A 71,747-nucleotide genomic window follows, 5' to 3' on the forward strand; every position below is an offset into this window, starting at 1 on the left:
ACAACCATTACACATACACACACCACAAACCCCACCTCGTAATACACTGCCTGAAACAGAGAGACAACCATCACACATACACACACCACAAACCCCACCTCATAATACACTGCCTGAAACAGAGAGACAACCATTACACATACACACACCAGAAACCGACATCATAATACGCCGCCTGAAACAGAGAGACAACCATTACACATACACACACCACAAACCCACATCATAATACGCCGCCTGAAACAGAGAGACAACCATTACACACACATACCACAACCCCCCACCTCATAATGCACTGCCTGTAAGAGATAACACAGCTATTACGCAAACACACACACACAAACACACACTAGGCTGCTGCACACACAGTGTAAGTTTGGGGGGGTCTTTACCTGAAGTGTCAGAACTACATTCTCTGGCTGCGCAGCCAAAGCAGACGGACAGGAGGCAGACAGAAGCAGCAGCAGCGTGAAGAAAACAGAGCAACAGCAACCGTGAGAGAGAGAGAGAGAGGGAGAGAGAGAGCCAAATCGACAGCAAACCCAACAGAACCCCAACACCAGGACTCAATAAAACACAAATAAACACCAGGACTCAAACTTGCAAAAAACCAACACCAAGACTCAAAATTGCAAAAAAACCAACACCAAGACTCAAAATAGCACAAAACAAACACCAAGACTCAAAATCAGTACAAAAGAAACATTGCGACTCAAACTAGCATAAAACAAACAACTTGACAACAAATATCAAGACTCAGAACAAACCAACTACACTGAGCATTTTACAGTGCCCAGCTTAGACCTACTTTACTGCAGTTATCCATCTACTACATGGCAAAAGACTAACATGAAAATGTATTTTAATAATCTTGAGTCAAATATGAGATCTTTCTGCTATTGAATGAACAAATAAGTTCTTCCAGGGTTGATCCGGGGATCCACTGCAAACAAGAAGCTGCCATTCATCCCACATGCAGATGCACACACACACTCTCTCTCACACACACACACACACACACACACACTGATGCACAGACCGTCTAATCAGAACAATAAAGAGCAGCCCGTGACGGATTTATACTTCACATCTCAACAACAAAGCTATGAAGCATCCGCCAATAACTGCATATGTCAGACGCTCAGTCAGTCTGTCAGTCAGTCACACACACACCCACACTCACATGCTCACTCAGACACACCAACGCTCACACATACACACTCCTGCACACACACACAGATACCTTCTTATATTCAGTCTGGAGCTCTCCCATGCTCTGCTGAGCCACTTTAACGATGAGATCTGAAATTACGGGAAAAGAAACAGTCGTTACGTTATTACATTACATTAATTAATTACATTAAAGACATTTGGCTGACACTCTCATCCAGAGCGACAGTTGATTTGACTAAGCAGGAGACAATCCTTCCCTGGAACAATGCAGGCCCTGCTCAAGGGCCCAACAGCTGTGCGGATCTTATTGTGGCTACACCAGGGATCAAACCGCCGACCTTGCGGGTTCCAGTCATGTACCTTAACCACAACGCTACAGGCGGTTATGAAACACAGACACTACCATGAACACTGTAAACAGTGCAATCTTAAAGTAGATTCATATCTCACCAAAAGACATCACTGCATTGGTACTGCCTGCAGCACCATATGTAAACCAGAATAAATAGATACCATTTCTACCACACAGAGCGCTCTAGCACTACTCCCCAAAATAATCTCAAACCCTTACCTCTGTATGGTAATTTGTTTTTATTAAAATTCATTCTCTGTTGTGTAAATATGAGCCTGGCTATTAGTTTAAAAAGAGACAGGCACATAACTAAAACAGTCAGGACACAAGTAAAAGTGTCTGTGCTATTATTAAAGGTACAATAGGTAAGATTTTGGATTAAAACAATGTTACAAGACCCTTCCTATCATTGAAAAAGGCTCACTGACATGATGTGTCAGTATCAGTGTGTGTATGATGAGTGTGTATATAATGTGTGCAAACTGTGTGCATAGTGTGTGTATGCTCTGTGTATATAATGTGGGGATGCTGTGTGAGTATAACGTGTGAATGATGCGTTTGAATGCTTGTATGCAGTGTGTATACGGTGTGTATAACGTGTGTATGCTGTGTGTGTATAACATGTATGCTGTGTGTATAATGCGTGGATGTTGTGTGTATAATGTGTGGATGCTGTGTGTATAATGTGTGGATGTTGTGTGTATAATGTGCATAAGCAATGTGTGTATAATGTGTGGATGTTGTGTGTATAATGTGTGGATGCTGTGTGTATAATGCATGGATGCTGTGTGTATAATGTGTGTATGCGGTATGTGTATAATGTGTGGATGTTGTGTGTATAATGTGCATAAGCAGTGTGTGTATAATGTGTGAATGCTATGTGTATGCTGTATGTATAGTGGGTGTATACTGTGTGTATAATGGGTGCATGCTGTGTGTGTGTACAATCTGTTTATGTGATGGACGTCAGGATGGCATGATGTTTTGAACATGTCACACGCGGTCATGTTTGTGATGGAGATTACGGTGGTAATGGGATTACACAGCACACCTGCCATTAGTGCTCCTGTACAAACAACACGACAGCAACACCACGGTTACAGAGTGTTCGACAATACCACTGACAGCGCTGCCATCTGCCTCAGCCAATGCCCTCACAGCTCTGCCGTCTGCCTCAGCCAATCGGCTTGTCCCCTGGAGCCGCTGATTCCAGGAGAGAGGAGTGTTCCCACACACTCCCTAATCCAGCATTGACCGACTCGCCTCTCTATCATGGCGGAATAACGCACTGAACAAGCTCCAAAATCGCATCCCCAAGTCTGGATGCTGTCCTCTTTCATACATTACTCATTAATATGATATATCATTGATATATTAATATACTCATTAATATGGATGACTGTATGTCTAACGCCAGGTTATTAATATGGCTGACTACATCCAGAACGTTACAAAAATGCATAAATAATACACTGTTCAGGTTCTGTACATAAATGCACGCATGAATCAGAACACAGGATATCTGTACAACACAAATTACTACAATGGCGTCCAGAGTCACATAAAAAACACCAATGGCAGATGGTGCCAAACCACAGTTCCAGGTTACTTGTAGAATATAGAACTTTCTGTAGCTGTAAAAGTAGTGATTCACTGATCTTATTTTGGGGGTGGGATTATGGGACACAGTGATCTGACAGGCTGTTCCTGGGGCTCAGACAGTACCTGTGGGTGTCTGTCAACATGTGTGTTTGAGTCACAGAGAGATTAGTGCCCAAAGAGCGGCATCTCTGTCCTACTTTTCCCCCACAAAGCTCCTGTCACGCCTGCTACACAGCTACATAAACATAATTCCCTACATGATGTAAAGACAACGTGTTCGCACATGGACTGCTGTTACAGTTATCCAGCATTACAGTATGTCGAAACAGAGAGGAGTGTTACACTGCATTACACTATATATAAACAGAGCGACAATCTTTGCCTTTAAACCAGTGCAACCTGGGGAGCAAGCCTCAGGCTCACAAATGCACAGAACAATATTACATAAAATGTACTACACCGTACTAAATAAAATATTTTCTCAAATACATGAACTGATGTTGCTGAAGAAGTTAAGAATATATTATAGGCTAAAAATATCAGTCTGTTTGTGAACAGTAGAGCCTTTTTTAAATTCAGTGAATCAGCACCAATATCTTAAGGCATTATTGGGGTTTATTTATTTATTCATATTTATGTATTTCTTTATTTGACAGGGTCAATACACATTGATCAACATCACTGTTCTGTGATATAAATGTGTTTTTTTTTTACTTTTTTTTTCTTCTGCTGCTGTAGCCAATCCACTTAAGAGGTTTGAGGCATTATGTGTTCAGAGATGCTCTTCTGTATACCACTGTTGTAATGCATGGTCATTTGCATTACTGTAATCTTCCTGTCAGTTTTACCAGTCCGGCCCTTCTCTACTGACATCTCTCAGTAACAAGTCATTTTTGCCCGCAGAACTGCTGCTCACTGGATGTTTTTTGTTTTTTGCACAATTCTCTGAAAACTCTAGAGATTGTTGTGCATGAAAATGAGATCAGCAGTATTCCCAACAATCATTCCATTGTCAAAGTCACTTATATCACTTTTCTTCTCCATTCTGATATTTGGTCTGAAACAAACAGCTGAACCTCTTGACCATATCTGCACGCTTTTATGCATTTAGCTGCTGCCACGATTGGCTGACTAAATATTTGCATTAACAAGCTGATGTACAAGTCTACCTAATAAAGTGCTCAGTGAGTGTACATGATTGGAATGTGAAAAAGCCTTCATGAATGGTAAATGGTTGGCATTTATATAGCGCCCTTATCCAAAGCGCTGTACAATTGATGCTTCTCATTCACCGATTCATACACACACTCACACACCAATGACGATTGGCTGCCATACAAGGCACCGACCAGCTCGTCAGGAGCATTTGGGGGTTAGGTGTCTTGTTCAGGGACACTTCGACACAACTGCTCTTACCACCTGAGCTATGCCGCCCCCTTCATGAAAAAGAAATAAACAGTAATAAATCCCAAAACTATAACAATGTAATTATACTTGATATTAAGTATAATTGACCAATCCTAAGCCCCACCCCTTTGTTTTTGAAGGTCCAATCACAGCTTCTTTGTGAACAAAAAGATGTTCCTGGAGGACTTAGCAATAGTGACACAAGATACCCCGATCGTGTGGAAGTTTTAATGCCAGTCATTTAATGTCTGCCGCTTGACAACATTAGCTTATTTGATTGTGTAGACTACAATATATCTAAGCCTATATAAGCTCACGTTAGCTACTCAGCCAGTTAACGGGAGACTAACTAGAAGTCTAAAAGTGACATCTGGAACTAGCGACTGGTTTGCTTTTGCAAGACTTGTCTGACAAGTGACAATGAAGTAGCTATAGTGGTGAACTAATAATGGAAACAAAGCTGGCTAACGTTAGATTCAAGAGTGGCATCAGAAACTTTATAAAGGTACACAATTAATTAATGGTAAAGACTAATTTTCAAGAGATGCTCTTACCAGTAGAGTTGTTCAGTGATCAAAAGACAGAATCTTGAGGAATCTAGCTTGCGAGCCGTTTTGACATGCACAGACAAATTTATATTCCAATAGCAATAACCCCAATATATAATTTCCAGGATATAGCCAAGCTAGCTCCATCCAAGTCATCCAAGGTTTTCACTTTTCAACCAAGTAGCTGCGCTTTCACCTGAAAACCAAGACGGCATTTCACTGACAAAAATGTTCAGTGGGTAGCTGATGTTACTACCATAATGTTACTTTGTTCACTTTGCATTTCCTCCTGCTCATTCATTTTATTCACTATTGAAATGTGTGTTGTCATTATCAAAGGACTTTTTGACCGGGGGCCCAAATGAGTTCAAACAGGTTCCTGTCAGCTTGAAGAAATGGAATCTAACCATCAGCAACAATCTATTCCTTTTTGCGGTAGTTGGCTAAATGGTATGGTTAGCACCATCTTGAAGGAATGTTTTGACTGAGGTCGCTAGAGTGGGCGGGGCTTAAGAAGGTGAAATAACCCCTAAATTAAGCGCCAGGTTAGATATACCAAATAATCCCTGTAAAAAAATACATTATCCAACCAAAGCTCTCTGTTTAATTCACTTCAATTCAAATCAATCTTGTGTATAAAGCACTTTTCACAAAGTCACTATCATAAAGATTCTTTACAGTGGAAATCCAAAATAAATTTGCACAAAACCGGGCCTGAATGCTGGAAAAACCGCAAAATTAGATAAGACATAAAACTCTCTAGTGGGACCCCCCACACCAGGAGACCTAAAGCTACACCACAGGGTCCAGAGCCCTACAGCCTGGACACTAAACACTGAACACACCGCACCCAACACAGGCAGCCAACACAGGCACAGAAGACAGGCACCCAACACATGCAGAGCAACGTCGTTCATCCTGACCATAAGCCCAGCAAACTTTCTGAGATATATAAAAGCAGGGTGAATATGATGGAGGGATGAATACTGACAGAGAGAGAAGAAGGATCAGCTCTGGCCCAGGCTCCAGTGATGGGCCACTCTATGATGGCCTGCTCCTCTATAGTCTCAGAGGCTATTTCAGGCTGGATCACTGTCCCAGCAGCACGTGAATAATCAGCTTACAGAGCTCCTTCCTTTGGGCAGTAACCTGCCCCACTGTATCACCCTGTACCCCAGCAGGGGGTCTGCTTAATACCCTAAACTTCCCGCTGCCCCTGACCAGGGGAAAGGGACACCCCCAACACCTCCAGAGTCTTCTTCAGTCCTAAAGATGTGGTGAAAAGTATCATTGTCTTCCTCAGTTTCATAGAATGTGCTGAAAGGGGATACTAGACTGATATCCCTGATTTTATACAGCTACAACATGAGAACAGCTAAAAGATGAAAACATGAGGGTTATTATGCAGCTAGACAAAGAATTTGTTTTGGAATTGAACTAGAGCACTGGTGGATAAGCCTTCATTTTAGTTTAGTAGCTTGCAAACTTATGGAACTATTCTCACTTAATTTCCTACTGTGATACAACATTACAGCTGTACCGCTGTAGAGAACGGTACATTCTTACTTCTCTCATGTGACCACACTGTTCCTTATGTATTACAGTATAATAATACAGGATATGCTAAAGATCCCTATCCAAAAGGCTTGTAAGTCTCCATCATGTCACATCAGAACAGAAAACTGAGATACCTACAGCTCATAATCATAGTCCAACTGAATTCAGGTGTGTTTTAGCCATTGTAGCCATGTAGCTATTGTTTTTCAAAAAAATATTTTTTATATAATCCACAGAATATAATGGAACATTATAGAATATAAGAATACAAAATGAAAAGATTGAACATTTACAACAGTGCTCAATGCTTTACAGAGCCAGTAAAACTGTGAACATTCAACAAAGCATCTTAAATTAAAAAGCTTTTTTTTTCTTTCTTTTTAGCAGAATCCTAAATTACAAGGCTGAGACAAGTGAAAAATTCTGCACATTTTCTGATTGGGCACAGCACCTGGCCACCAGAGAAACAATGACACATGCAGTGCATGCTGGGTAAAATCACCTAATCCTGTAATCTGCACAAGAGGGTGAGCCATGATGGAGACTTTCAGTGCCGTGATAGTAAATGGTAAACGGACTGCATTTATGCACGTGCTGTTGTCTTTATTGCTGATGTTATTGTTTTGTTCCTGTTGTTTTTGTTGTTTGCCATTGCTCTGTAGCACTGCCATTGAGTCCTGCAGGAAATGGCAAGAAACAGGAACTTTGTCATGCGGTGGGCAAAGCAGGAACCGTACACCTAGGGAAGAGTGTGGCTGAGGGCAGGTTTATATTTCTCTTTAAGCATTTCTAATAAACTGTTAATCTGTCTTGCCATTACCCAATGAACATGTACTTGGAAAGCAGGTTTGACAAAATAACCTAGCAGAGTTATACTTTTATCCAAAGCTCCAATTGATGCTGCTCATTCAACCATTCACACATTCACTCACTGGCTGCCATGCAAGGCACAAACCAGCACATCAGGAGCAATTGGGGGTTAAATGGTAAATGGCTGGTAAATGGGTTAGGTGTCTTGCTCAGGGACACTTCAACACACCTAGGGTGGGGGATCAAACCAGCAACCCTCTGACTGCCAGATAACCACTTTTACCATCCATCCATCCATCCATCATCACCCGCTTATCCGGAGTCGGGTCGCGGTGGCAGTAGGCAAAGCCGGGTATTCCAGGCATCCCTCTCCCCAGCAACGCATTCTAGCTCCACTTTTACCTCCTGAGCTAATGTAGCCAATGTTGCTAATGTTGATGGAGACTTTCACAGCTGTGATGGAGGCTTTCAGACGGATCCCAAAGAATTATTGAGATTAAGGTATCCCGACAACATTTTATGAATAAACTTATCTCATTCAGAAGGTCAGTTCTGTCTTCATCACTGTTCCCATTTTATAATTTAAACAGCTCTTCCCTGTCTCCTGCTATACAGAGCAGCCATGCTGATATTATAGCAGTGCTCACTGTAAGCTGGGAGAGGTTTTGAGCTAAAGTGCATTTAACAGACACAGGGATAACATGAGTGATCTCTGCATGAGGAACTCCAGATGTATAAAGTGATGTTTTAGCCAGGTCCAATGATTGGCCACAGAATCACTCAGGGAGGTAGGGTTCATTCTGCGGGGGGTTCCATGCTCCCTGGCTCATCCTAACAAAGCTTTATTTAATCATGTATTTAACCAGGGGAGATCCATTGAGAATGTGTTCTCTATTGCAGGGATGCCCTGGGAGAAATGCCAGAGAGAACAGTAGCAAGTGGGGCAAGAAGGAAAGAGCAGGGGTAAAGCCCCTGGAGCAGCTTTTGGGTTAAGGGCCTTGCTCAAGGGCTCAACGGCAAGGTTCTTTTCTTTATTTAGGGACCCGATGCAGATTTATGTTGACTGGGGGCTTGAACCAGCAATTCTACAGCTGCTAGTCTAACACCATACGGCTAGGCCAGCCTGCAGCCCTGCTCTGCTCAGTCAGCCTGTCCGAACAGCTGGGTCCATATTTCAATCCTCTTACTCTGTTCATCAACTGGTGGCTTCTAGGATATGAAGTGTGTGTTAGTCTGAAATCTGAGGTGCTATGTAGTAAAACCAGGGTATTGTTCTCATAATGTGTAATATAAACACTGAGCAGGTTTAGATGGAGCTACACAGCCATCCTGCTCACTGGGTAACAAATGAGGAGCAATATTGCCACAGTACAGTGACCGGGGATCAGTGTACTCAGCAAAGGACCATGTGATACAAATACAGATCTTGGAGGAATAGTTTCCAAGAACCATAATATATAAAATCCTTAATAACATGTGCACTACACTAAAATGTGTGCTCTACTGGTCGGTATAATATCACAAATCTTCAAATCCAAATTGCATTATTCAGCGGAAACTGAAGCCATGCTTATGGAGTGTTTGATTAAATATGTATCCAGTTCCCTTTGGTTATGTAATGCTTAGCATTCATAATTCAAAATGTAAAAAAGCCCAGTTTTTCTAACCCTGAGACACTACATCTGACTGTGAACACACACATGGCAGCATATGGCCTCCAGATTACAGGATTACCTAATTAAGCGAGTGACTCAGAAAGCCACGCCTAATCACAAGATTTTCTAATTGATTACGAAGACCGAAAATGGTAAGGACTTAAAGCCAATCCTATTGGACTTTGCCAGCTATCATGACCTCAGTATGGGGAACACACTACCAGCACACAGGAAATACAGCCTTGCTTCAAATGAACTACTACTGTATGTCATATTCAATATCAATATTACCACTATATTACTACAGTAGACCATGTAGCTTTATACTCATACTACAGCTCATTTAATCTCCTTAAAAAATAGGACTAAACCCTCAGTTTGCCATTGTAACATGAGTGTACAACTTTCCCTGGAGTCCCAGGTCTTTTTAAGCATGTTACAGTCCATCAATTTATTTCTGCAAACAGTCTCATGGAGATGCACCTGTTCTGGTGTCTTTGCACATTTGGAATTACTATGGGAAATTGCTATACCAAATTATTGTTATAAATTACATGGTAAGATGTCAGGTAACCAATCAACCAATTAGCAAAGGAAATGAACTGGTTACTTTCACTCACCTTTGGGGAAGGGGTTTGGCTGCACCACGTACAGGAACGCGTGCACCATGTGGAACAGAATCCCGATCGCTCCCGGTTCATAGTAGGCGAGCGTCTCATAAACTCCAGAGGGAACGAAACCGAAATCCAGACTTCCAAGCTGGGACTGTTTGGCTGCTTCCTGAGGCTCGACGGAGCTCACCCCCCAACAGCAGGCGAGAAACAGCACCCCCACATTTCCCCGCATGGCAGGACCAGAGTCCCACAAAACACCAGAGTACCAGAAATAAAAGGGAATAAACTCAGGGAAGAAGGGTTATTCAGGAGGGAGAAATCTGGCTTTATCCGTATTGCAGGTCTTGTCAATAATAATGTAATAATGACACTGATCCAGACTCAGCGGAGACTAAGTTCAGGGTGGGCATCTCGGTCAGCTGCTCATCGCTCGCGTGCCTCCAGAGCCGTCAGTGAGCATGAGAAAGAGTGAGTGAGAGAGGTGGAGGGAGGGAGAGAGGGAGAGAGAGAGAGAGAGAGAGAGAGAGAGAGAGAGAGAGAGAGAGAGAGAGAATGGTAGAATTGCAAGCAGGAGCGCAGTTGATCCTGTCAGTCAACAATATAGTAGGACAGACCACGATGGAAGGAGCAACAACTAACTTTGCAATGAACCACCCGGTATTCATCACCCATTCCTAACCAACGGCAGCAAAATGGGAAATGCTCCATGGTCACAGATCATTATTACAGTTTTTTACAATCACTTTGACACTAATTTCAGAACATTGAGGTCATTTTACAAAACTGTAGACACAGAACTCAAAACAGATAATCAAAATTTCTAAACTCTAAATACTTTTTTCAATTGCTTGGATACAATGTACATAAACCAAAAATAATTTGATTACTGAACCAAATCGCTAGTTCACAATGACTCAATTTAACTTTCAATTTAAAATGAGCATTTAAAAATTAAATACACATTACATTTGAAAATATTGTCTTTTCATTTATTACATCTCAATTCAATAATATTTTTGTTCTCAAAACATAAAAGATCCTAAAAGATCTTATTGACTTGCTAGTTTATTTTGTAAGTGCCTGCTTCCCCATGTTCTGTTCGGATATGATTCATATGGTTCATATGATTCTGACCAACTTACTGTTGCATATTATTGTAGCTGAGTTTGTGCTGAAAACAAAAATATGAAACACTTTGGAAAATATTGTCTTTCCATCCATTACAATTCATTACAACTACCAATGTATCCAACTACTAAAAATTATAAGTCAGTGTAACATTACTCTGAAAACATAGTTTTATGGAAACAGATTACTTGTAACAACATTCCATGTTTAGATCATGAATGTTTTAAGATAAATACATTGATTGACACCAATTACTTCGGACAAATTACTTTTTTACCACTTTATCACCAGCCTTTGTCCCACACGTTTGAGCTGGTGTTCAAATGACTGATGATTGATTTTACATAGTGTTAAGAGCAGGAGTAAGGATGTGTATCCATCTACAACAACATAGCAACAACATGGAGCAGTCAGATGATTCATGTTTGAATAGAGATCAAGCAGTGAGAGGAGGAGGAAGAGGAGGTGGTCAGTGGAATAGCAGACGACAAGTACTCCTTCAGAGAGGTGGCCTTGTTTCTCATCTTAGAGGTAGGGGGGGATTGTCCTGGTACAGGACAGTGTCTTCCACTTTGCACCTATAATTTTGTTACTATGACTACAGTTTTTTTTACAAAAAAATGTACTTTTTCAAAACTCTTCAGACAACTCTGCACCAACATGCAGCTTGTTAGTTAATTTCATTCACAAAATGGATCAAAACTACCAAACCACTGTGAACATGTCTCAAAGGAAAAGCACCAGCACCAGCACTGTGTCAATCATAGAACAATGATCTAAAAAATATTAACAACCAGTGCCATTACAGTCGATGCACTATTTTCTGATTTTCAAATTGGACTGTAGAAATGTATAGTTTTTGGTGGTTCACCCTGATTTTTTGTAAAAGCAATGAAAAAATCACTTCGTTTGGTCCACATACAGTGCTCTTGTGTGAACTGTAAAAAGTTCTAAAAAAAAAAAAAACACTTGTTTGCAATTGTAAAAAAAAAAAAACTGAAACAAACCCACAGTATGTGATAATTTTTTTTCAATGATTCCACTATTCCCTTTATTTAGAACCACAAAAAGACCATACTGAAACATGTATCAAGTATTTTTTCATGCTATATTAAAGTATTGTAAAAACAACTAAACAGTGAATCTATAGGTATCTTTTGTGTGGGCGATCTAAACAAATGTTCCTATAGTATTTCATGAAAAATGAGGAATTTGAACCTATGAGTTTGGAAGTGCAACATTTCTTCAAAGATATGAATGCACAATGCATGTTTTGAACAGGTGGACGGGCTGTTTTAGAAGTGCTTACCACTTTGAGTGTTGTGTCTAAGGGTTTGAAAATTGAGCACAAGCTTGTGAGATTAGGGTCGAAGTGAACGTAAAAAAACTGGAAGTATTATGGGTGTTTATGGCAGCAAATCCCACTGAGTATTTGAACTGCATTTTAAATATATATATATATATATATATATATATATATATATATATATATATATATATATATATATATATATATACAACAGATGCTGCTTTTCGCATAATGGAAACCTTGTGCCACACATGTTGTGAATATAACTTGATTAGTCACATTGGTCTCATTTACTCAATAAAGTTGGTACTCATGGACAAAATTTGAGGTGATATAGGAGGCAGTGCTGTGTGCTTATTTCACCACTAGGCGGCAGGAACAATCTAGAACAGAATGAACTGGACCCCAAAACTACCCTAAACATACAATGAGAACCATAATTCATTGGACAGTGACACAATTTTTGGTTAATTTGGTTCTGTACTCTTGCATTTGAAAGGATGCAATGACAATCGCAGTCAGCTTTAATATGAGTGTATTGGATGCACCGTTTAGAAATTATAGAAACTTTTGTACACACCAATTTTCGGGTATCAAAAAGATATTCGCCAGTAAAACATAAATTAAGTAATCATTTATAAAATTTGGTTGCATATGCTTCGCATGCAATCACGATTGAAATCTGAAATGCATCGACATCACCAGATGCTGGGTATCGTCCCTGGTGATGCTCTGCCAGGCCTGCACTGCTGCCATCTTCAGTTGCTGCTTGTTTAGGGGACTGCAATCTCCTTCAGCATGTAAAATGCCAGTTCAATTGGATTCAGATCTGGTGACTGCCTCAGCCAGCCAAGGATTTTCCACTTTTGGACCATCAAAAAACGCTTTGTAGCTCCAGCAGTATGTTTCGGGTCATTGTCTTGTTGCATGCTGAAGTGCCGTCCAATATGTTTGGAGGCATTTGGTTCTATCTGATCAGAATTAATTGTTCTTCTTCTGTCTGAAGTCTGTACTATCACTCTGGTACATGTTAAACTTTGTCTCATCTGTCCACAAGAATCTGTTACAGAGGTCTTGGGGCTTTTTTCTAGCAAAGTACAGTGGTTTGCATCTTGTAGTGTACCCTCTGTAGTCCTGCTGGTGTAGTCTTCTACTTATGGTAGACTTTGACAAATCTACTGGGGCTTTTGACATTGAGTTGAGCCCACCAGTTGTTTTTTTCTTGTTAATAATGAACCAAGCTGTTGACTTGGGCATGACAAGGGTTTCTGCATTGTTCTTGATTGATTTTAATTTATGAGCCTTGTGGCGGTCAGCTTAATTTGCATCGACACTGCTGTCTTCCTCATCTTGTCACACCCCAACAACAATCTCCAAAGGCAATCGAAAAGTCTAGAAACAAGACCGTACATCAACAGCTCTCTTCAGCATTCACTAACGACACAAACGAATACATGCCTAGCGAAACACATCTGTGAAGCCAATTCAACAAATACTTATACCTTAAAATGGGGGGACCACGTACAAAAGGTAAGTGGTTCATCCGATGTGGATAAAAATATCCTGAAATTAACAGACTTCAAACTAATTTTCCTCAGTGTATCCTTTCAAACACAAAGTGCTAGAGTACATAACCAAAAAAACAAAACGTGTCACTGTCCAATTATGGTGCTTGAGATATTATTATATACATAATATTGGGTTTATTATGAAATATGCTGTAAAGAACTATGGGTAGATTTGGGACGGAATAAGTCTTTATTGTAGTCCCACAAATTGGCACAAAATGCTTTCCACAAGGGCAACCAAAAAAGTTACAAAATCTTTTATTTATCACCCCCAATTTGCTGTGCTTCCTACAGAAGAACAGATGCTTTGAAACATGAGAAATTAAAATGACTGAAACCATAATTCTTTCATATTGCTTACAACACACAACAAAGATAATTCTGAGGTGTTCAAAATTGTTCTATGCAAAAAAATGCTATTTGACAAACCAACCAACCCGCTAAAAGACTGGTTCTCAAAACAGAAGCGTCTCAACTATGTCATGATTAATGTATAGGCAGATGTTTCTGTGGGTGAAAACAGGATTGATGCTGGTGTGTAAATTTCAGTCTTCTGATAAGTCTTTAATGACAGCCGTACAATTCAAGCCTTTTTGAGCCACGCCCCACGCCGATACATAACTTGCAGGTTAAAATATCTTATTGGCCTTTTAAAAAGTTGGCAGCTAACTCATGTTTATATGCATGTATTGGTAACCTCCCCTGTAGATTTAACATAGAAGAGTTGTGAAATGGGTTATTTAAAACATCACATTTGGAAGGAAAAAAAACACTCCCAAAACACACTTCATTGGCAATTTTGTCCAAATAGGTTTCTCAGGGCAATAGCTTGTACACAAGTACCACACACCTCCAGGCAAGCAGGTCACTTTCACACACGCATGTCAGCATTCCCTACAGCGGTAAGTAATGTCATTTCACCATGGAAACAGACCTATAATGATTTGTTCAAGGTTGTGAGTCAAACACCAAAATGCCACAGGGTAATAAGCCCTGGAGCAAAGCATGAAGCTTAAGACAGTATGGTACTTCAGTCCAAAAAAAATAAAAATAAAAATAAAAATAAAAAAACTCAAAGCACAACTCAAACAATCCAACATCACAACTACAGCAAGTACACACCTGGCAAAAAAGCCTGTTTGCTGTAAATTATTCCCAATCACACACACACACACACACGCATGTGTGTAACATGTTTCTGTGAAAAATACTGACTGCACTGGAGAATGAAATAATCATGAGTTCCCTGCAGCAGAAATCTTTGCCTACCATGTGATGACATACAAAAGTTCTGTGTTTGCTGTCAAAATATCACTTAATTTAGTTGCAGCTTCAAATACAATAGTCAAACCTATAAGATGTTTTTTACATGGACTACATTTGAATCAAACTCATCATTTCAGCACATTCATTTATCCCAGCGTTCATACGGTCTGCTGCTCTAAGGAAAACCAGATTACTGACGGGTTATGATTCTGATTTTTAGTTTGCTAAATTGATGCCTTCTCTGCATCTTTGTGCAGTGTTCATGTCACTGTATTTGGGTAGGGTGAGTTGATGTTCCTTCAGTGTTCGTGTCACTGTAATAGGAGAGGGTGAGTTGATGTTCGTTTAGTGTTCGTGTCACTGTATTTGGGGAGGGTGAGTTGATGCTCCTTCAGTGTTTGTGTCACTGTATTTGGGTAGGGTGAGTTGATGTTCCTTCAGTGTTTGTGTCACTGTATTGGGGGAGAGTGAGTTGATGTTCTCTCAGCGTCTGTGGCACTACATAGTTCTCTAATAAAAACTGCAGGTCAGCTCCTCTGAAGTGTTCTAGGCACAGCGTTCTGCAATGAAGGCCTTGAAAGGGCTGATCCGGGTGGGGCGCTCCATTTGTTCATCCCAGAGGCAACATCCAGGAAATGCCGTTAGGGGGAGAGGGGCGGGGTCAGAGGGCGGAGTTTAGAGGGAGAGGGCCGGGTTTAGAGTTGAGGGAATGGGCGTTGTTCTTCCACCAGGCCCCTCCCAGTAGATGTCCACTTTAGGCAAAAGCAGAAGCTACATTTCATTCTTCTAGTCAAAAATAAATTACACTGTGCAGTTCAATAAATACTCGGCCCCGCTCTGTTTGTGAGTCCTGCGGTCCTGCTGTGTCCCCGGTGACGGGCAGGGGTTAGTCTATGCGGTTCCCACATATCGTGAAGCGGTCAATCTCCAGCAGGTCCTTTTTGGGGGCACGGTGTTTGAGCTGGGCCCCGTCCGGGGGGAGGTCCTTCTCCTCGCTGTCGTCGGGCGTGGTCAGGAACTGGTCGGAGCTGCTGGGGGGCAGCCCAGGGGCGGGGCCGGGGCTGGGGTCCGGGCTGGAGGCAGGGCTCTCCGCCTGATGGGTGGGCTGGCTGGTGATGGACGGGGACACACCCTCCTCTGCAGGATTTCCTGGGGGGTAAGAACACTGCTCTGTTAGTGCGACTCACTCAGCATAAACCACAGGTACTATACCACATATACCAGCTGAAGGAAGGGCCCCTCTCTGTGGGGAAAAACACACAGGGTCAGGGTTAGGTGTGCATGGATGAAAATAACACATTATATATTGTATGGAATTTACATTCATAGCCCTAGCGTGAGATCTCTCCAGAAAAACCAGCAATGAATTTCTAGGTACAATATTCAGTGCCATGAAAAAGGATTCGCCCTCTTCCGGATTTCCTATATTACTGCATATTTGTCACACTGACTGATTTCAGATCTTTAGATAAAATGTAATGCTAGACAAAGGGAAATGTAGCACACAAAAAGCACATTTAAAAAAAAATAATTTTGATTTAATGAAAAAAGCCATAATGTATCACCCATGTGAAAAAGGAATTTGATATTATTCCTTCACATCCCTGTGGAGGAATTTTAGCCCACTCTTCACTCTTCTTAGCTTTAATTCAGACAAAATGGTAGGTTATACATTGTCTTGCTGTATAACCAAATTATTCTTCAGCTTCAGCTCACAGACAGACAACACACCATGAAACCACCACCACGTTTGACTGTTGGTATCGTGTTCTGACTGTGAAATGCTACATTTGCTTTATGCCAGACATAATGGGACCTGAAGTGTGCCCTTACTTGACTCATCTGTCCACAGAACATATCCCAAAAGGCTTGGGGATCATCCACGTACATTTCTGCAAATGTGAGATGAGCACTGATGTTTCTGTTGGTTAGTCATGGTTTCCACCTTGCTACTCTCCCATGAATCCCTTCTTTGGCCCGTCTCTTCCTTATTGTGGAGTCATAAACACTGGCATTAAAGGCTAGAGAGGCTTGCAGATCTGTGGATGTTCTTCTGGGACCATTTACGACTTCCCGATTGAGTAGTATTGATGCACTGCTGGAGGTATTTTGGCAGGCTGGCCACTCCTGGGAAGATTCATCACTGTTCCAAGGGTTCTCCATTTGGAGATAATGGCTCTCACAGCGGTTGAGTGGAGTCCTAGAGCCTTAGAAATGGCTTACTAACCCTTTCCAGCCTGAAAGGGTATGGAAAGGAACTTATTCCTCATCTCTTCTGGAAGTTCCTTTGATCGTGGCAAAGTATGCTTGTAGAACCTTTGTGGTAACTACTAAAGTCTGAAGGTTCAACATGAGTGAGGTTTACATTCAACATAGCTGGCTGCAATTAAGCCAGGCTGAATGTAATTATCAATTAATTGTGGTTAATTTGTTGACTGAGCAATGAAGGGGATACTTTCTCCTTTGGGTGGTATGGCTGTTCAATAACTTTTATCATTAAATAAATGAAATAATTTTATAAATGTGTTTACTCTGACTAATTTTGTGTTTCTCTTTGACTAATATCTTGTATAAAGATCTGAAACCATTCATTGTGACAATATGCAAGAATGGAGTAAATCAGGAAGGGAGCACATATTTTTTCCACTGGGAAATGCTAAATGACAAAGTAAAGAAGCTGGAACAAGTCATTCTGTCAAAATGGTTTTTCAACACCACTCTTCTGTCCTGACTTTATAAGCAAATATTTTTGTTACTGCTTTCATGCTCTAAATTGCTTGAGGATTATTTATTCTATCACTCCCTGCCCTAACACACAGTACAGCATGCACAAGGGATTTATAAAGGTAGACAGCACATTAAAAAGCCTTTAAATTAGAAGCAAACATCCCAGTCAAAACCTGTGAATCTTGGAAAGTTTGTGATCTGTTCACACAGACACGCAGTCCTCCGCTGTGAGATTTCAGCTTCAGACAGACCTGAGACTGAAACAGGAATTGTGGGTACCCAGTATGCTGTGAGGCTGGCAGAGTGACTCCTCATTGTGCACTCCAATTCCCAGCATGCCATGCAGCTGGCACAGTGAGTCCACAGTGTACTCCAATTCCCAATATGCTGTGCGGCTGGCAGAGCAAGTCCTCCCTGTGAATTCAGATTCCCAGCATGCTGTGCAGAGCCCACTCTGTGTACTGAAGCATGAGCAGGCTGCTGGAACAGGGTTCGAGCGGGAGGGGGTTTTGGGTCGCTGATGGGCCCTACCTGGGGTTTGGGGGAACAGGAAGCCAGCGGGGGGTGGGGGGAGCAGGGAGGAGGGTTTGGGGCAGGCAGCTGCACACGGGTCTGTCGCAGTAAGCAGCGGGGAGACAAGCCCCCCCGGCCCTGGGGCAGAGACAGGAGACAAGAGCAGAGAGCTGAGCAAGGGAGGGGTGCACCCTAGCCTAGTCTGAACATTGTGTGCCCCAGCCTAGCCTGAACACATGGCGCCCTAGCCTAGCTTAGCCTGAAAACACTAACCCCCTAGCCTAGCCTAGTCTGAACACAGAGTGTCCGATTCTAACCTAGGCTGAATATAGTGGACCGTAGCCCAGCCCGAACAGTGTGGCCTAGCCTAGCCTGAACACAGTGAGCCCCGGCCTAGCCCGAACAAACTGCAACTTGGCGTAGCCTGAACACAGTGTGCCCTTAGCTGGCAGTGTGCCCTGAGCTCTGTGCCCTTAGCTTTGTGCCTTCAGCTGGCAGAGTGTGCCCTTAGCTGGCAGAGTGTGCCATTAGCTGTGTACGCTTAGCCGTGTGCCCTTAGATGTGTGCCCTTAGCAGGCAGAGTGTGTCCTTCGCTGTGTGCCCTCAGCTGGCAGAGTGTGACCTTAACTGTGTACGCTTAGCTGTGTGCCCTCAGCTGGCAGAGTGAACCTTAGCTGTGTGGCCTTAGCTGGCAGAGTGTGCCCTTAGTTGTGTGCCCTTAGCTGAGTGCAAGGCAGTAGAACAGGCTGCTGAGTGGGGGGCAGTAGAATAATTCAGCCCAAGCAAAAGCAGGCAGCTGTACTCAGGACTGCAGGACAGAGCTGGACAGACAGACACAGAGCAGCAGCGCCTTACAGGGTGTGTACAGACAGGGCAGGGTCATGGGACACTGGTCAAATGTCACAGGACACCAGAGAGACCACACCAGTGCAGGGTCTTTCACATGCAGTGTTAGAGCTGTGAATATACCATGGCCCTTTCAAACACTCCTTCCTCTGAAATGTTCTTTTCATACAATAAAAGAAGAACTGACCATTTCTCTAAGTTGATAGACACAGGGTTAATGGACCAACATCTTATACCGGGCTCTAGCCATAGAACCGTCCACATGACACTAGAGTTTAAAAAGAGGGCAGTTCATTCACTTTTCAAGTGGCTAATTAGTGTGCTTCTGGTGCATGTCTCTAACCTGGATGGATTCTTACCTGAGGGGGGTGGGGGTTGGGGGGCAGTCTGTGTTCCTGGAGGGGGGTAGGGGGCAGTCTGTGTTCTTACCTGGGGGAGCGGTGGATCTGCTCCTGTTGGTCTTGCTGGAGGCCCTCCCTGGGGCTGCAGTGGGAGGGGTTTGGAACAGCTTCTCCTCCATGTTGGCCTCTTTAACATATAAACAAGACTTTCCCAGCAGGACGATGCTGTTCAAGACTTTGAGTGTTATCATCCTGGAGAGAGAGTTTGTACAGGGTCATTGTGCATGTCAGGTACATCCATTCAGTCCAACAGTGGCCTGTATTGGTCTGTGAGGACACATACACACACTATTGCTCTGTGCAGTCTTATGACTGTGGCAGTGGCCAATGGAGGGGGTGGAAATAAAACATTATTTTACAGGCTGTAAATGACCTATTATTTACTGGGTAAACAGCAGCTACTTACAGTATGTGCTATTTTTAGGTAAATATTTTGATTTTAGAGACAAGTACTACGAACCAGGCTGTAAAACATATTTTCATAATACTTTACAAGGCTTTTTGAAATTTAGCAACAAGATTTCAACACACACGGTCTTCTTCAGAATGTATACTAAAGAATACAGCCAACATACACCAAAAAACATTGGCATTTGCAATAACTGGGGGGGCAAAATAGAGTGTGTGACGATCCTCCTCTATTAATGATTGCACTCGCTACAGACTATGATTAAGTTGATCAATAAACAACATACGAGACAACAACACCAATAGCAGTAAACAAGCTCCAGAGTTGCATTACTGGCAGGGCAAAGGTTATGCAGTAGGCCTGAAGATAGACCAAGGCTATCCTGTGAGAAGAAGGAGTGGAAAACTGTCAATGCAGATCTCCACAGTTTCGTAGACGGATTGGGTGGCACGCAGTAAAGAAGCTGGAGAGAATGAGAGTGCTATTCTACATCTATGGTGCAGAACACTTCATAACAGTGGAGAAGAAGAAAAGAACATCATACATCCCTACTAAGACCATGAGGCAACAGGAAATAGAGTGTCTGGTCAAGGAGAGAATACTGCTAAAAAAAAAAAGGAGGAGAGCAGAGAACCTCAGGAAGAAACGCAGAAGGAAGGAACAGACAAGGTCCAACTTCTACAAAGACCCTTCAAGTCATGAAGGGACTGTCCTCAAAGGAGAAGAATGGAACACTAGCAACACCAAAGAAGCTCACCTGAAAAAATACTCTCAGGATGTGCAACTATGCCTGATGACAGCAGAGTGCACCACAGCATGGCAACAGCTGGTAGCAGGCATCATGGCAGGATCTCCCCGCTCCCCGGGTGCTCCGGAGGTGCGACAGCAAGAGCAGGTGGCAAGGTGGGCTAATGCATTTGCTTCATTAAAAACGGGGACAGTGAATGAGATGGGAAAGACTGGAGAGGAGGAAGAGCTCTTGGAAGGAGCTGTGGGTAATGGAAGCATTTAAAGCCAGCATCATGATATGAGCTACATATGATGTCCTGCTATCCCCCCCAAGAACCTGAAACAGTGGTACGGTGAAGACCCAGAGAGATGTACTCTCTCTGTTCAACAGCAGCAACCCTGAAACAAATCAGGGTTGGCTGCCAGACAAGCCTCACACAAGGCAGATACACCTGGAGGCACAACCAATTCCTTGCAGCTACACTGGAAAGCAGGCGGACAACCATCAGTGCCCTGCCTCCTCTGTCCCCCTGTCCTCCTGTCAAGGGCATTTGTCCAAGAAGGAGAGACGCATTCCGGGGCCCGATCTTTGATCCCGGAGATTGACTGGAATATGCAGGTTGACTTAGACCAAAGGCACTGCTTTCCAGCTTAGACAGCCACAACTAACCTCTGACCAGATCTTGAGCTTTGGTCCCCCTCGCTGTGCATCGTGAACATCACCAAGCTCACCGCGCCCTGGGAGGATGCTACTAGTGCAAGAGACTCCAGTACTCAAGAGCTGGCAGCCCACACAGAACAATGCGGATGGAAAGCTAGGGTCTGACGAGTGTAGGCTGGTTGCAGGGGAAGGTCAGGTCAACAACCATGCAGGGCGGCCTGTAGCATAGTGGGTAAGGTACATGCCCGGGACCTGCAAGGTCGATGGTTCGATCCCCGGTGTAGCCACAATAAGATCCGCACACCCGTTAGGCCCTTGAGCAAAGATTCTCTCCTGCTTATTCTAATCAACTGTACGTCGCTCTGGATAAGAGCGTTTGCCAAAATGCCATTAATGTAATGCTGCTGAAAGAAGCCAAAGCCAAGCCATTGAAGCCCTCACTGGAGCAACTGAAAGATCCAGCCCATGGCTCTGGATGAAGAGGAGGGACTGCAGCTGGGCTGCAAAGAAACATCAAGAGGAGATAATATTGTTTGGGGTGAGCCTGGGAAGCATTGTTGAACCCTCTGGAGGTGTACTGAGCTCATCAATACTGAGGAAGGTGCGCACTTAAACATCATCGTCCCGACTCCCAGCAAGCACGGTCCAAAGGTGTGTACAACAACAAAGGGATTTTAATATTTTGTTCTTTCAAACAGAACTACCCAGACCAACCTAGACTATATCTACGGTGGTATGAATGATCGAGGTAGAAAGACACAGAAGCCACATGCAGTAGTGTAAAACGGCGGATTTGAAGATGAATCTCACCCCAGGTAGAAGAGCAGTAGACAGACAAGGACTAGCGAGCCCTGTATCCTGACTGAGCTCGTCACCACCCGGATCAGCTGCACACAACATCCACACATCAGATACTATACTAACCCGGATCAGCTGCACACAACATCCACACATCAGATACTATACTAACCCGGATCAGCTGCACACAACATCCACACATCAGATACTATACTAACCCGGATCAGCTGCACACAACATCCACACATCAGATATTATACTAACCCGGATCAGCTGCACACAACATCCACACATCAGATACTATACTAACCCGGATCAGCTGCACACAACATCCACACATCAGATATTATACTAACCCGGATCAGCTGCACACAACATCCACACATCAGATATTATACTAACCCGGATCAGCTGCACACAACATCCACACATCAGATACTATTCTAACCCGGATCAGCTGCACACAACATCCACACATCAGATATTATACTAACCCGGATCAGCTGCACACAACATCCACATACATCAGATAACCCAGATCAGCTGCCACAGACCAACCACAACACAGCAGTAATCATAGCGATCCTTACATTCCTCCAGAGACAGAAATAACAGCTAAAAGACAGACTCAATCATAAAATGTATTTATCGAACAACCAGGAAACGGATTGCTAGTTTTAAACATGGTTATCATGAATAATTTGCGTCTCACGCAGTCAACAGTAAGTACAGAGAAGGGAATTCTGAGTTCAACTCACCAGCAGAGCCAGAGGAAGGGGGATGAAGCCCATTCTCCTCGAGACAGAGTCACTGTAGTCTGTATAAGCCTGAGGTCACACAGAGGTCACATTCAGTACGCTACGTACATCTCCAACTGCATTTATGACCCACTCTATCATAATCAGTCGGAAATCGCGACGGCCAATTTCACATAAATTGATGTTTATGTAAAAATGTCCATTTTTTGGCTGTTTTGGACTCTACGGTGTGGTTTCTCGTTGCTGACTCACGTTCTTTTGCCGGCTGCTGACAAGGTCGAACGCCAGGCTGGCTCTATATTCACTGTATACCTGAGGGGAGGAAGGACAGGAGGAATCTTACTGCTGAACAGGGATGCAGTATACAGTCTTGCCACAAACTGCAGAACTACAGACTGAGCATATCAGTGACTTAACGAACTAGTAGACATGGATGGACATAAGATATAGCCAGTTTATTAACGTTCCAGCTCTGATGACATGTAGTAAGCAGCATCACCCAGACTGCACTATGAAGACATTTTCTGTATTATCGATTAATTTGTAAACATCCTTGCCAAAAACACAAACATTGATGGCAAGTTTTAATAAGGTTTTTAATACAAAGTAGAACTTAGAACTGAGGAACCTGCAGGTTTGGCTCTATGAGGAGCCTGCAGGTTTGGGTTCATGAGTTGTATTGTACGGTGACTGCACCTACATAGGTATTGCACCTATTGCATCTGCTACGACTTCATGTGGACTGTACTTACGTCTGCTGTGATGTCATTGAATTTTGTGATGAAAGCGTGTTTTACGATGTCAACGGCGATCTCAGAGGCAATAACCATGCACACGTCAGGAAACAGGACCCAGAGGTGGTCTGGAGCACACAGAGGCACATATCAGCACTGGGACGACTCGCACTCCTTACTCGCACTCACACTCACACTCACACTCGCACAGTGGAATGCAGTGTGAGCAAAGAGCACACTCAACCGCTAGAACACAGCCTATAAGACCATTTCCCCCGCTCCTCTTTCATCTGCAAGTTACACAGCAGTACAAGTTTTATGCCAAAATGCGACTAAAACATGATCCAGTGTGACATACAATTTAATTTATTCACTTTTAGTTTTAGTTTAGTTGAGAAAATGTGAGTTTCTCCAGCAAACAGCACTTGAACAGCACTGCTGCTGCAGTGGGGCTGCAGTGGGGCTGCAGTGGGGCTGCAGTGGGGCCTGGGTTACCTGGGTTCCAGGAGAACTGCTCCATGTTCCGCAGACACACGATCAGCAGAAGAACGTAGTTGGTGAATCGCTCTTTGATATCTACGAAGGAAAAACATGTAAAAAATCTCATTTCAGACATATACAAAAAAAACAAAAGCACAGTTAAAAGATTGTTGCAACTGGATCTCTCCTAGTTTATAAATAAAAAATCTGCAGGTTATCCTGTGGAATCCAGTGTAACGTTACTGGAATTTACACTCAGGACACCTGATCACAGCCAGTTGTACATTTAAAGAGAGAAGATCCCCCAGGTCTGGGATCTGTAAAGGAAGCAGTGCTCAATGTCGGACCTCTCTACTCTCCTCATGCCATCTGAGCGTGCTCAGAAGGGTCTTTTCCCAATGACACTCAAATCTGAGCATGCCCGGATGGATCAATCATCTTTTCCTGATGAGATTCACAGGGTGTTTCATAAAGCCACGCCCTCAGGCCCTTTGACCAATCATGGCCTCCTGACCTTTTATGGTATGACAAGCTGAGCTGGCAGAACTTACCGCTGTTGGACATCTGAAACAGATTATTCTTCTCAAACTTCTTAAACACGCTTCCTTTGATCTCCACAAACTGTTTGACACAGGAGACAAGGTCTGTTCAATCAAACTGCAGTGACTTTACTTTCCTGTGACAGAGGCACTATGGTGAGCTGATGTAAATAATTTCTCACACAGTCATCTCAGTAACTAAAGGTGCTCAAACCTCACAAAGAGGCTTAAAGTGAACTCAATCTGACCCGTATAAGACTGAGGCAATCAGATCTGCTGTTGTCACCGGTCTCTGCAATACAGTTACCTGTGAGTGTGTTTATATGATATAGTTGCTACTTCAATTTGCACCAATACATAAATGTAGATAGCTAATGACAATTTCTTAAAAAACAATTTATCATTTGTTACTGGCTAACAATGTAGCTATCTCTGTTGTAACTAGGTTTTTGCTAGCAAGAAATCCAGCTATCCTTACAATAATATTGGCCAGCTATCAAGCTAGCTAATGACCAGTTTCAAAATCGTTCCTTGTTTCTACCTTACGAACCTGTTGTAGCCAGCACCAACTACAGGTAAACTAACAAGCCATCTAGCATATGTGAGTTTAACTGATATACAGGGTAACGTCTTGCAGAAACGCACATTGTTAGACATCATGATGGTGAGCAGGGACTTGTTGTGAGAGTTGAAGGCCACGTTGAGGGTTGTTGCCTGGACCATGATGAGAATGGCGTGGAGAACTGTAGGAAGAGCTAAGGAAAACACAGTGCTCAAACTAACACACGCACGCAAGCACACACGCTTGCGCACACACAGACACACACACACACACAGCTCAACCTACCACACACCCACAGCTCAAACCAACACACGCCCTGCAAAAACTTACACACACAGCTCAACCTAACATACTCACACAGTGCTAGCATACACTATTCTCAAACGAACTGTTCAAACTAAAACACACACACTGCTCAAACTTGCACGCAGTGCTGAACCCTGACCTTTGAACCTTGCAGAAAGGATACACACATACAGCACTGCCATGAGGAAGTGGGGGATGACTCCTATATGGGCTCGTTTCTTCTTCTTGGGCTCTGTGGCCGTCCAGTACAACGCATCCAGGATGTCTTGCCCAAAAGAGGAGAACAGCCTATCCGCAACCTGCAAGAGGGAAGGCCAGTTTCAAAAGGCCAATCAGCTACCAGCAAGAGGGAAGGCTACTTTCAAACAGCCAATCAGCTACATGCAAGGGGAAGGGCCAATTTCAAATAGGCAATCTGCTACATGCAAGGGGGAGGGCTAATTTCTCAAAAACAAATGATCCAACGCATTACATTACATGTTATTTGGCTGATGGTGGTATTCAAAGCGACTTACAGTTGATTAGACTAAGCAGGAGATAATCCCCCCTGGAGCAATGTAGGGCTAGGGACCTTGCCAAAGGGCCCAACAGATGTGCAGATCTTATTGTGGCTACACCGGGGATTGAACCACCAACCTTGCGGGTCCCAGTCGTGTACCTTAACCACTTACAGGCTGTCCAACACAACACCCCATTATTTAACCATAAGGTACATTTTTAGAAAGTTCTTTATCCATAATTGCGTGCAGGACATTAGTAGCTCCAGCACGTATTACACCAGCAGTATGTCAGGTTTTAGTTGATTATTAATGATTGGTGAACTGGTGTTGCAGCACTGGTACCTCCAGCATGTTGTAGATGATGTAGAGCTTGATGACAGACTGGCCCCGGATCAGGTGGTACATCATGGAGTAATCCACATAGTGCATCATGGAGTAGCACAGGATCATGATGAAACCCTTCAACAGGTCACACACCTGGGCTGGCTGCAGGAGCCGCGAGCCACTGGAAACACACACACACACACACACACACACAGCCATATGCACAAATACACACACACACACGCACACACACAGCCATATGCACAAATACACACACACACACAGGCACAGACACACCCCCATATAAACATATACACGTGCCCACACACCCATACGTGCGAACACGCACACACAGAAAAGTACATGTTAGTCTAGAGATAGAACTACACAACAGCACAGACTTTAGCCTGCAGACATATTATTATTGTGATTAATATTAATATTTATTATCATTATTATAATACCACTAACTACAACATGCTACATGCATAAAAGAACATTAAACAGAATATTAGAAATTACTGAAGGATATTCAGGTATTTACTATAGGCTGATCAGGTGGAGGTGAGCCAGTGGGTCCATACACACTAAACCAGCACCACAATCTGCACCATGTGACTGACATACACACACTGCTACACACACACCTAAAATCACTTTAACAGCTGCACTGTAATTACAAATTCCTAAGAATGCTTTCACATTCATAATTCTGAAGATTACATTACAGTATTACACAAAAGCATTCAGTCAATGGTGTTCATAAAACCAGGCAACAAACACAGTAAGATATGACTAAAGTTTTTTTTAAATAATATTTATAACACTTTGGCGTTTACCTGATACAAACGGGGGAACCACAGCATATAAATAGAGGTGGAACATAACCCCAGAATGATTTAATGTTTAATAATCAGATGAAAAGTTTGGACTATGTAGAGCGCCCCCTGTGGCTAAGTAGAGGAGGACACGGTGTACTGCAGCATAGGGTCAATGGCAGGCCAGCCATAGGGGGGAGACTACAGGTCAAACTCATCACATTAAACAGCCCACTCATTCCATTAGCACCCTGCAGCGCAGCTTAGCCACTCAGGCTAATTCCCCTCCACTGAAAGCTGCTGCGCATGGACTGACAGACCCCCAAATCTCGCAATTTAACCTCCATCTGCTTAACTCTCACCGCAGTGAAATCGAGCGTACAGTTGCAGGGAGTTCGAATTTCAACACTCCGAAGGTGCTGGTGTTAACAGGTCTGTACGAACAACAGGAAGACAGATAAATGTATTGTATTTAATTTTGGCGCATCTACTGCCCTCAACAAATGCTACTGCTATGCTATGGCTATTTTACAGCTATGCTACAGCTATGGTAGCCAGGGAGCCATGACACTGAGGAGAGAGGAGCTGTGGCAGAAAGGGAAGTGATAACAGTTGAAGGAGGCTCAATTAAAATGAGCCACATGTCTGTGAGCCCACCTGTCAGGACTGGCGGCTACTACTGCTGTGGAAAGAGCTGTTCCCAAATGCCAATCACTGTTCGCAGAAGCTAATAGCTGTTTCCTGATGCTAACAGCTGTTCCCTGATGCTAACAGCTGTTCCCTGATGCTAATAGCTGTTCCCTGATGCTAATAGCTTTTCCAAGATGCTAATAGAGGTTCCCTGATGCTAATAGAGGTTCAGAACCTAATCATTGTTCCCAGAAGCTAATAGCTGTTCTCTGAGGCTCGACACAGTTCCGTGCTGTTCACAGTCTAGCCAGCAGAAGACACGAAATGGCAACACAGGGCAGTTCTCTAGGAAGAATTGCCAAAGTAAATTATTGCGCAATTCTGACATGATGCATGATTGGAACAATATACAGGTGCTGAGTGATATCATGAACTAAAACAACAGCAGCAGAAATAGCAGTATCTGTGCTGTGTGATTTTACATATAAAGTAAATATATATCCGATTTTTGTGAAAAGTTCCCATGGCAGACCCACTCTCAGCCACTAGGGGGTGTTAGTCAGTATGTGGGGCTGACCACACTGCACACTGTGACAAACAGGCTACAGTTTCTATTGAGAGAAGTGGATTCCACAACTCCAACCTTCTGCCATCTTTGAGAACCCTCTGCCACCAGAATAAAGCCTGGGTGGGCGTTCATACCCTCCCTCCCCGGGGCACAGACCCTCAATGTGAGGGGAGCCGTAGAGCATGAAGGTGTATGCTGTGTGAAGCAGTGAGAGCATTTAATGGGCCTGTTTCTCTCGTCCTGCCCCAGAGCAGACGTTAGTGTTAATACTGCGGTTCAGTATTCAGTGGAGCCTCTACAGAAGGAAACACAGCCCTGTTAGAGAACGGAAGCCAAGCTGCCCCAGAGCTGGATCTACAGAGAAACTGTGCAAAGCCACACCGGCCGTTTGCGCAGGCAGAAGGCAGCAGGGCCAGGCGTCCGGCCTACCTGCTCCTTTTGCAGAAGGGGCAGATATTTGCCCTGAAGGTAGAGAGAGTAGGAGAAAGGGAATAATCAGAACCTGGTTACCCTTCTTCCCCATGCGTCATTGCTGGTGGATATAGCTGCATATGGATGTTCCCCATGTGTAGGGAAGGGATCATCAAATAACAGTCCTCAAGGGCTGAGAACTGCTGGTTTAACACCCTCCCTGTACCTGGGAGTCAGGTGTGAAGACAGTCTGGCCAGTAGCACTAATTGTTCGGCAATTGAAAAAAAAAAATTATCAGGGAGAAAAGAAAACCAGGGTCAAATTTGGATTTGAGGTCCAGATATGATGATGGCACCCACCTGAGGCCGCAGCAGGGCAGGGTCAGCAGTCTGACGAGGGCCAGCAGGACCCGCAGGGGCAGCAGGGTGAACACGTACAGGAAGGCATCCAGGCACAGGAAGAACCCGAATATCATCAGCTGCAGGGTTGAAGGTCAACATGAACATTGACACATACGCAACAACAACCTTAAACATGAAAACAAACCCACATCGTCTACCATGCAGTGGCAGTGCAAATTCCTTTCCCTTGAAAACCTCAAGTAATGGAGCCAAAATGGCTTCTCATTGTTGGTAGGCAACCACAACAATCCATCCATTCAAAATATGAGATTTCACCTTTTCATATCACCTTTTATGTTGTTAATAATTTGCAAACTGTAGTGCAAATACCAGATCTGTTGTGATAAGAAATGGTGAGGGTCCATGTTTCCAGTGAATCTGTGTGCTGATAAAAATGAGATTACACATGGAGAACCTGACACATTGCATGGGGACTACCGCTGCCCCTGGTGGTCAAACTGCAAACGCACTATTACTCAACCTGAATGGGTCAAAGTCGAGCTATCTTTTCTGAAGCAATTTTCCTGGTCATGCTGAGAGTGCTGAGAGACGGTGCTCACTAGTGTCACTGCAGTTAGCTCCAGTCAATTATGTTTTCCCACAAGAAAATGTACTGGCAATCTCTGTTTTTTCTTCTTAGCACAATACAGCAATACTTTGTAAATTAATCAGGGACAGATTGCGGCACTCTCTCTCACACACTTAGTGCAGGGACCGCATCCGCTTCCCTACTGCGCAGTCTCTGGCTCAAAGTTGTACACATGGCAGCACTGGCACCCTTAAGACCAGCATGAGGATTCATTGAGGCAACAGCACCCTCTATTGGACAGACATGGTAATGCAGTGTGACTGTGGAGTTACCGTATCATCATTGGTCTGAGGTCAGTATTCTGCCTAGGGATGCATCACTCAACACAGAGCAGGTGAACCAGACTAAAAATAACAACTCCACTTAATGAAAGCCAAAAATAAACCACATCGACCACATTCAGCAACACTGCATTTCATTTAAGATCTATTACTAAAGTGAAATGTGAAATTAAAATGGCACAACGCCAGAATTCGGTGATTGACCATTTATTCAAACACTGACCCCATGCAGAACAGACAGTCAGGTCATTCCATGTGAGCTCAACACTTTTGGACTGCATTGTCACAGATTGTAATGAAGTGGTGAGTGTAAGTGTCGTATGACAAAAATTAAAGTGTTGCAATATTTTGCATTAATACTTTGGGGATGGTCTGCAAAAACGGTTTAGTTGTCTCTTTGGTAACAAGATGCCAAACAGCTGATGTTTACATTTTTTAAAACACGGCGGAGCCTGGAGTCGGCTGTCCATGGGAATTAATTTCAGTATTCCATCTGGCTGTCCAATCAACACTGTATGACAAATTACGACTGTCTCGGCGACAAATTACAACTGTGTCGGCGACAAATTACAACTGTGTCGGCGACAAAGTACGACTGTGTCGGCGACAAAGTTCGACTGTGTCGGCGACAAAGTTCGACTGTGTCGGCGACAAAGTTCGACTGTGTCGGCGACAAAGTTCGACAGGTGCGCGACACTGAGAAAAAGTGTCATACTACATTTAGTTATACAACACTTATCGCACAGGTCGCACGACAAGAATAAATCAGGCTTTACTGGAGGTCGTAAATAAATTATTCTGACATCACGTTATACTGTAGGTCTTCACCAGCTTTGTATTTACATGAATATCAACACTACACACACTTTAACCCTGTAAACCCTGTGACCGGTGGCACTGAGCATGCATCAATGGTGCCAGTGGGGTTAGTCACAACACACACACTTTAACCCTGTAAACACACACTACACACTTCAACCCTTTACACACGCACTACCCACACACTAACCCTTTACACACGCAATACCCACACTTTAACCCTTTACACACGCACTACCCACACTTTAACCCTTTACACACGCATTACACACTAACCCTTTACACACGCACTACCCACATTTTAACCCTTTACACACGCATTACACACTAACCCTTTACACACGCACTACCCACACTTTAACCCTTTACACACGCACTACCCACACTTTAACCCTTTAGAACAGAGGCGCACCTTCTCCAGTTCTCGAGGGATGCGCAGGCAGGTGTACACCCTCTCTCTCCGCTCTGTGTACTTGGCCTCGTTGTGTTCCAGGAAGTAGCCCCTCGTCAGCTCCGTCCCAATGAACCGGAAAAGCGACAGATCTGAATATCAGGAACAAAAATAATTACACATATTTACCACAACACCACTGCAGAACACATGGAGTCTGAGCAATTTGTTCTTTAAGCATTTATTTAAGCATGTGAGGTTCATTAAGAACATGTCCTTCTTCAAGGACACCCAGGGAGAAATGCCAGAGAGAACAGTTCAGGGAGAGAGAGAGAACAAGGAAAAACCCCTGGAGCAGTTTTTGGTTTAAAGGCATACTATGCAGGATTTTCACCTTGAAGATATTATAAAAGAAAAAACATTCAGTCAGTACGATACACTGATAACCTGTGTCTGTGTTCATTTCTGCCCAATACCCTGCTTGTCTACTTGTATTTGTAAACCTCCTCAGGCCGCTTCTGGGCATGGGCCTTCTTTATGAGGGTGAGAGGAGATGTGTATGGATTGGCTAGTACAGTGGTGAGCCGTGTTTGCAAGAAATGAGCCATGGTGGCTAACCCATTAAGCAAGTGGCTGGCTAGCGTTTGGTAACAATGCAGTAAATAGCTGCCGTCATAAGCAAATTAAATTCAGTTTTGTAAGTCAGCTGGCAGGCCATGATAGGTGAGTCCCACTGCACAGTACTACTGCTTATATTTTTGTGATATTCCATCGGCTTCCACATGCCTCTCCTGGGCATTTTAAAAATAAATGCGTTTGTCAGTATCCGTACTTATGTTACAGAAACGTGCTTCCAGCAAGGCGAGGTACAACTAACTGAAATCCACTGGTGTTAGCAGTGGATAACATTAGTATCACCACTAAGAACATCTAGCTAAATACAAACACAAGTGTCCATTAAAAAGCTAGCCAAGTGGCTTGTGTGGAAAGCGACCACTAAAGCAGATGTTTCATGAATCAAACTAGACGGCGGTTTTCTTAGCTCATTGCCATCACACCATCTGCAACAGCCAGAATCATCTTGGGAGTGTAGGCGAGTAGGGTTGAGAATGGGGGCGTGGAAGTAAATAAAGGGCCACTTGAAGGCCTAAAATTCTGCATAGTCTGCCTTTAAGGGCCTTGCTCAAGGGTTCCTACTTTTCATATAGGGAGCTTCATTCCTCCAGATGCAGGTCAGCACCCCTATGTGAGCTCTACAGTTACCGGTCAAGCAGCCTATCAGAGAAAACCTACCACCACTGTTCCACTGTAAGTAAGAGGCGGGGCCTCTGTGAGCAGTGATTGCCCTGTGATTGGCTCCTGTCTTACAGTGGCCCCGCAGAGTGAGGAGTTTTTCACTATTCCAGAAAGCAAAGCCTGGGACAGTTCAGTATTGCCGTAGAGACAGTGTAAATATACGTATCCACCTCCAGCTCCGATGCCAGGTACCTGTCACCTGGAGCTACAGGTTCACCTTGAGGCCAGAGCAGCTGAAAGCTATGCCAAAAGGCTGGTGATTCAGGCAGATAATGACTGCATTCACACCCAATCTGTACCCTCAATGAGCTACAGCGCAATGTGGCACGTTATGCTGAGTCAATGTCAAGCCTTCGCAAACACGCTTACAAAACATCCCATAAACCAGCCCGTCATCAGCGCAGCAGTTTACTCAAAGATCCCAGGAGGCAGTTTTATAATTCAGAGTCTCTCTCATAACTGCACCGTTTAATTACTGAGAGCATGCCTTATAACTGCACTGTAAGAGCATTTGAAGTTTCCGTTACACTTTTAAAAGCAGCTAAAATGAAAAGCATAGCAGCTGATTAAACAATTTCCCTGGCTTTATTCATTCACTGTGAACCAAGCAGCACTTTCACCAGGCCACCCAACAGCCAATAAAAACCACGAATATTTCATGTACAGCTGAAACTTAACCTTAACCTCTGTCCCCCTGAAATAACCCAATACATTGGAGAAAGGCAAGTACACCTTAACAGACTCCTGAAACACACATTGTTTATTTTGGAAAGAAGCAGCATGACATTAACTTCAGAAAATAATGCCTGCGATACCGAGTCCAACTTCCGATTGGACAGAGATGAGGTCCGCGAAAAAACCTGTTTACTTCCATGTTAATACGGTCAATGTTCCAAGGTAGAAATCTATTAATATGTCTGTGTATCCTTTAAATTAGCGTATTATGAGCTGCCAGTAAAGTGCATTTCCAGTGAGATTTATCCTGGCCACCAAACAACACATAAGAACAGCATCAGGGACGTGGATCCGTGGATACACTTCACACAGACACTTTCTGGTGAATGAGGTTAGACGGGTAAAAACATTAGCGAAGAGCATACATGGGCTACCTAACCACGTCGATGATCTCCCCATAGCTTAAAACGAAGCATTTATTCTCTAAGCTTTCATTATCTCTTAGGCATTTAACTTAGCATTTCTATTCTGTTAACGTTACCCAGCTAATAGAAGGTAAATAGCTAGTTATTCAGCCAGTTAGCCACGAGATACTGTACTGTTCTGCGTTACATATTGCGATGTCCAGCTGTTTTCCCAGTTAGCCTGTAAATTAGAGCGAACGTTCACGTTTGACAGATAGTAAGCTACACAGCTGGCTATCGTTAACCACGCACGGAGACAAAGCCTCGCAGGTTTTAGAATATTGACAGTAAGCCTATTCAAATATAGCGGCGTGCTATAGACCATACTAGCAGGTTCAACAATAACATGTTTTCTAGAATGGAAGCTGGCTTTTTGCCGTCAAGCTGACACTCGCGATAAACACTCCGCAAACATTTAACGTTAACTAAGACAGAGAACGGACTCGGACCACGAGTCTGGCTGGCCTGTTAGCTAAGACCGAAAGCCTGGCTAACCTATTAGCTGGAAGTGAGTGCCCGGCTAGCCCATTAGCTAGAACTGAGAGCCTTGCTATCCTATTCGCCATGAGTAATACTAGCCTGGCCAGCCCGTTAGCTAGTTGACACTTTGGACTTGGAATTCTCCTGCACTCGGGAATGTTGCACGCATCTGGCTAGTGTTAGTTGTACTAGCTAGCTATTGGCGCTAACCAAGTAAATTATATATGCTACACATTTAACAGTTTTTTACTTTGGCTTACATCTTAAGGTTAGCTTGTAGACAACTAACTTTATATCTTCAGTGAGCTAAACATAACGTTATGACAATAAATGCCATTCGCGACACAGCATTGACATTAGCTAGCATTAATAAGCTGGCAGTTTAGCTAGTAGCCAATCTGCAATATGATGAATCTATTCAATACACTCCAATGCTAATATCTAGAGTAACGATTAAAAACACGAATATGACAGCGTCATGGCCTTTGCACGGTCCACAGAGACACAGCTATCTGGGCAGCGGTGCGGCCACCACTGGTACACTGGCTCAGCTGGCTGCTTGACCAGCGGGAGACTCACCTGAGAGACTGCTCTGTTTACCCTTCTTTCCAGCGTTTCTCTCATAAAAACCCAGAGTTTCCGTAACTTCTGAAGGGCTGCTGTTCTTCTCTGCCTTTATCTTGCTCTTCCCCGTCAATTTCTCCCTCTCCTTGTCCTCCGTTTCAGTGTCTTTTTCTTCTCCGAGCCCAGCTGCCACTGAATCCGCCATCTTCGCTCAGTCGCAGCAAGAGCAACTGACGCAAAACATAAACTAAACGTCACTTCGTCACGCCGGGACTCCAAATCCCAAACTCCCGTGGTTGTGCATGAGCTGATGACGTTTCATTTTGAACACCCATACCAAAACATACTCCCATTGAATTGTTGCAGTTCACTGCATATTCCTTAGCTAGCAGTGACATCTAGTGGCAGGATAAATTGTACCGTCAATTTGAAACCCCAAAGTTTGCACACTGCAGTCCCACAGAAAAACTTCAAAATGAAGCCTCCTACCAAGGACATAATTTATGTGGGCGATGGGGGTAATAACCTCCCCCACCCCATATAATATATTCGATGCTGAGAAAAAGAATTGCAAATAAAAACGCAGCAGGAAGACATTCAATTTGGCGAATCCGTCATGACTGGCGTTACAAATATTGTCAATTCATCTCAGTAATAAACGCAAAATAATAATCCAAGAAAATGGTTATTTATTTTTTCAGTAATTACATAAATATAGCGTGACTGACGTTGCCGTGACTGACATTACAACTTGTCTACCAACACTTTGCATATCTTTGTTTGCAGCTTGAGTTGGGAGAGTTAACTATAAGAGTTTTAAATCGCATGGAACCACTAATATTACTTAAATTGTAAAGAATTATATTATTCCAAACACTAATTTTCATCTTACGGCACAAAAGAATCATGATGGAAAGCTATGCAATAAAATAAATTGATGTTTTTTGTGACTGATGTTACATGTGGACTAGACCACATGCACATTAATCGTTGGGGCCAAGCTAACCTTAAGATGTAAGCCAAATAAAAAAAAACTGTTAAATGTGTAGCACATATAATTTACTTGGTTAGCGCCAATAGCTAGCTAGTACAACTAACACTAGCCAGATGCGTGCAACATTCCCGAGTGCAGGAGAATTCCAAGTCCAAGGTGTCAACTAGCTAACGGGCTAGCCAGGCTAGTATTACTCATGGCGAATAGGATAGCACGGCTCTCAGTTCTAGCTAATGGGCTAGCCGGGCACTCACTTCCAGCTAATAGGTTAGCCAGGCTTTCGGTCTTAGCTAACAGGCCAGCCAGACTCGTGGTCCGAGTCCGTTCTCTGTCTTAGTTAACGTTAAATGTTTGCAGAGTGTTTATCGCGAGTGTCAGCTTGACGGCAAAAAGCCACACTGGAAAAAATCATAAAAGTTTATCTTGAGAGATAAAATTATAGTAAGCAATTTACTGTAATCTCAAAGAAAACTGATAGGCCTCTTGGATAAAATCTATCCAGTAACTTTTAGGTCTTATAATGTTAGTACACCAGTTAAATATTTTCTAAATATTTTTCTACATTTACTTCTTTTTGGATTCGCCCAGTTGCATTGCCATGTGAGCTGTACACTCATCCAACAAGCCCTCACTTATTTGATTTGTAGATTTGTAGCTTTTCAGTGACAAATTAGAGCATATTCCACCAGCAATATAGAGTGGCAAGGTTTTTTTATTTTGCAGTATGTGTTTTCCCATGTGTGTGTGTTGACCATAGCGCTGTACTTCAGGTGTACTTCTGTGCCAAAGTGGGGAAGGCTGACCTAATTTAAAGAAGAGCCTGTGGTTGGCGTTCCAGTTACAGCGGACAAACTCTAGTCTCTCTCTCGGGTGTTGTGCAGAAGGGCAGTCTGACATTTAACACCGCGTCTCCTCCTCGAGTCCGAAAGACAGTCACGTGACTGTAGAGACTCAGCCCATCTTCTCTGTGCTGTCAACGCTCTGTAATGGATGGAATGTCTGGCTGATTTGATCACTGCGGTTGTCACTTTGGTCACAGGTTTTATGGCTCAGACCGCAGTAACATAACCTTTGTTCCAGGATTCCCTTCTTTCAGACTTGCTGGTGGCAATAAATATTGCACATTCAAAATTATATAATAAAATCGTTCCTTATAACATATATTCAGTTGTAAAGCTCTTATGTGAACCATGTTTGGTGTGTGTGTGTGTGGGCATGACGAGTGATGTAAAACCATTTTTACAGTTATGATACTGAAGCACAAACAAACATCTGGCACAAACGATTCATGATTTATTGATTTTAGTGACCTGTGAGGTGCTAAACACAAGGAGCGCAGTTCCCTGGGCCACTGACACTGTGATGGTCCATCTTTTCTCCTCGTCTGAGGCTCCATGTAATTCATGCTGAACTAAAACAGCTGCCAGCACAAAGGTAACTTATACAAATGCAGGTTTCTAAAGTTGAGAGGACAATCACTCACTCTCTTAATCATCTTTTTCAACAGACACTCACATACTACATCAGACAGTGCAAGCAGAGGGTAAGGCCACTTCACCAGAAACTTTTACACAAGAACAAGAGTTTAAAGAGTCCTTTTCTTCCGTTGATTCTGTATTTTCAGGCTACGGAAGGTAGGGATTTCTGGCAGTAATTTAAAGCAGTGAGAATCAGGTCCCTCCTACAGCCAGGGGGCGCTGTGTTCACTGCTGCACCACCGTGGCCTCAGTCTGCCCCCCTGATGTCACAAGCTGCACCAGACTCCCCGATGCCGGTCGGTCCACTCCTGTCGTCCATTTGAAGAAGGTTCTGGAAGTACAGGACAGATATGGCTGCATACTCATGTATTTCGCTATATATATGTATTTTTCCTAATCCCACAGAACCACTGGCTGCACATCTTAGAGACTCCCTCAGACCCTGTCAGTCAGGTGGAGGACAGGTGCTTTTCTGTCAGGTCAGCTTTCAGGATTAAACAAGGTTCACAGCAAATCCCTGCGAAATGTTCCTGTATAATTAGAGATAAATCATATATCACCTGGCTGAAGGATGTATGTCACACAGAGCCTATCTGTACTACATGGAGAAGACCAGCAGTGAATCTAACTGACCAAGGGGTAAAATCATGTTCTGGCTCTTTTTGTACTCAGTTCCCATAACGTTGTTCCCATAATATGGCTGTGAAAAACAGGTAAACCATATTAGAGCAGCTTGCTGTATGGTTAAAGGACAGAGTGTGCCTGTTACATTAGACAGACCGAGAGGTGTAATTAACACTGGAGTAAAAATGCTTTCCTTCTGCAGATGAGCAAGTTACAGTTCTGTGCAGCCATCACACACACACACGCAAGCGCTCTCTCTCTCACACACACACACACACACACACACACACACACACACACACACACACACACTTACTCTGCCACAAACTCCAGCGGTGTCCAGGAGCCAAAATCTGCATCAGGCATCGAATTTCTGTTCATGGGCGTGTCCAAGGTCACACTGAGCCACACCCAGAAAGGACAGGAACTGTTAGTGTTTCACTGTAAACCACAAACTACACAATACAAACTACACATGGTAAACCGGTATGGTGTTATAGTGGTATGGCAGTATGGTGGTATAGTGGCATGGCAGTATGGTGGTATAGTGGTATGGCAGTGTAGTGGTATGGTGGTATAGTGGTATGGCAGTATGGTGGTATAGTGGTATGGCAGTATAGTGGTATGGCAGTATGGTGGTATAGTGGTATGGCAGTATAGTGGTATGGCAGTATAGCGGTATGGTGGTATAGTGGTATGGCAGTATGGTGGTATAGTGGTATGGCAGTATGGTGGTATAATGGTATGGCAGTATGGCGGTATAGCGGTATAGCGGCATGGTGGTATGGCAGTATGGCGGTATGGCAGTATAGCGGTATGGCAGGCTGAACTCACGGTAAGATGGCGACAGCGCTGGCGTGGGGCGGGAGGCCACTCTTCTCCCCACTGAGACTCTGACACAGCTGGTGCACCGCTGCCTTCGCCATGCCATATCCCAGCATGCCTGGGGGGAGGAAGGGGACAGTTAGCCTGCTTTGCATATTTCATATACACCAGTGTGCACTGAATTTCTCAATTCTCAATTTCTCAATGGGACACCAAAGTGCGAAAGTCATACTGAAAGCACAAAATAGGAACTCAAACATGATCTGAGTGTTCAGTGATAAAGGACAGAGATATTCCCAAATGGTATGTGTGGCCTGTAGAGGGTATATTCCTGCTTCTCGCCCAATGCATGCTGGGACCCTGAGCAGGAATAAACAAGTTAGATAAGGGATGGATGGGTGGATGTGTCCTAAGATCTATGAGAGCCCAGAGCAGTGGTGCTGAAACAGGTGTGTACAGTGCCCCCTGCTGGAGCCAGGTTCTGATGAACACCTCTCTGTCCAGGCTCTCCTCTGAAGTCCAGGAAACATGGCTCATTCAGCCACAGCCAATCAGATTGAGGTGACCACACATCACACAGCCTGTGGTTTTTCTGATTTAGGGGGCCAGACTGGCCTCTACAGGAATGCCATGTGTGCGCAAAACAGCGCTTCTCTCTGCTCCAAACACAGACACACAATGCACTGTGTGACCTGCCTGCTGAGACTGCACTTTCCTGGTGCCCCAGCCAAGCTGTGGATTGTTCTGAGTGCGCGGGTCTCAGTCAGACCTGGGTCAAATACTTTTCTCTGCTAAATTGATCTAGGCTGGCTGATTATACAAAATGAGTCCAATAGTTTCATGTAGGTGGGAAAATATATGCTATTTTCCACTTTTTATTAAACAATAAACATGCCTTCTAATTTCTCAACTGGCAGAATGTATTTCATGCTCAGTTTTAATTTCCTGTATGGCTGCTGATGTGTTCTGTCTTCATGACTACTGGAACATTGTGTGACTCACACACACACACACACACACACACACACACACAGTGATAATGACTGAATTATATTGCGTCATCTGATTGGAAAAATATTAACCGGATAAGAATAATACGTAAACACCATGTAGGTGCTTCAGCAGATAAGGATCTGTGCACCAGTGAACCCATCACCCTGAACTATAAATCATTTTGACAATGTAACAGCCTCAGCAGGACTGTTAGCTCTTTCCTGGAGGCCCAGTTAGGTCTGCTCTTACCTGGAGTCCCAGTAAGTGCTGCTTTCGCTCCGGCTAAGGTCAGCAGACCGCCCTCTTTTAGGTGCTTGGTGGCCAGGTGGCTGGAGATGGTAGAAGTCCACACACTCTGCTTCCACATCAGATCGGCGTTCCTGTACAGAGCTACGGAGTAGAACAAAATGTTTTTTTTCCATGTTTTTCTTAATACATCTTCTTACATTCTTTACCTCCAGCAGGAACAAAACATTATGTGAGCTAAAGAGCATTAAAGAAAAATGATACTGAGCCGAATCCTCACAGAATCAGCATATTTACTGGTTAGAATTAGCACATTATTGTGTATAAAGCACATTTTGCTTTAACAACAACACATCCTTATATCACAATTATTATGTGATTGACTTGTGATTAGAATGCAACGTCAATATAATATTGATTAAACTGAGAAGTGTTTTTCGTTTCAACATTTTACTGGAGCTTGAGTGTGAAATGATTTTTTCCAGTCGCTGTAGTATTTCTAGATATTATTTAAATAACATCAGGCACTGACCCTTAGCCTTGGCGCTGCCGCCAGCCCATCCTCCGGCTACACACAGGATCGCGTCCACTTTATCCCCGCCGAGCAGTTGCGACACATCTGCAGTCACCTGAAACGCCATGGAAACGCCAAATCGATTTTTACATTCTCGTATCCTTGACCACGTTAAGAGAAAGATTAAAACCAAACCGTCTCCTACCTGGTCCGCCTGTTCCGTAAAAGACTCGGACTGTTTGACAATCACGTTCGCGTTCGCCTCTTCATTAACGGCCAGGTCAATGCAGGCAACCCACTTCAAACGACACAAAGTCGACACAAGACAGTAATTGTGAATTTAGAAATCTAAGCACACCTGCGTGTCAATTGCCAGATATCTCACATTAGTGTAAGCAACATGGTAAAAAGATGACTGACACATTCATAGGCGTTTCATGTCAGCTAGATGCACTGTTCTGCTCGACCGCCTTGTCCGCAGAGTCAAACGTCAAATCTCACAGACACATTTAATGCACTCGTCGGTGCATCTCAGACCAGTTCCATATATTGTAAATTAGCGATTATCAACAAACGACTGACTGATCAGACAGCTGAGGCTAGTAGTTAACGATATGTATCTGCATGTGCAAATGTTGCAATAGCCATACAGTGGCAATTACAACCTGTAAGATACCGTCTGTGGGACTCACCCAGCTTTTTGACTTGAAGTACTCGACGCAACGGCACCCGAGAGCGCCTTTCCCCCCGTAAATAATAACCCGCTGCACCTGTGCCCCAGCCATGCCGTCCCTTCCGCAGACAAAACCCTCTGACACAGACACACCCACTGTAACCACAGCTCGGTATGCATCAGAATGACCGGCGGATCACTAATCCCGCCCATTGGCCGGTAAAGGTGTAAAGAACAGACCACAGCGTCACCTGCAGGCCGGCGGACATACACACAGTGGTGTTCTATTTGAACGTTCTCTGTCGAACCTTTGTTGTCAAGCTGAATCCCTATCATCGTGAGTGTGATTGTGAAGCAACACACTATTGTGATCCGAAAATTGTATTTATTATTCCGCCGGTTTTTTTATCCGCCTACTCCTCCCTCAGTTTTCGATTTATCGACACCAATCCAACTGAAAAATGTCTGGCTTGGTCCCGAATGTCGTGCTTGTTCATAGCTTTTCATTAATTTCCGATATATTTAAGGATTTCCAGGGGAAATGAATGGAGGAATGTTCAGTTTCTACAGTGGTGACAGTTAGAATTATTTTCTTGAAGAAATGCACATCTATGGTTTTAAGTTATTGTCCGTCTGGCATATAACAGTAAAGACCCATTCAAGTGAAAATTGTGCGGTATTTTGGATGAAACCTAGTGTCTGAATATTCAGAATTCAAGTTATGTCCAAGAATGCAGGATGGCCATTCCACCTCTGTGGTTTAAAAAAAACCAAAAAAAACTGTGCATTGTTTAACATGAAGTGAGTTTAAAGGGAGGAAATGAGGAAAGGATGATTACTCCTCCAATTACATTTACAAGAATAGTCTACCTCTCCAGCACATTTACAACATTTTTATGTGTCACAATCCTCCTGTCAAAATTAAAATAAATGTAAGTCGTTTGTAAAGCCCCATGGTTTAATTCCCTGTTCAAGCAGGACTGCTAATTATTCAGAGGTTGGGTACTTAAGATTTCTCCCACATTTAGTTTCAGCATCATTAAACATGATGTTTTGACCTTATGTTTCTATTCTGTTGTTGCCTGGGGCTTTATGGCTTGGAAGAATTGCTCCCTCATGAGTAATTCTGACCTTTAGGGACAGAGGGAGATGGCAGTCAGTCCGTTGTCTTCTGGCACACGGTAACAGCACAGCAGCAGATCAATAACGCAAAGTCTCTGTCTGATATTAAACAATGTGAATATTTCACTCTAAGTGCAGCCCATTTGGACGGCCAGCAGCCATGTGAACATGCTCTGTGGGGAAGGAGGGGAAACTGACTCACTGCCTGGAACACTAGCACCATGTGAGAGATAGAGTTTCCCCCTGAGGTAAGAGAGATCGCTTCACAACAGTAGATTCTGTTTCCAAATCTTCTAACAGCAGCCTACTATGTCAAATGTAACTAGGACATTTCTGAACCCTTTCTAGCACGGTTTTGACTGTGAAATGGAACTCAACGCGTGACTGGTTTGGTAACTATTTGTTTTTTCGTTATGCAGCTTTACTTGCAGGAGATCACAGACACAACCTGGTATCATGTTACGGCTTGGCAGAATGGGGTCAGAATTTCATAAGCAATGAAATGCCTGGGATCTGGAAGAAGATTACTTTTTCATTCGCTTCCGTGCTCAGCATCGGGTCGATCCTCCTGATCGTCGTGGCTCTCTCCACAGAGAAGTGGGTGACCGGGAAGATCCTGTGCAAAACTGGAGCAGAATTGGTGAATGCTTCAGATCCGGAGCTGGTGAAATTCATCGGAGATATTTACTATGGACTTTTCCAAGGTGGGAAAACCAGGCAGTGTGGCCTGGGAAGCCGAAGATCCAAGATCTACAGTAAGAATGTGTGAGATTCAGTGAGCTACTGTAATGTGTGGAGATACTGTAATGTGTGGCGCATGTCTCCTCAGCCAGAACAGAATTCCTGCATGTTTATTTCATTAATAGTAATAAAAATAATAACAAAAACGATAATAATAATATTAGTAATTAATAATAATAATAATAATAATTGTCAGGCTGAATGGCCTGTTCTCACCATTATGTTAAGTTATAATGATAACTTTATTTATAAAGCACGTTGACCACCAGGACAAGGTGCTTCACAGTGTTGTGGCATTGAAGTAAAATAAAGGCAGTTGATAAGAACATGAAAATATCAACATTGTGATAATACATAAAACTTCAAATAAAAAAAATAAAAAAACAAATTTTAAAAATGAAAGTCTGTAAAACATTTGTCTCTGCCATTGTAGGCTTCTGAACAATCTTCAGTCCAAATTTGCCATCCTTATATTATGGGTTATTATGGCTTATATTATAAGGCTTTGTGATTTACAAAAACTGACATAGAAAGACTTCCTTCACCACAAAAATGGCATTAGAATTCCAGTAAGTTGCTCTTAGCTGCATTAGTGCCATTAGATATTCTATGGGATATTCATATTTTCCCAAAAATATAAAATGTTGTTTTAATATAATATGAACCTTGCTTCAAGGTTGAAACAGCATGACAAATTGCAATAATTACAGAATTTTATTCAGTTGAGATAGGTGCTGCATTCCTGAAGTTGTTTTGAATCAGTGGTCTGAAAATGTTTTTTGTCATTTTCCAGTTTTCCCCAAACTTGTGAGGAGGCTGAACGGTGGGCTTCACGTGATCATCATCCTGTTCCTCTTCATTGCCATCGGTTTCGCTTCAGTCAGTTTGGCCTTCTGCATTTATAATGCCAGAAAAGTTCCCTATCAGTCTATAAAGGGGCCAACGGGACTGTACTTATGGAACTTCATCGCAGGTACGTGAAGGCAAGTTCATACCATGATGTCAAACTGTCTGCTGTGTGATTAACATAGTTTACTGTGAATGCAATAAAACCAAACCTCAAATACATATAAGAGCATAGCTGTTGTGCTAGTAGGTGCTGTACACAGGGAACAGTAAAATGTCAGTGCTGAGACTCTGACAGCCTGTGACTGAGACTCATTGACCTCCCTCCAGGTCTCTTTGGGGTTTTCGCCATCATCTGCTTCATCGCAGCCATGAAACACCACCGTCTCACTGAGAGGGTGGCCAACTTCCGAGAGGAAATCTTCCAGTTTATCGTCCTGGAGGAAGACTACGACTTCTCCTTCTGGCTGTGTGTGGCAAGCGCAGGAACACATGGAGCTAACTTTATCATTGTGACCATGAGTAAGATCCACCTTCCAAAAATACAGACCAAGAAGCCAGAGGAGCCCACAGCCAGAGCAGAGGACCTGCTGTACTGAGACGGATTCATGGCTCTGGGGAGCCAACGCAACCAGGAACTGGGGCATTTAGTCAGCCCTTCTGCTCAACTACTAATGCCTTCATCAGTATGAGCATCCGTATGAGAATATGCCAGTGCTTGCATCAGTATGAGAATGTGCAAGGGAGCCTGATAACCAGAACATTACAGACTTTACATCCCAGAGGAGGCATTGCTGTTTAATGTGTACAGCTGCAGTATGTAAGTTACCCTAACTAGGAGCATACATTCAGCTAATAAAAAATAAAACAATCTGTTAGCGACTGGTACCTATATGACATGACATTGTACAATGTACAAAAATTAAATGCATAGCAATTAAAATGTATTGAACATTTCAAGAAACTTAAGAATTTAACATGAAGAATGTTTATATAAAATGAAAATGCATATGATGGCACAAATCTCAAGTTTCAGTTTACATTTTTTTACATCCAATTCAGACTTTATCTGTAGTGTAATGATCACATGCCCTCCACCCATACTCTCATCAGAGATCCTGTTAGACTTCAGTTAAGTTCTATATGAAAGAAATGTCACTAAAATGATTAAATATACTATTTTATTCTCAGGTAGACATTTAAATGTCCTGTTTGAGGACAAGTAATTTAAGCAGATATATGAAAGGGATATTTCAGCGTCAATGGAGGAGACGTCCCAGATATCTTCTGGTGATTTGGTTTTGAGATGCGGCTTCTCCAGCTACACCGCCACCGACACATCCGGCCATGATTCCCAGCCATAAGCCTAACATAAAGCCCCGCACCCGCAACTCACAATACCACACGATACCCCTGCATCCCCCCACATTTGAAACAGAAATTTTGCCCCTGGAAGCAGTGAACTGCCTTTCAGTATTGCAGGAGTGATGTGGACAATCCTGGTGCACAGTGCTTGTTTCATTTTGTTCTATCTTCAGAATGGATGACTCAACATTCAGCTGTAAAAATAGAACAAACCGTGCCCACAGGCATGCACCTGCATCTACCCAGTGTGTTTCCCTCTAATGTCCGTGCTGCAACAGCAACTATTAACAATACTATTGTTACATCTTTTCTCTTTGAGATCTTAATACTCCACAAAGTGTTGATCACATGCCATGTTGAACCGCATATACTTAGTCACTTGGATCACTTCCAAGAAGTAACATAACCATAACACATATCAATATAATAACATTTAACCATTTAATTTTTTTTTCTCCATAACACTCAGTGACTTCCTAATTGTCCAAGTGTACCAAAGTACCGTGACAGTTCATGCATAGTCTTTGAGGTAATGCGGCCTAACCACAATATGACCAGACCTGGTTGTAGCAGACTGTGTTTCCCCAGTGTTACTTCCTTCCAGTGGGACAGTCTCAGGTGTTGTGCTGGTTTCACCAGTCACTGGTTGGCTTGGCACCAGTGTGCCCTGACTCAGTCTGAGGTGGCATCTGTTCCCCCTCAGGACACTACCATTGTCAAGTCTGACTTGGTAAGACCTATGGTCGACTGGTTTTACTACTGTGGCTCTCCGCCAGACAGTGTCTCCGCCAGACAGTGAGGTTCGAATGGCTGGATTCTGACACTGTCTCCTGGGTTTAATGTGGCCATGTCCTTTGCTGCCCTGTTAAAGTATGACATCTGTCTCTGCTGGTTGTCAATCAGTCCCCGTGTTGTTTGCTTTACCTCTGGCTGTAGGAGACTGTCCTTGGCAGGTAGCAGTGTCCTTGTCCTCCTGCTCAGCAGTCTTTGAGCCGGGCTCACATTCAGTCCTTGTGTGGGTGTGTTGCGATGGTCCAGCATGGCCAGGTAAGGGTCCTCATCTACCATGTTCACTTTCACATTTGGCTAAATACGACTGGCTAAATAACTGGTCACCATCAGACCACCATGACTACCATCGACCACAGTTGGTAGGCTACTGGACTTTAGTTTCTAACAAATAAAACGTTCTGGACACGTGCTCTTTCATATTAATACAATAATAGAGTGGTGTGTGTTTGAATCGATACAAAGTAGTCTGCTGTCATAAAATGTTTTGAATATGGTGATGCTTCTCCGGTTTGTAAGAATCCGCTGACATGCCCAGAAGTCACGTCGCTGAAATGGTGCTTATGCGGTTTCATATTGTTGGATGTTTTGTTTTAGCATGGCATACCTTTTACATCAATAATCTGATTCGTATAAAAAGGTTTTTATTTTACAGATGCATAGACTACATGCATGTATACCTAAGGATGTTGGCTTTTTACGTTTACACTGAAAACGTTTTTCGTGAGAAATTTAACTTGTACGGTATCCCTTACTCTTTGTGTCGCTCTTGGATGACATAAGCAAATGCGACAGTAAAAGAATGCCTTATGAAAGCTGGACAATGAATGCACATGTAACTTTTTTCTCAGCATTGTAAAACAAAACAAGCATATACTTTATTGTCCAACAGAATAATGTTGTGTCCGTTTAGAAAAGTGCTTTTGCCCTGGGCAAGTAGACAAGGTCGTAGATCCTTTTCAGTATCCCACAACTACTGGAATGCCAAAAAAGTAAGTGTCCTTCTTCGCCTTAACAGTGATTCTGTAACCGTGTGCCTATTATAGAATGTCGTCAGCTGGATATGTTGAGATAGTTTTTTTCATTGCCTACACTTGAAAACAGAATTCAACCTCATACGATTTTATTTACTTATAAAGTCCTCACTGTTGATCCAGCAAACTAGTTCACTATATTATATCTCGCAAGTTACTTTACTGTGGCATTGTTCTACTGGGCTATTAAAACAATTTAAACAGATAAATTAACGTACGTATGGATTGGCATGCAAACAAATGGTGCTTTGTTCCGGTGTCGAGTTGTCCTTCTCGATGTTAGAATACCTGTTTGCGTCAAACACTGCGAAGTTCTACAGCAGTCATTCCCGTTATGTTTGCTTTAGTATAGTGTGTGTGTTGGGGGTGATATGGTACACCCACTGGTGCAACCAGAAGCAGCGAGTGAACTGTCTGGTGTACACAGTGTCATGTCATATGCATGTCATATCTTAACCTCCTAAGACCTGGTGTACACATGCGTGGACTCCACATTTTGGGCTGTACAACCATAATACTTAATTCTTAAGACCGCGAGTCCACATATGTGGACATCATTTTTCTCAAAAACTACATCATGTCAAAAGATGATGCTTAGTTTTTATACTTATCAGGTCCCAATAAGCCCAAATAGCAAAGAGAAATTAAAAATGCATACCAAAAAAGAGTGCGGGTCTTAGGAGGTTAATAATCTTGTTTATTATGAATTTATTCCACGGGTTGACATGACTGTCTGGTGGTACTGCATCCACAGGGTCTGGTGCTCGGTGTTTACGAGAAAGAAAAGGACGATGAGAGTCTCCATCTCACGGAGGCGGCGGAGTGTTTTGACCACTCGGTGTCCGGAAAGCTTGGAGAGCTGCTGTCAATGTAAGTCTGAAACAACCACCGTGACTGTGATGATATATTTACCGATACAATTAATAAACCTTACAAAAAGGATAACATGCTTTTAAATGATTGAATTTATGAATGTACACCCTTCTTCTGACACAACACAGATCTGGACCAGCGCTTAAGAAGGGGAAGAGCCGAGTATTTTATGGTGTACATGAGGTATGTTGGCAAAAACAATTATGTAAATTAGATTAATACACTGGAAAACACATTTTGCACGCATGTTTGCGTCCTGAAGAAAAAGTGTGTTTATGGTAGACAACTTCAAGGTGAACACAAATATAATTTCTGATTTTCTGTATCGCATAGCAAATTGGAGAAACATTAAATTATTTTTCTTGAATTTAGCTTGTTTAATCGCATAATGATGCTGACACATTGCGTTAATACAACTGACCTATTGCCGCTTTGCTGCTGATTTTCGTTTGTATTCAGGATCTGATGCCTCTAGTGTCAGTGTCCAACAATAGTCGGCCAGCATTGATGGATTCCAGTTGCCCTGATACCGCTTTTCCACGATTGCAATGTCCTGGTGAAACCTTTCACCATGTTCTTCACTGACTGTGCCAAGATCGGCAGGGAAGTCCAAGTGTGAATGCAGAAAATTAATTTTCAATGACATATTGCACTTCATGGTTTTGTATGCTTGAAGCATGTTGTTGTGGACCAACAAAAATGACTTCCTTCATCTTGGCATCAGTTATTCTTGGAAACATCTGTCTCAAATGGCGACATCCATCACTTTCCTTGTTCATTGCTTTCACAACATTTTCATCAATCTGAATTTTATATGGAGAGGAGGCAGAAATATCTTTGTTGGTTCGTCAAGTGGCTTATGTGCCACACTTTTCTGTACTGAATCAATAAAAAGAAACCATTGTTGTGGGTAATACACACAGGCCAAAGCCGTGAACAATCCATCAATGTCAGTGCAGAAACAGGTTGCCAACCTGCGTAAAGAAGTTTGCAGTCCTGAACCAAGTAGTTCTGCTTGTCAGAACATCTGGGTCAGTGTACTTTTCCACATCTGGTTTGTTCATTGTAGCATTTTCGCCTGCCTCATCTAGGCTCCATGTCTCTGATGGCTTTGGAACTGACAAGCTGTCGTCATGCGGCACTGCTCTCATGGCTGACGCAGATTGGGGTATTCAATAGATCTCTCGAGTCCATCATGTGATCCTCCTGTTCTCGTCATATCATTGGGACTGCAAATGGCATTGACTTCCAAGCCCCTCTGAGCCAAGCTCTCAGGTTGACTGCACATGCTGCACGAAAAATTTGAGGAGCCCAGGATGTGTCTTGGTCCCCAATTTTACATCCAAAGTAGAGCTCATTGGCTTTCTTAATAAGTGCAGTCATGCTGTGTGTTTGAGCCTGAAGCGTATACTTGCCACACATGTAACAGAATGTATTGCAGCGGTTGCAATTCTCCTGCATTGTATCTTCCTGAAGAAAATAAATGCTATTGTTAAGTACACTCTCTTGCCTGAAGAACATGTGCATGTGACTTTTGGCTTATAGATAGTATAGATGTAAATTTTAAACATTCACAGTTACGTCATTTAAATAAATTTGTAAATTCTTGAAATACAGTGGTCAGTGGCAGGTAAAATGCTTTTTCATCTCTTTCTGCTATACTGCAGGACTTCTCCAGCATTGCTGTTGTAGGTCTTGGTAAACGCTCTGCAGAGGTCTGTGGCAAAGAGAACTGGGACAGTTCCAAAGAGAATATTCGAGCCGCTGTTTCAGGTAAAATGTGTAATTTGCAGATTGTCTGATTGTGACATGACCCCAATTGAAAGTCGAAAGAGATGCATGCACACCAGCAGAAAAAGACATCTAAACTGTGAAACAAAGACATTTGCACACTAAGGCTCCAAAAACACAGTTTAAAACTGTGGATATGGCGGCCATACCAAGACTTCATCAGAACAGATGCCTCCCCTCTGTGGCCTCTCTACTCGGGAGTCCAGTCTCATTAATGTAAGCCCCATACGGATGTACAGGACAAAACACCACTCAACTTATGCAGTGTACTGATAACAGTGGGCTGCTCTGTATAGTCAGCTAATGTCCCTGATCTGACTGCATTAGCTGCACTAACTGCTCTGACTGTGTTAGCTGTGGTAACTTCTGTCACTCTGCTGCCCCTGTGTTGACTGTGGAGTCCCTGTGCTGACTGTTCTATCCCTGTGCTAGCTGTGCCATCCCTGTGCTAACTCTACGCTCCCTGTGCTGACTGTGCCATCCCTGTGCTAACTGTGCAGTCCCTTTGCTGACTGTGTCATCCCTTTGCTAACTGTGCAGCCCCTGTGCTGACTGTGCCATCCTTGCTCTTCCCCAGTGGATTTGTATTGGCTGAGAGACAGCAGTGCTCTAACTCCGCTGTCTCTTCTCTAACTGCGCTGTCTCAGCTCTGACTGTGTTAGCTGTGCTAACTGTGCTGTCACTGTGCTGACGGTTCCGTCCCTGTGCTCTTCCCCAGTGGGCTGCAGGCTGCTTTAACTATATTGTCTCTGCTCTAACTGCGCTGTCTCAGCTCTGACTGTGTTAGCTGTGCTAACTGTGCTGTCCCTGCGCTCCAGTGGGCTGCCGGCTGCTGCAGGACCTGGAGCTGGGGCAGGTGGAGGTGGACCCCTGCGGAGACGCCCAGGCTGCGGCAGAGGGGGCTGGGCTGGGACTCTTCCTGTATGACGAGTTCAAGCAGAAGAAGAAGCCAGCGGTGACTGCTCAGTTGCACGGCAGGTGGGCTGGGAGCGTGTGTTTATTCCTGCTGCAGCTACACACACACATCTTCACAACTGTACTCTAACATACACTCATACAGCTACACACACACATCTTCACAACCACACTCTGATATACACTCATACAGCTACACACACACATCTTCACAACCACACTCTGATATACACTCATACAGCTACACACACACATCTTCACAACCGCACTCTAACATACACTCATACAGCTACACACACACATCTTCACAACCACACTCTGATATACACTCATACAGCTACACACACACATCTTCACAACCACACTCTGATATACACTCATACAGCTACACACACACATCTTCACAACCGCACTCTAACATACACTCATACAGCTACACACACACATCTTCATAACCGCACTCTAACATGCAGTCATACAGCTACACACACACATCTTTGCAACCACACTCTGAAACGCATTCATATGGCTACACACACACACATCTTTACAACTACACTCTGAAATTGCAGTATATCTTTTTGTTCTAAGTATAACTGTAAGATCTGATGTTTGAAATAGGTGTGAATATAGTTAAATGTGAATGTTTGGGGCTGGTGTGAATGTGCAGTTTTAAATGATCAAGTGTGAATGTGCAGTGTTAATGTGCAGTATCAAATGGTCAGTGTTAAATGGTGACATGTAAATGAGCAGTGTTAAATGGTCTGGTGTAAATGTGTAGTGTTAAATGGTCTGGTGTAAATGTGCAGTGTTAAATTGGCTGGTGTAAATGCGCAGTGTTAAATGCGGGTCTTTTTCAGCACTGGCTCTGCAGCCTGGCAGAGGGGTGTGCTATACGCAGAAGGGCAGAATCTCGCCAGACGCCTGATGGAAGCTCCAGCCAATCACGTCACACCAACGTTTTTTGCCAACTGCATACAGCAGGAACTGTCACCTTTCTCCGACAAAGTTGCTGTCCATCGAAGGTAAAAACAAACAAATAAATAAAAAAAAGCACCAGATTTCAGAATGTTCCCCCTGAGCCTGGCCAGAAATGTATGATAGAAACTGCAGTGACACTTGAGCGTTTTTACTAACAGTAATATTTACTTTTATTCAGATTTTCCATTATTAATGTCAGTGGCAGCTGAATGTGTTAAAGAGAAGTTGCATCATGGTTGATATTACAAAAGAGAGTACTTTTGACATTATTATGTTGCCATTTTTACAGTTAAGTATCTAAGCAATTCAGATTTAGTCTGTGTGTGTGGCTCAGAGCTGGATAGAGGGCTCGTATGTTTCTCTCAGGCCGCAGAAATGGATAGAGGAGCAGAGCATGGGTGCATTCCTGAGTGTGACGAAGGGCTCAGAGGAGCCCCCTGTCTTCCTGGAGCTGCACTACAAGGGTAGCCCCGACTCCAACCAGCCGCCGTTAGTGCTAGTGGGAAAAGGGATCACTTTTGACAGGTAAACATGCTTATATTTACTTCAGCTCAGTATGTGTGTGTGTCTGTCTGTGTCTGTAGCCCAGTGTGCATGTGTGTCTGTCTGTAGCTCCGTGTGTGTGTGTGTGTCTGTCTGTAGCTCAGTGTGTGTGTGTGTGTGTGTGTCTGTAGCTCAGTGTGTATGTCTGTGTCTGTAGCGGGGGGATTTCTCTGAAGCCCTCCTCGGGGATGGATGCTATGCGGGCGGATATGGGCGGAGCCGCCACTGTGTGTTCCGCCATCGTCACGGCCGCCGCCCTGAACCTGCCAATCAACATCATCGGTGAGATCAACACAAACCAAACAACATTCAGCCAGTTTAACTAAAAGTGCTGTGGCATTTGCATAATTTTTACATGTTTTAGTTCAAACACCCACATTTTGATAAGTGTTTTATTTTCTCAAGGTCTGGCACCACTTTGTGAAAACATGCCCAGCGGGAAGGCTACTAAACCTGGGGATGTTGTCAGGGCAAAGAACGGGAAAACTATCCAGGTACTGGTCTGCTTTTTACATACCATGTTCTTTTAGTTGGTTTGTAATATATGCGTACAGGACATGCTATAGAGCATGATTCTCATATTCTCATCCTCAACTGAGAACAGTGTTTTGGGAGCGCTACATAAACAGAGCGTGACAGAAACACTACAGAAATGGGAGATACAGTAGCACAACATGGAGTAGTTGCATTGAGTATGTAACGGACTTGTGATGTAAAATGTAATTGAGCCCACTCTGGTGTTTCCCTCCAGGTTGATAACACAGATGCAGAAGGCAGGCTTGTATTGGCAGACGCTCTCTGCTACGCACACAGTTTCAGCCCTAAAGCCATCGTTAACGCTGCCACTCTGACAGGTACCAAACACACTGCATTACCCACCAAACTCCTGCTGCAGCCAGCGTGTCTGCTGCTTACGCTCACACACACTGTGTATATACAGTACTGATCCTGAAGGAGCTAAATCTTTTTTGTGAATGAATTTGCAGGGGCAATGGATGTAGCTTTAGGGTCCGCTGCTACTGGAGTTTTTACCAATTCTGATTGGCTGTGGAGTCACCTGCATAAGGTACGTATATAAATATCAAACTGAACTAATTATTTCCTGGCAAGTGTCAGAAATTATGTCTGCTCAGTGAAATACTGAGGGTGCTACAGTGGTGAGCCCTGAGCTGCTCAGACCTGTGCTAATGTGTGTGTGATTCAAGCCAACATTATGAGTAATGTAGTGTTTTTAATTCAGGCAAGCATTATGGATAATGTACTGGGTACATTACATTATTTGGCATTTGGCAGATGTTCTTATCCAAAGCGACGTACAGTCGATTAGACTAAGCAGGAGACAATCCTCCCCTGGAGCAATGCGGGGTTACAGATTTTATTGTGGCTACACCGGGATTAGAACCACCGGCTTTGCGTGTCACAGTCATTTACCTTAACCACTACGCTACAGGCCGCCCTGTAATGTACTGTTTTTAATTCCGGTGAGCTTTATGGGTAATGTGTTTTTTTGATCCAGGCGAGCATAATGGTTAATGTTGTGTGTTTTTGATTCAGATGAGCATTATGGTTAAATGTAGTGTGTTTGATCCAGGCGAGCATCGTGACTGGCGATCGAGTCTGGCGAATGCCCCTGTTCCGGCACTACACCCAACAGGTCACTGACTGCCAGCTGGCCGACCTCAACAACGTCGGAAAATACAGCCGGTGGGTGAATGTAAATACAGTGGGTGGGTTGATGTAAATACAGTGGGTGGGTAAATGTAAATACAGTGGGTGGGTTGATGTACAGTCCGTGGGTGAATGTACAGTCGGTGGGTAAATGTAAATACAGTGGGTGGGTTTATGTACAGTCCGTGGGTGAATGTACAGTCGGTGGGTGAATGTAAATACAGTCGGTGGGTGACTGTAATAGAATTGCAGGAATTGCTTTCATATAATTTCCATTCTACCGCTTCCAGTAAATGTCAACAAATCTCATATCCAATCACATGTTTAAAGGTCAATCGGACAACAGCAATTCCTCATGCATTTATTTCCATCAGCGTGATTGGCTGGGAGGAGCATTGTGATATGATTGGCTGAATGTGGGTTTTTGAGATGTGACTGGCTGAGAGGTGGTTTGTTACGTGATTGGCTGCATGGATTTTTTGAGATGTGATTGGCTGAGAGGGGGGAGTTTGCATTGTTATTGGCTGAGAAGGTCTGTCCGTTTCAGGTCTGGTGGCGCGTGCACTGCAGCTGCGTTTCTGGGGGAGTTTGTGACGGCTCCACACTGGGCTCATCTGGACATCGCCGGCGTAATGGGCAACAAGGACGAGGTGCCATACCTGCGCAAGGGCATGTCCGGCCGGCCCACCCGCACACTGGTGGAGCTTGCAGCTGCGCTCAGCACAGAACCCTGAGAGAACCAGAATCTCCTCTAACCTGCCGGGTCTGTCCCGTTATGTACGTCAGCTTTGAACAAATGCACTTATGACTCATAACTGAGGTAAGACTTAATGTGTAAAGATTTTGTTACAAACATTTAGAGTGACAATCTACTTTCCTCGGTTTTGGTGGATTTAGCGGCCACCCATGGTGACTGGCGGTTATAACAGGTCTATTCTACACTTCAATTCCCATAGTTCCCCGGAACATGCGGCCTTCTCACACGTTTTCCTTCTTCTGATTGTCGTATGGTTTCCTATTTGTCTTTGTTTGCAGTAACTTTACAAAAATGGATGAAAATACAACTGGGCTCAAACTCCACCCCTTCTTGTGTTTATACCTCTGAAACTATCTTGCGTTACTGCTGGAAGTTTGTGTCTCGCAAACTACGCACTCGCAAAACTCATTTCTGCCATAGGCTTCCTTGGTTTTCCTGCCATCTTCAACAAAGATTTATACTGATACTGTACCCCAACATTACTTTTATGGAAATTATTAAACTTTTGTAATGCTCCGGGATTCAAGCACTATCTAGGAGTGATACTGCTACTTGAACAAACTAAACCAAATGATATGTTATTAATTTCCTCAACATATCTGTACTGTGACATCCAATAAAAAATTATGTGAAAAAAAGTGGTGTATTATTAAGTTCATAATCCCAATTCTCCAGCAGGTGGCGATGTACTGTTGCGTTCCACAGACAGGCTTTATTGTGGTGGTGGACTGTGTTCTGAGTTGTCGTCTTGGAATATATGACACTTCTCGAAAAAGAACCCTAATTACCCAAGGTCTGTCTTCCTACAGGCGTATTTTACAAAACCGTCTTCATAATAATTTGTGAACAGTTAGTATTGAATATAAACATTAATCCTGCTGGTGGCTAGTGGTGTAAGGTTAGCTGGATCACTGATGTTCTGAACAGGATTTGCGTTCCAGCTCCTGTGTCCTCCTGTACCTGGTTCTTCAGCCACACTGCAGCACCAGGTGGTGTAGCTTACATGAGCTCTGCTGCTCCTAGTCCGGGATGACGATGTGTATCATGGTGTGTGCGCATGTGTGATGGTGTCTAACTAACAGCTTGTATGTAATGCAACTTATGTTTTTTGCTGTGTTCTTGCCACTACAATCTGCCACTGTCATTAGAAATGTGCACGTCAAACAGGATGTTCGTGAAAGAACCAATAGAAAACAACTTTTTTCAGGAATCTTATTGGCACAGGACATGAATCCAATAATTTCAGATTGAATTAAGTGTTTTTCTTTGCCAAATAAATCAATGGTAACATCTAAACGATCCCCCCTTTCTTAACACAAGCTTAAAAAATAAAAATTACTATTCTTGAATCTTTTTGACTACAGGCATAATCGTGGTCTCTTCTGAAAGGCAACCATTTTGTCAAAAGAGTCGAAATGACTCAAGATATGACTAAAACAAAGTTACGGGAGCTTAAACACAGTGGAAGTGGTAGTGTTTTTTTTTTCTCACTGAAACTATTTCCTGTTTTTGAGTGGATACAGATTTTTGGAGTTAGAAACTATAATGCATTTGGTTCGCTGAACCCTTGCAGTGAAAAGGACACTGACATGACCTTGATTTGAGTAGTGTGTGGATTTCCAAAATGCAGAGTAGGTCCCCCCATGCTTGTTTTACCACCCATGTTACAAAATAAGCGACTGTTGTGGTAATGGTAATTTAGGTTATAGCGACAGAACTGTGAATTTTAGTGCTTTCAAACGATAAATCCTGCTACCAGGCCCGTTACTGCCATGGAGGACACGTGCATGTGTGAGTGCGTGTGATGTCATGATCTCAGTATTTTAATAATATATTTTTAGCATAAGCAAATCTTTCCATTTTCACTTCAGAGAATGCCAGATTAATGCAGTTAATTGTTATGGGGGAGCATGCATTTTTTTAAGTCTGTGTACGGCCCTGTCTGCTACTCTGCTAAAGCAAAATCCCTCTCCTCTGTCCTCATCTTCCTCGACCTGTCGGCCGCCTTCGATACAGTCAACCATGAGATTCTGCTCTCATCGCTGTCTGGGATGGGTGTCACAGGTTCTGCACTCGCTTGGTTTTCCTCCTACCTCTCTGGTCGCTCCTACCAGGTGACTTGGAGGGGCGCACTCTCCGACCCTCAACCCCTACGAACTGGAGTCCCGCAGGGCTCGGTTCTTGGGCCTCTCCTCTTCTCGCTATACACCATGTCTCTTGGTTCTGTTATCTCTTCCCACGGCTTCTCTTATCACTCCTACGCTGATGACACCCAACTCTTCATTTCCTTCCCCCCTGACACCCAAATCACCACACAGATCTCTGCCTGCTTGGCTGATATCTCTGCATGGATGACTTCCCATCACCTGAAGCTCAACCTTGCCAAAACTGAGCTTCTCTACATCCCTGCTAAGTCCTCTCCGTCAATCGACCTCTCACTGACTGTGGAGGACTTTGTAGTTTCCTCCTCCCGTACGGCAAAGAATCTTGGGGTGACTCTTGATAACTGCCTCTCCCTGGCTCCACAAGTATCCTCCACTGCCAGAACCTGCAGGTTCTTCCTGTTTAATATACGCCGCATCCGTCATCTCCTGACGGAGAAAGCCACCCAGCTCCTAGTCCAGGCGCTCGTCATTTCCCGCCTGGATTACTGCAACTCCCTCCTAGCCGGTCTCCCAGCGTGCGCCATCAAGCCCCTCCAGCTGGTCCAGAATGCTGCAGCCCGCTTGATCACCAGTCAGCCCAGGTCGGCTCATGTCACCCCGCTTCTCATTGGCCTCCACTGGCTTCCTATTGCCGCACGCATCCGATTCAAGGCCCTAGTGTTGGCATTTCAGGCTGCTAAGGGGACTGCCCCACATTACATACAATCCCTGATCACTCCCTACTCCCCAGCTAGACCACTCCGGTCTGCCAGCTCTGGTCGCCTTACGATTCCCTCTCTACGGGCACCTGGCGGTCGAGCTGCACGTTCACGCCTGTTTTCCGTTCTGGTTCCTCAGTGGTGGAATGACTTGCCTACCACTGTCAGGACAGCAGAATCCCTCCCCCTATTTCGACGCAGACTCAAAACACACCTCTTCAAACTCTACCTTAGTCCCCCCTCCTGATTTACCCTGCCCCCCCCTTCTGATACCCCTATCCCTGTCTAACCCCCCCCCCCCCCCCCAAAAAAAAAAAAAAAAAAAAAAAAAAAAAAAAAATTGCACTTATGATGACGACTATATGTTTAGAACAGCAGTCCAGGTGTATTTTTCTAGTTCTGGATGTGATGCTTTGACTTGTGGTAGAACCTATGCACTTGTAAGTCGCTTTGGATTAAAAGCGTCTGCCAAATGACTAAAATGTAAATGTAAATGTACCATAGTGATTGAAAATTGCACTGTGAAAAAAGGAATGAAAACTGCCCTGGGTTGGTGAGACTTAAGGGGTTAATCAAATATTTTAGTGCACATTTTATTAGCGTCAAACCCAATTATTTAAACACACCAAATCATACACTGAAAATGGCTGCAGTGTTCATAAGGTTATTATAAACATATTAAATGTGTAACATCGTTGGCCTGACCGCCTGCTTTTTTGATGCCCATGTTTAAAAAAAGGGGAAATATTGCCACCATGTGGCTAACTGGTGTATTACTATGAAACATGGCCACCAAACAAGGCTGAAACGCACTACTGCTCTCGCATGTAGGTCTCTGCCGCTTCTGCAGAAGCCATTACTGCAACCCTGCTTTAACATATTGTGCACAGGGAATTGTGTTGGTTTGAACATTTAATTTCATCCATATGTATTTGTTGCGTTATTGTGGGACTGTACATTTTCCCCCTCCAGATTCCCAGCTCATTCATATGAAAGCTCTGATGTCTAAATTATGGACTAATTGAATGAAAAGCCTGATGGGTGTAAATATGATGACTTTAGAAACAGCAGTGGTGTTTAAACCCTAAAGTCGGAACCATACTGGATGTGTTCATGTGCACAGCAGATGACTGTGACTTACGACACTGCGCTACGTACAAAGAAAAATCAGCAGATCAACCTGTGCAAAAACATCAATTATTCCTTTAAACTCCTGCATCAAAGTGTAGCTGAGTTTGATGGATGTGTCCCTCTTTCATAAACTGTGCAATAACTTCATGATTAATAACAAAACATTTATGGTATAAATCAAATGGAAGCCAAACCAAAGCCCCTTTTGTTCTTAATGGCCTTTTCTCTACAGCTCAATGTACATCAGATGTGCTGATGTCTTTCTCCTGGAGAACAGCTGCTGAGTTTGACGGGAAAAGTATGAGTCTTCCACTTGGGGACTTGAGAGTTTCATATTAAATCAGTGGTGTGTGACTTTCTTATTAACTGATCATGGAACCTTTTAGTACCTGAGACACGTTTTGGAAAAACACAGGCCAGTGAGGTACAGGGACATTGAATGAACTGTGCTTAATTTGCCTGTACTGTGTTCTGCCTGTGTCTCTTTACTGTTTACCTTTACTGTCTGTGTATCTTCACTCTGTCTGTATATCTTTACTCTGTGTATTTTTACTATGTCCGTGTATCTTTACTGTCTGTGTACCAGTTATGTCTGGGTATCTTTACTGTCTGTGCATCAGAAGTCAAAATTTAGACCTAACATGGTGAAACACAACACTTAAAAAATAAAAAATAAGCTTCAGTGAAGCTAATTAAACGTTCTAAATGGAAAAAAATAAAATTCTAAATGTTATGATAACATGAGACCGTTATGTTCAGCAACGTACACAGGTATTCGCTAGATGACATTACGCACTCCAGAGACAGGCTAAGCAGTCAGTACTGTCTTTCCGAAGTGGGAAGCAAGCACTCAATTTGTGAAAATGTGTCGGATAGCAAGGGCAGCCAAAAAGAGACTGGATTGGACAGCGTACATAAACAAAACTCACAGCTAAATCGGCAGCTAGTTTATAATGTTAGACTAGTCATATATTAGACTAGTCATAAACACCAACAAAGTGAGTTCACTAGGCTAGCCAGCTAGCTCCAGCTACATGGAAACATGTGGCAGTGACAGTATTAATGCCAGCTAGTTAACTAGCCTATAGGCTTTTAAAAGTAGTTATACCTGGCTAGCTAGCTGACTGGCTGATACGGAATATTTCTCATTACACATGAGGGAACATGCAATCTAGTGAGCAAGATGGAACTTAATATGCAAATACCGTGTTGATGGCATACAGTTGGCTTTTCCTTAATATTTTACTGAAGAAATACGTTGAAATAGAAAAGAATGACAGTAACTAGCTATAATTTAATATCACAAATAGTTATGCATGCTCGCTAGAAAAACGGATTGAAAACTCTTAGTTCAACCAAGAATGTATCATTGAATGAATGGCAAATACCACTTTTTGGCGTTAGATAGCATTCGCGTATATGAAATAGGGAGGAAGGATTTTCATTCTTTACTACGAAAGCCTCAAAAGACAAGGAATTAAATTGATCAGCCCAAACGCTAACATCAGCCTGCCCTTCATCAAGGTATCAGCAAAGAGCTTTGACAACATGCTACTGCCCTGTAGTTTATATTCAGTTTGTGCAGACTTTCTCATTTATACCCAATTGACATGGCAGCATATTTTTCTATTGATAAATTCAACAGATACAAATGTAATTGTATATATTACATTACAATGTGATCTAAATGACTTTGACCATGGAATGATTGTTGGTGCCAGGGTGGTTTGAGTATCTCAGACACTGTTGATCTCTTGGGATTTCCATGCACAACAGTCCCCAGAGTGTGGAGAATAGTGCAAAAACAAAAAACAGGCGAGAAGCAGTTCCACAGGCAGAAACACCTTGTTAATGAGAGAGGTCAGAGGAGAAGGCCAGACTGGTCAAAGATGACAGGAAGGTGCCAGTTACACAAATAACCACACATTACAACAGTGGTATGCAGAAGAGCATTTCTGAACACACAACGCATCAAGCCTCTTCAGTGGATAGGCTACAGCAGTCCAAAAAATAAGTCTAATAAATACCTAATAAAGTGCTTAGTGAGTGTATATGAATGAGATCATAGCAACATACAGTCTATAATCTACAATATGCACTTTAATGCAGGATCTATAAATTAATCACTAGTTAAAAATGTTATGCTATGTACTGACAGTTTGTGGGCAAGCTGTGTTAAAAAGTTCTAAATAAGTATATTGCCTCTAATTTTTATGCGCAAAACTTTACAGCAGACTACTCTAAGATTGTGAGTTCTTTGAGAGCTTTGAATCTTAAACAATTTGCCCAGTGGTGAGCACATGTTGTTTGACATAGTCAGAAATTATACATGGCTGTAGCAGTTGGAAAGCAGGCTGATGTTGTTGGTAAAGTTGTGTGTGATCTTATTGGTATATCGCTGGTAAAGATATATATGCTGTAATGGATATATACAGTACACAGTGGGTAACAATATTTGTATGTGATTATATGTGAGCCTTATGAACAGAAACATGTGCTCATTTATGAATTATGAGTTTCAATTACACTTCAAATTCTCCTTTTCTTGTCTTTGAGACTGTGAGAAAAGGGAAAATGAAAGAACACAGGACTGACTGATTGACTGTGACTGTTTCAGTGACACAAAGTCTCCAGGGACCCCAGGTGGCCCCCAGCTGTTGAACTCTCCCCCAGGGGCTGGTGTTCGGGGGAGGGGGGAGGGGGCTATATGGGTGTTGCATTGCAGGTTAGCGGTGGCGGTGGGGGGCTTTTGGGGTGTAATGTCTCCTAATCCAGGAATGCCCTACAGGATGGGCCCAGTCTCAGACTGCACTACAGTCATGGAAAAGCTGATTTACTGACAGAACCAGCCCAGGGACACCATGATGGAGCTAAACCCAGGCCAAGAGGCTGTGCAGCAGGGTGAGGGGTCTATAACGGACCGCTCATGATCGTCTATGATAAGGGCGGCCTGTAGCGTAGTAGTTAAGGTAAATGACTGGGACACGCAAGGTCAGTGGTTCTAATCCCGGTGTAGCCACGATAAGATCCGCACAGCCGTTGAGCCCTTGAGCAAGGCCCTTAACCCTGCATTGCTCCAGGGAGGATTGTCTCCTGCTTAGTCTAATCAACTGTACGTCGCTCTGGATAAGAGCGTCTGCCAAATGCCAATAATGTAATGATCGGACCGCTGCTTATAGATCCTTTATTTTCCTCAGCAAAACTGATTGACTGTTTTTTATAATTTTAAAAAGCTTGTCAGTAATATAGCTCTGGCCCATCAAAGCTCAGAGTCCAGCCCTCTCTCAATCAGACATCTGACATCTCTCAACCCTCTGAATACATCACCATCCCGCATCATTAGCACTCTCTGAATACTCCACCATCCTGTGGGCTTTAGCACTCTCTGAATACTCCACCATCCTGTGGGCTGTAACACACTCTGAACACACCACCATCATGTGGACGGTAACACTCTGAATACTCCACCGTCCTGTGGACTGTAACACTCTGACTACACCACCTTCCTGTGGGCTGTAACACACTGTGAATACACCACCATATTATGGACTTTAGCACTCTCTGAATACACCACCATTCTGTGGACTGTAACACTCTGAATACACCACCTTCCTGTGGGCTGTAACACACTCTGAATACACCACCATATTATGGACTTTAGCACTCTCTGAATACACCACCATCCTGCTGCTTTAGCGCCCTCAATACACCACCATCCTGTGGCTATCCGCCCAGCAGTGTTTACACGTCTGTATGCAGAACAGACAGGAAGCTGCTTGGATACAGCACAGGAAGTCCAATGAAAAGGGCCTTTTCTGCGTCTTTTAGGAAGTCAGACTGTGAATTCTTGGGGATGGAGGCACAGGATGCAAGGCGAGCCATGATCTGCCTGCTGAATGAAGTAGAAACGCTGGGTTTTCAGACAGAGGAAACAATGTTTAAACACACTCACTTAAACTCAACGCTTATCAATGGCTTACTTTAGAGCAAAATTCCTCCATCAGACTCCACTTGCTTCCGTGTGTGTGTGTGTGTGTGTGTGTGTGTATTTAACTCCGATTCAAACAGACAAAGTATTTGATGAAGTGACATAAATCTGTCTGAAACATACCATAAATGGCCTGTGTGATATTATTTGAATAACTGAACATTGTGGAACTGCTTTCCATCGTACACAGTAGAGATGCAGGGGTGACCTCTTTGTGAGCTGTAAGGCCACTAACATCTCCTACAGACACAGCGAACACACTGACTCCAGGAGCTGGGAGTCACTGCTGATTTGCTCTGAAAATAAGTAATAGCCCAGGAAACAGAGACAACATCGCCTCCTCTACCATTTTGCAGGCCTTTATGCTACTCTGAGTAACATAGGGGGGGGGGTTTCTGATTGAGGATGGTGACTGATGGGTGTTATTATCTGAAGCGTGATGTTTGCAGCATCATCCGTGCCAACGGCCATCTTGATTTCATTAGTGTAACCACTCAAGGGTCATTGTGTAAATACTCCTCTCCCCTCTCCCTCTCTCTCTGTCCTTTTTCACCCCCACTTTTCTCCTCATTTTGCTTCTGCCTGCCGGCACATATCTTCTCCTTCCCAGCATGCATCTGGCTCTCTATTGTGACTCTGTCTCTGATTGTAATCAGCCCAAAGAACATCTCATTTGCGCCAAACAAGCTCTTTAATCAAAGCGTATCATCATGCATTCGATACAACACTTTATCTGAAGCAAACAAGATGCGTTTTTTCCTTTTCTGCAGTTAAATACTCTGTGTTACTGACTGTGGGAGAGGACAGGGTTTTCACTGACCTTCAGGGTGATGAGACGCTGACTACCGTGTGTGTGAGTGTGGGATCAGGAGTGTGTGTTCATGTGAGAACAGTGTGTGTGATTGAGATTTAGAAGTGTGTGTGAGATCAGTGTGTCTGTGGGATCAGGAGTGTGGGTTTGAGTGAGATCAGAGTGTGTGAAAATGAGATCCGGGTGTGTGTGTGAGATCAAGAGTGTCTGTGTGTGGGACCAGGGGTGTGTGAGAGATTTGGATCTGGAAGTGTGTATGTGTGTGTGAGAGAGATTCAGCAACGTGTAAGGCTGAGATTACCCAAGTGCCACTGTGACCACTGTACATTCCTCTTTTACTGCCTTATATACCGTGAGACAGGCCCAAAAACCAGCCTCAGATACGTGAGACAGGCCCAAAAACCAGCCTCAGATACGTGAGACAGGCCTAAAAACCAGCCTCAGATACGTGAGACAGGCCCAAAAACCAGCCTCAGATACTGTGCGACAGGCCTAAAAACCAGCCTCAGATACGTGAGACAGGCCTAAAAACCAGCCTCAGATATGAGAGACAGGCCTAAAAACCAGCCTCAGATACGTGAGACAGGCCCAAAAACCAGCCTCAGATACTGTGAGACAGGCCTAAAAACCAGCCTCAGATACTGTGAGACAGGCCTAAAAACCAGCCTCAGATATGAGAGACAGGCCTAAAAACCAGCCTCAGATACTGTGAGACAGGCCTAAAAACCAGCCTCAGATACGTGAGACAGGCCTAAAAACCAGCCTCAGATACTGTGAGACAGGCCTAAAAACCAGCCTCAGATACTGTGCGACAGGCCTAAAAACCAGCCTCAGATACTGTGAGACAGGCCTAAAAACCAGCCTCAGATACGTGAGACAAGCCTAAAAACCAGCCTCAGATACTGTGCGACAGGCCTAAAAACCAGCTTCATACAAAAAAGCAAAATATTTAACCAAATACTGCACTCGACTAACTGCTACTGCGCCATACATACATCTGGATGGATATTCAAATAATCTTTAAAATAATTATAAAAATCGCAATAACTATAATAATAACAACAAAACAACAACAGTAATAACAAAACAACAACAGCAACTACTACTACTACTACTAATAATAATAATAATAATAATGATAATAATAATAATAATATTAGTAATCATTTGGAACAGTAAAAAGGCTATTTAATGTTTGAGTTTGCAGGGGAGTGATTATTTTGCAAACAGATGTAAAATATGAAATATTTTAGTTACTGTTCTAGAGAGAATTGATGTGGTAGAGGTGCCCCGTGCACATGGTTGGGCAGACCCACCCAGCCCCAGATCAACCCCCCCCCCCCACCCCCCCACCCCCCAGTGCATAAAGGGGGGACTCCCGCTGCTAGGAGACAATCGGGGAGAGTCCTCAGGAATCCACCAAGTTCAAAGCGCAAGCCGAAGCCCAGCCTTAAACATCGGCTTAAAGGGACCCTGCTGTTACCATTATCCCCGCGGATTTCACCGGGATTGAAGCGGGATTTGGGAATATCTCCTGTGCCACTCCGCTGACTTCAGAGGCCGCTGAAAGGGGTGGCACAGACTCTTTAATTAGAAACATGTCAGGCCTTTTTTTAATCACAAAACAGATACTTTATTGAGCACTTTGACAAAGGCTGAGAGGGAAACAAAGTCAGTCCTAATGCCCCTTTGATCACAGACAGGCCTTTGTGTCTCCTGGCTGGCACACATTCTTTAACTTTTGTGTAAATGTGTAATTAGTGGGACAATTCACTCCAGCTAAAGTCCCTCAGATCCCCCATAGGCAGGCCTACGATGGCCCCCGTGTGGTTTCTCTTTTCAGTGTGGGCTCTAACTAGCGTTATTTCATTCACTCATTCACAACTCTTTCTGTTGTAAGGAATACAATGGTTACCAGAGTAGAAGTGTTATAGGTTACAATCCCAGGTGGTCAAAAGTTTTACGTGTGGTATGACATATCAGACAAGTGAAAATTAACCACAGAACTTTGTGGCAGAACTTTAATTTAAAGTACAACCCGTGAAGTTTGGTGAATTAGGCATCATCACTAAGATGAACTTGCACAAACAAAGTCGCAGTTACAGATGCCAGTTACAGACCAATGCTGACAGAATTCTGGCCATTGTCTCTTGTAATAGGTGGGGTGGTTCTGTGTGTGTGTGTGGGGGAGAGTGTTTTGGCCATCTATCTATCTCCAGTCTGGAGCGGGTTTAGTATCCACTGCCCAAATTCTCTTCCTGTTCTGCCCCCAGCGGATCTGCCCCTGCCTGGGAACCTGGTGTCTGTCCAGGAGATGAGCCCAGCAGATAAGCATGCTGGGAAGGGCTGGCGGTACAGCGGTAAGCGTTACCCACTAATCTGCACTGACGGGAACAGGGTGTGTTTTTGGAACACGGCTTCGGGAGTCTTCGTGGAGGGGGCAGTGCGGTGGGAGAGGGGGACTCTGGGACACGGACATCCCCCAGGCCAGGCACTTCCTGTTTATCTCCCCTTTATTAGGCACTGAGGTCATGACACATTTCCCCCAATACAGGACAGCCTGCGTGTGTGTGTGTGTGTGTGTGTGTTTGGGTGATCTAGAGCTTGAAATGCTTATTATGTAGAGAGTGACAATTCCAGTAGCAGACCACCGGACAGGATATTTATCATTCAGAGAAATTTGTTTCTATAACAGTTCTCAGATAATATAGCTTAGAGGAGACTTTAACTCTGCAGCTTGTGTGTGTACAGTAGTTTTCAAAGCGAGTATCAAATGGAGTCATGCCCAACTGTACACAGGCCGTAACTCAGAATCAGTGTTTTCTCTAGTCTCATATGTCCTGGAAAGGGCAGATTTGATGTGTAGCTTGCTAGATTGACAACCATTTTATTTTACATCAGAGCCGACTGTGTTATGAAGGAAATCCCCCCAGCTTGACCTGTGCCAAACCACATGGAATAACATGGAAAAGGCACAATTATTCCCTGATACACTTAATAATCTAAATACACTCGCTATTATAAAAACATAATTATGTCCCTATTTGCTTGGCATTAAATACATTTCAAGATTAAATAAATTAAGAAAGATTTATACTCCCCCGGTGACCAGTAAGAGAGTGAACTTTCACTTTCACTGCATTACATAATTATTTATGGTCTTTCAAACTGATTTTAATGGTTACAATTTCAGCACTTCTTGACACGAGTGATATATCAACAATTAGTGAAATTCATATTACCAATTTACAATCTGTGGACTCTCAATAAATCATCTTATTAGGCAGTTTGTAACATAATACACTGTCTCTTAAAGTAATGTGTGTCTTTAGTTATTCATGGTTTATCTGGAGTAATTGACTATGCACTAAAACAACGACTGCTGGAAATTCTAGCTCATATAAGATTCACTGAATAATGCAGCCCTAAAATTAAGAGCAGGGAGCTTTCTGAATCCTCACAGAATGTCACTTAATTTGTTTTGATATCTGGTAAATAGCACTGCACAGAATTTAAACTAAACATTATTTTGTGTCGAACATTTTGTGTGTGTCTAGTTCAAGTTCACTCTCGGCTGATTTGGTTTGGTTTGAAAAATTTTAGGATCATTAAACTAGTTAATCTCCTCAAGAAGACAAACACTACATTTCCAGCCCACAGATGCAGTTCCTGTCCTTATGTAATTTTTAATAACCAGCACATACCTCACACTCTGTTTTGAGGGAAGTTTCCGGAAGCTTCTCTGCAGTTGAGGAAATTGTTCTGTGGCAGCTCCAGCGGAGAGAGCCGTGACCTTTGACCTTCCCGTGGGAGTAAAGATAAAGTGCGGAGATTGCACGTCTGTGTATTTTTAGATGAATTATTAGATTCTGCTCCATACTGCATGGGAGAAAGAAGCTGGTCAGCCTCATCTCCCAGGCCAGCTGCAGCAATCAAGTTTTCCGCCAGTTGTGGAAAATCTGTCATCCACTAACTGTGGAAAATGTGGTCTCTCTGTAACGTTTATGAACTGATCTCACTTTGTCCTGTGAGCTGATACATAATTAGATTAGGGAGGAAGTTTTTGTTTTTAGGTGTTATTTGGTGTGTGTTTGGGTAGCGTGAGAGTGTGAGACAGAGCCTGAAGCTGTGTGTCTCATGCCAAAAGTGAGAGTTGGCAACTCTGTCACACAAAACCCAGGCAGGACTTGGCTGACCACAGTATCAGTCTGCCCTGCACATGAGCTGGGTCCCGGATAAATAACAAAGGTTAGCTAAGAATGCTAATGTCCTTTCACTGTCATTCCTCCACCCACAGCTAGAGGGTGCTGATGCCTACACTGCAGTACTCCTGCTAAGAGAACACCTGGAACTGCACTAAAACACCTGCAGGTGACGGACAGCTAATACCTTTTATCACACACACTTAATTACATCTTCTGTGTGTGTGTGTGTGTGTGTGTGTGTGTGTGCATGTGCGTGTGTGTGTGTGTGTGTGTGTGAGTGTGTGTGTGGAAACTGTTATTTAGCTTATCTCATAGATTCTCTTGTCTCTGGTGTTCAGTTTATACTAATACTCAACATCTGACTGCTAAGAATTTGCTTCAGGATGATTTACAGTTATTATTCTCTCCCCTCAATCTCAGCACCAAACAGAGTGAAATCATCAAAACGAATCAAAATCAGAGTGAACTGCAATGGAAGTTTAGCTCAACAAAAGAATCATAATTTCAGCGAGTTGTAGAAATGATTTTGTTGACAGGGAGGATGAAATACGGCAAGTTGGGGGAGATGGATGGGAATGTTCCCTTATTTCCAGATCAGCGGCTCTCTTCTGACCCAAACCAAACCACACTCGATCCTTTCATCGAAATAGGTAACAGGTACAATAGGTAATTTTGGACTCCTAACGGTCAAGAGAGGAATTGCAGCAACAAACACCCTCAAAACACAGCATGCACTGTTTCGGAAAGTTGACAGTGATAAACATGACATCTTTTCGTAGTAAGAAAATGTTCGCCGAACAGGTGACTTTATGAAATGTTTAGTGTGCTGCGCAACACTATTTATATGTTTTGTCTTTTTGAAGTTTTCACTTCAGCTAACCAACTATATTATGAGCAAGCAAGTTATTTGGCTATGGAACTAGCTGCCTATATAACTAAGGTATGATAGTGCACCACAAATGATGCAACTGCAACTTACAGTTTGATACAAATAAAGGTTTAGCTAAACACGAATGATTCAACACGTAAATAAATAAAAAGGAACGTGTAGCTGCCCAAATTTCAAGCTATCACTAAAACTCCGTATACTAGTGCTTATTATCCAAGAAAAGACTACATATCTAGTTATGCAACGATACCAGTTTGTTATCGGTAGCAACAAGCAAATGAGCTATTAGTTAACTTGCTGGACTTACAAATATCCACCTGAGACACAATGTGTGCAACAATGCTCGCAACGCTTGCTACTATGTTCTTATTGCCTCAGGTGGATATTTGTAAATTTTTAGAGCTAACTATGGCTAATTTGTTTGTTGCTACCAATAGCGAACTGGTATTGTTTTATAACTAGATATGTAGTCTTTGCTTAGATAGTAAGCAGTAGTATAGCTATAGTTTCACTGACAGTTTATCTGGAGTGAAATTTGGGCAGCTACAAGTGAAATCTTAAGCTTAAATTATTGTACAGCTGTGCAATGTTTTGATACAGAGTGACGACCTGTCAACTGTATGTTTTGAAACCAGAATTTAAGGACAATAAATACAGGCAGAGGGTGAGTCAACATGTCAGTGAGCCTTTTTCAACAATAGGAAGGCATTTACCATGGTCTTGTAACAATGTTTTAACACAAAAATCTTACCTATTGTCCCTTTAATCCCCTGACCCAGGTAACACCATGTCCATCAGCATTTCATATGCGGACCTGTGAGTTTTTAATAGGAAAGCCCTTTATTATTATTATTATTATTATTATTATTATTATTATTAGTAGTAGTAGTAGTAGTAGTAGTAGTAGTAGTAGTAGTACTAGACTCACTCACACACACACACACACACACACACACACACACACACACACACACACACACACACACAAACATGTCTGTTTTAAGCCCAAGCTTCTCATCCTTGTACTTCTTTCTAATGCAGGTCCTGCATGTTTTTGCAGGATTATCCTGCTCTACACCGAGGCTCATGCCCCATCCAGAAATCGAGGGACTTTTTCTCTGACATGAAACATCCTCACCATCTCTCCTGGGCATGTGTGTTGGACGCTCCTGAATGTTTTCGATTTCTCATGTTCCTAACAGCATTAGAAATGAACACACAGAACAATGACTGCGTAATTCTACTCCCTTACACCACTTCCTTTCTTAGGGAGAAAAATAGTCGCGTTAAAATCAGGGCCAAAGTGTCGCACATTCCCATTCAGCCTTCCTTCCTGTACACAAAATACTGAAATGCACAAATTCCAAAAACCTCCAGCAACCTGCCTGCTGAACTCATGTTTTTCCTGTATATTTCCTTTGTTCTTATGAGTTTAAAAAGATCCTTTTTGGGCAGTTCCAGCGTCCCAGTGTCAGGTTTCTCAACTGGTTTTCCGTTGCATTGAGAAGGTGCCAGAAGGAGAAACTCAATGCTTAATAAAAGTAGTAACTTTAAGTACAATTCTGACACCTTAGAACAAAGTTTATTTTATATTTACAAAAGCATAGTTCTGAGAAAGTTTTACTTTCCATATACCATGTTTATATTTGATACACCCATTCTGCTGCCCACAGTCTAGTACAGGTATGTACAGGTGAGTAGTGCCAGTCACAGGTGTACAGGTGACCTGGTTGTTTCCTCCTGCAGCCTGTATGCAGCTCTGATCTCTTCCACCAGATAAAGGCCTTTACTCACTCCAGCAAACCTGTTCTGGGGATTTAGAGCTGTGTGCAGGTATCTGTTTAGCTTCATCAGTCCAACTCATACCCCAGCACTAGTGGAATAAACATACACACACTCACACACAAACACTTATACATGCTCTCTCTCTCCCTCTCTCTCTCTCTCTCTCTCTCTCTCTATCTCTCTCTCTCTCTCTCTCTCTCTCTCTCTCTCTCTCACACACACACACACACACACGCACATGCGCACACAGACAGACACACACACTTGCACGTCCACTCACACAATCACCCACCCACACACACACACACACACACACACACACACATACTCACAAACCCACACCCACACAGGCTTTCGGCTGCAGTAGATGCCAGGAAGTGTAGCAGACAGAGGATGATGGATGTCCAGGTCAGATTGTTTACAGGAACAAGGTGTTCCAGCACTCTGACACTCCGACTGAGACATCCAGCATGGAGGGTGTTTATCATCCGCCTGAAAAATAAGTCTCAAATATTATTCATTTATACAGATACTTAATTATATCCATATTTATTTTCCTAATTACATTCATGCTTACAGTGCCAAGTTAATCTATCAGTAGACATGGTCTCACAGAGCTGGTCTGATTGGAAGGGAAGCCTGCTTTACTGGAGCAGCAGAATAAGGGGAAAGGTCCTGAATGTGAGCACTAGCCGAGGCTTAAACTAGCTCACTCAATTCCAATGTCTGGTCTGGAAGGAACACATACACACATGCTCTCTCTCTCTCTCTCTCTCTCTCTCTCTCTCTCTCACACGCGCACACACACACACACGCACACACACACACAAAAGCACTTCTCAATAATAACAGGTGTTTCTGGCTTTTAATATTGTTTTCTTCTTTCTTTCTTCTCTAAATATAATACGTCTTTCTGAAATGTTCGACTGCACGCGCTCAGCATCCAGGAGCCCACCACACTATGAGAAGAATTTAATCTGAAACTGGAATTGCGGGTTTTGTGGGTTGACCTGCAGACCGTTTTACTGACCCATTTCCCCCAATATCAGTCTGAGGACATAATCCCAACACCTACAACACACTCCTAAACCCAACCCTATAATCCAAACCCAACACACACCTAACCATAAACCTAACCCAACACACACCTAAACCAAGGCCTAACCCAGCACAACAACCAACAACTCCCACCAACCGTTTATATTTCATATACAGTATGTCATATTCCAAATTAATATTGATAATTTCACAAAATCCATATATGGGAATGAAACCGGTTCAGGGAAGGGCTGGTCAGACAGAGCCGGTCACAGACTGGGCTGACAGGAAGCACACTAAAAGACAGTGATTTGTGATGAAATGGAGGACTGTATTGTTTTGGAGATTCTGGACTTCCTGATGCAGTCATCTGGTAGCCATTTAGCAGGAGTGTAATTACAGAAATTAGGCTGCCATGAGGAATGTGTTTTATCAACAGCGCAGGAAGAGAACCTCCAGGAGTCCCTGGCTTCCTGATTAATTGCACGTTCCTCCTCGACCGCTTCCACCCGCCTGCAGATGGCTCGTATTAAAACTGAGCTGATGTTTCCTCAGTAAGGAACTCAGGGTTACTGTAGTCAGTTACTGTATTAAAATACCA

At 43.3% G+C, this 71,747-nt stretch overlaps 5 protein-coding genes across 8 annotated transcripts in view; 2 read left to right on the forward strand and 3 right to left on the reverse strand.

Annotated features, from left to right (window-relative positions):
- The window catches only part of LOC133131499 (prominin-1-A-like), a 27,445-nt gene extending 17,495 nt beyond the window's left edge, over positions 1–9,950 (reverse strand). Inside the window, exons 1-3 of the mRNA XM_061246882.1 lie at positions 9,725–9,950; positions 1,244–1,302; positions 393–419 (exon numbers count right to left, since the gene is read on the reverse strand). Of these exons, the coding sequence (XP_061102866.1) occupies positions 393–419; positions 1,244–1,302; positions 9,725–9,950 (312 nt within the window). The remainder of the gene's footprint in view (positions 1–392; positions 420–1,243; positions 1,303–9,724) is intronic.
- Positions 9,951–13,965: 4,015 nt separating this feature from the next.
- Positions 13,966–34,874, reverse strand: tapt1b (transmembrane anterior posterior transformation 1b). 4 transcript variants are annotated; one of them, XM_061244785.1, is made up of 16 exons: positions 34,680–34,874; positions 31,207–31,337; positions 29,064–29,182; positions 28,722–28,754; positions 26,295–26,457; positions 25,616–25,751; positions 25,230–25,327; positions 24,597–24,666; positions 24,061–24,141; positions 23,584–23,693; positions 23,084–23,143; positions 22,832–22,900; positions 22,086–22,162; positions 19,505–19,668; positions 18,248–18,367; positions 13,966–16,138 (listed from the first exon to the last, which is right to left on the reverse strand). In XM_061244785.1, exons 1-16 carry the CDS (start codon positions 34,867–34,869, stop codon positions 15,876–15,878), a joined length of 1,884 nt encoding a protein of 627 aa, XP_061100769.1. In that variant the 5' UTR covers positions 34,870–34,874; the 3' UTR covers positions 13,966–15,875. The 4 variants fall into 4 exon arrangements, with proteins under 4 accessions (XP_061100769.1, XP_061100770.1, XP_061100771.1 ...); XM_061244786.1 differs by lacking the exon at positions 28,722–28,754; XM_061244787.1 differs by lacking the exon at positions 18,248–18,367.
- A 2,057-nt stretch (positions 34,875–36,931) lies between these two features.
- Positions 36,932–41,189, reverse strand: LOC133130309 (dihydropteridine reductase-like). The gene is made up of 7 exons (XM_061244789.1): positions 41,031–41,189; positions 40,544–40,636; positions 40,357–40,453; positions 39,828–39,968; positions 38,595–38,703; positions 38,077–38,160; positions 36,932–37,467 (listed from the first exon to the last, which is right to left on the reverse strand). The coding sequence occupies exons 1-7, from the start codon at positions 41,121–41,123 to the stop codon at positions 37,362–37,364; spliced, it is 723 nt and encodes a 240-aa protein (XP_061100773.1). The 5' UTR covers positions 41,124–41,189; the 3' UTR covers positions 36,932–37,361.
- A 1,446-nt stretch (positions 41,190–42,635) lies between these two features.
- On the forward strand, positions 42,636–44,319 carry clrn2 (clarin 2). The gene is made up of 3 exons (XM_061244338.1): positions 42,636–42,888; positions 43,668–43,847; positions 44,051–44,319. The coding sequence occupies exons 1-3, from the start codon at positions 42,636–42,638 to the stop codon at positions 44,317–44,319; spliced, it is 702 nt and encodes a 233-aa protein (XP_061100322.1).
- Positions 44,320–46,553: 2,234 nt separating this feature from the next.
- Positions 46,554–55,074, forward strand: lap3 (leucine aminopeptidase 3). Its single transcript, XM_061245653.1, has 13 exons — positions 46,554–46,866; positions 47,663–47,778; positions 47,910–47,964; positions 49,449–49,554; positions 50,391–50,550; positions 51,348–51,512; positions 51,835–51,993; positions 52,169–52,293; positions 52,417–52,505; positions 52,763–52,865; positions 52,998–53,077; positions 53,603–53,715; positions 54,227–55,074. The coding sequence occupies exons 1-13, from the start codon at positions 46,771–46,773 to the stop codon at positions 54,411–54,413; spliced, it is 1,554 nt and encodes a 517-aa protein (XP_061101637.1). The 5' UTR covers positions 46,554–46,770; the 3' UTR covers positions 54,414–55,074.
- Positions 55,075–71,747: the final 16,673 nt, after the last annotated feature.

The sequence above is a fragment of the Conger conger genome, chromosome 6 (genome assembly GCF_963514075.1).
Source record: "Conger conger chromosome 6, fConCon1.1, whole genome shotgun sequence".
In the NCBI taxonomy this organism is placed as follows: domain Eukaryota; kingdom Metazoa; phylum Chordata; class Actinopteri; order Anguilliformes; family Congridae; genus Conger; species Conger conger.

Coding starts and splice junctions, on each gene's coding strand:
- tapt1b (XM_061244785.1), bottom strand. CDS start 34,869: ATGGCGGATTCAGTGGCAGCTGGGCTCGGAGAAGAAAAAGACACTGAA. Junction 29,183..31,206: donor TCCCTCGAGAACTGGAGAAG/GTGCGCCTCTGT, acceptor TCAACCCTGCAG/CTGATGATATTCGGGTTCTT. Junction 22,163..22,831: donor CCCTTCCTCTGGCTCTGCTG/GTGAGTTGAACT, acceptor TGTTGTGTGCAG/CTGATCCGGGTGGTGACGAG.
- LOC133130309 (XM_061244789.1), bottom strand. CDS start 41,123: ATGGCTGGGGCACAGGTGCAGCGGGTTATTATTTACGGGGGGAAAGGC. Junction 40,637..41,030: donor ACTTCAAGTCAAAAAGCTGG/GTGAGTCCCACA, acceptor TGTCGTTTGAAG/TGGGTTGCCTGCATTGACCT. Junction 38,161..38,594: donor AGCGCTGTCGCCATCTTACC/GTGAGTTCAGCC, acceptor GGTGTGGCTCAG/TGTGACCTTGGACACGCCCA.
- clrn2 (XM_061244338.1), top strand. CDS start 42,636: ATGCCTGGGATCTGGAAGAAGATTACTTTTTCATTCGCTTCCGTGCTC. Junction 42,889..43,667: donor CCGAAGATCCAAGATCTACA/GTAAGAATGTGT, acceptor GTCATTTTCCAG/TTTTCCCCAAACTTGTGAGG. Junction 43,848..44,050: donor CTTATGGAACTTCATCGCAG/GTACGTGAAGGC, acceptor ACCTCCCTCCAG/GTCTCTTTGGGGTTTTCGCC.
- lap3 (XM_061245653.1), top strand. CDS start 46,771: ATGTTGTGTCCGTTTAGAAAAGTGCTTTTGCCCTGGGCAAGTAGACAA. Junction 50,551..51,347: donor ACTGCTCAGTTGCACGGCAG/GTGGGCTGGGAG, acceptor GGTCTTTTTCAG/CACTGGCTCTGCAGCCTGGC. Junction 51,994..52,168: donor AAAGGGATCACTTTTGACAG/GTAAACATGCTT, acceptor CTGTGTCTGTAG/CGGGGGGATTTCTCTGAAGC.